Source organism: Eleutherodactylus coqui, chromosome 1, assembly GCF_035609145.1.
Source record: "Eleutherodactylus coqui strain aEleCoq1 chromosome 1, aEleCoq1.hap1, whole genome shotgun sequence".
NCBI classification, from domain to species: Eukaryota; Metazoa; Chordata; class Amphibia; order Anura; family Eleutherodactylidae; genus Eleutherodactylus; species Eleutherodactylus coqui.
In genome coordinates, this window is record NC_089837.1 from 220,891,892 (window position 1) to 220,963,980 (window position 72,089).

At 44.4% G+C, this 72,089-nt stretch overlaps 2 protein-coding genes across 2 annotated transcripts in view; both read right to left on the reverse strand.

The window, feature by feature from the left end:
• Positions 1-10,965: 10,965 nt before the first annotated feature.
• Positions 10,966-47,707, reverse strand: LOC136631307 (pantetheinase-like). Its single transcript, XM_066605575.1, has 7 exons — positions 47,476-47,707; positions 37,312-37,442; positions 34,811-35,003; positions 34,153-34,444; positions 29,764-30,128; positions 24,841-25,011; positions 10,966-11,313 (listed from the first exon to the last, which is right to left on the reverse strand). Exons 1-7 carry the CDS (start codon positions 47,680-47,682, stop codon positions 11,209-11,211), a joined length of 1,464 nt encoding a protein of 487 aa, XP_066461672.1. The 5' UTR covers positions 47,683-47,707; the 3' UTR covers positions 10,966-11,208.
• Positions 47,708-56,427: 8,720 nt separating this feature from the next.
• The window catches only part of LOC136631239 (pantetheinase-like), a 20,630-nt gene continuing 4,968 nt past the window's right edge, over positions 56,428-72,089 (reverse strand). The window contains exons 3-7 of the mRNA XM_066605570.1: positions 71,636-71,828; positions 61,453-61,744; positions 59,359-59,729; positions 57,260-57,424; positions 56,428-56,618 (exon numbers count right to left, since the gene is read on the reverse strand). Of these exons, the coding sequence (XP_066461667.1) occupies positions 56,493-56,618; positions 57,260-57,424; positions 59,359-59,729; positions 61,453-61,744; positions 71,636-71,828 (1,147 nt within the window). The 3' untranslated portion in view covers positions 56,428-56,492. The remainder of the gene's footprint in view (positions 56,619-57,259; positions 57,425-59,358; positions 59,730-61,452; positions 61,745-71,635; positions 71,829-72,089) is intronic.

The following is a 72,089-nucleotide window of genomic DNA, read 5'->3' on the forward strand; positions in this document are numbered from 1 at the left end:
CACTACACATCTTTTACGAGGACATAAAAATCATCAGTTGTCATCAGCACATCCTCCTGTATAAATATGATGATGCCAGATGACTACTAAGACCAGACCACCTGAACACGGCAGAGCCGGATTCCGCATGCAGGAGCCTGCAGCAGAATCTGGCTCTGACCCCGACCGGCGGCCCTGCATATCTGTCTTCTTTTTTCATTATCTGTACTGCAGATGGTCCAGACGGTGAGCCATTGGACATGTGCTGTACAGATTTTTTTTAAATGTTTATTTTTCCCCCACTGTCACTAGGCAATGATGCGGGTACCCCTGACCTGTCCGTGGGTCGGACGTCAGAGAAATCCTAACGGTAGCCATCCCTACATCTTAAACAGGCAGTTGATCATCTTTGAATGACTACCTGTTCACACTGAATGGAGGTGGACAGCCTCTATTTCCTGAATATTCATTGAATAGTTATCACTCGTGTGTGAAGGCACAGAAAGCCATAAGTCGATTGGATAAATGTCTGGCACTTATGGGCCCAATAGTCATCCCATGCAAAGCCACCTTTACATAGTGGAAGTAGCAGAATCTCCACGAGCAGACTTTTCAAGCAGGCCAAGGAATGTTTTGATGCTATGGGAGGCCAGATTGAGTTTCCACTTTTTAGGCAAAATAGTACTTTTACTATGGTGAGGTACTTGACTAGAAAGCAGAGTAATGAAGAAGAGGATAGTGATAATGAAGCAGGCCTAAGTACAGGAAGGGAAGCAAATGCTAAAGCAATGGCCACTACAGTGACACTTACCTAGCCATTGAATTTACAGCAAGCGGTACAAAAAACTATCGCATTTCAATGTGTGTGGTTTGTAGCAAAAAGCTGTTCAATGAAGCAATGGTGCCATCCATACTGAAATAGCACTTCCTAAAAAAATCATGGCCATTTGTCTAGGGAATCTGTAGCATTATTTAGCTGACTCATGATTTACCAAACCAAACAATGTAAAAAAAGTTAGAAGACATTAACTATCAGTGAAAAGGCTCAAGAGTCAAGTTTTTTTAGTAACAGAGTTGGTTGTCCAAAAAATGAAAAGTCATACTGTTGCAAAAAGCTTACTAATGACCCCATGTAAGCAGAAATGGAGACTGAAAAAGTTCCACTTCCAAATAATACCATTAGTAGGCTTGTAAGTGACATGTCAAATGATATTAAATGTCATGGCAGAAAAGTTGCAAAACAGCAAGTGGATATATCAACAGATATATCAAATAAGTGTTACATATTGGCCATTGTGCTTTTTGCAATTGATGGTGAAATAGTAGGTAATGTAAAAAGCTTCCAGAAATTACCAAAGGGCAGAATATTTTTAATATTTCTCCCTACTTAGATTCTCACAGTCTAGCTTGGAGGCGTTGTGTTGGGATTTGTACAGATGGTGCTGCTTCCATGGTTGGCTCAATTAAAGGATTTGTCAAACTTGTTAAACAAAAAAATCCTCACAATTATAGCCACCCACTGCTTCTATTGCAGAAAGACAGCACGCATGCGCAGTGTTGGCGGTAGTTCGGCATTCCCTGCAAGGCTGTGAACGCTACGTCACTAGTGACATAGCATACATTGTCCTGCAGGAAGGAGAATGCCGGCAATGTAAGTAAGGTCACATGAACAAGGATCGACTGATTGAAGGTGAAGTGACCCGGGGAACTGCAGGAGCCAGGAGAAGATCGGAAAGGAGAAGATGCAGTAGGAAGACAGCCTGGGGAGGAATAGGTGAGCATAGAAGTTTTTTTTTTCTAATGACAGAACCCCTTTAATGCTGTAAAAAAAACAATGGCAGAATTGATGTTTTCTCTGCCTACTCTGAAAAAAAAAAGTTAAAGTTTTACAATATGTACCCAAAATTGGTACCAATAAAAACTACAGTTCACCATGCACAAAATAAGCCCTTATTAAATTACAGGATGTCAATGGAAAAATAAAAAAGTTAGGGGTTTTTAAAAGTGGAGATGAAAATCCCCCAAAAATTGTTGCGTCCTTATAGCCAAAATAGGCCATGTCCTTAAGAGGTTAAGGTCTCTATAGTGACTGGGTCTGTTCCACTGGATTAGCGAATAGCAAATGAGGTGCAGTAAGTATCTCTTCTATTGTGAGTAAAATGTTTGAAGGGTTACGAGGTAATTTCTAGATTGGACTTTTCCAGAGTAGTTGATACTGTGCCGCATAAAAGGATGGTATATAAAATGAGAATGCTTGGTCTGGGCGAGAATGTGTATAAGGGGGTAAGTAACTCGTCAGTGATAGAAAGCAGAAAGTGCTTATTAATGGTACATACTCTGATTAGGTCACCATTTACTAATGGGATACCACAGGGGTCAGTATAAAGCTCCTATCCTTCTTAATATATTTATTAACTACTCTGTAGAATGATTTACAGTAAAATATCAATATTTGCAGATGATACAAAACTATTTTAAGTAATTAACACAAGACAGGACAGAATATGGTTGCAAATGAACATGGAAAAGTTAGGGGCTTGGGCAGAAAAGTGGCAAATGAGGTTTAACACTGATAACTGTAAGGCTCTGCACATGGGCAGAGGAAATACATGTCACCATTACACACTAAATGGGACACCACTGAGAAACATTGACATGGACAAAGACAGCTGTGGGGCAACCTAATAACTATGTATAAATATATCAGGGGACAATACAGAGATCTCTCCCATCATCTATTTATACCCAGGACTGTGACTGTAATAGGAGGGCATCCTCAACGTCTAGAGGAAAGAAGGTTTCTACATCAATATAGAAGGGGGTTCTTTACTGTAAAAGCAGTGAGACTATGGAACTCTCTGCCCGAAGACTTGATAATAGCAAACTCACTAAAATAGTTCAAGAGGGGCCTAGATGCCTTTTTTTAGTGCAATAATATTACATGTTATGGCCAATGGTTAGTTCAGAAGCGTTGTTTATTCTGATTGCCCGATTTGGAGTTAAGAAGAATTTCTTTCCCTGTGTGGACATAACCTAAAACGAGAGATGCAGCTGTATACCTCATAAATTTGTCATTTAACACCTCTGTTGCTGAAAAACGTTAGTGCGGCACTGGTTCAGATGGCCAGAAGAATTTTTTTTTTAGAATCCCACATTCATAGCCATAACAATATTTTCATGTTTACATCAGTATAACTATGAGTTCTTGACTTTTGTGAGATGAACTGTAGTTTTTGTATGCATTATTTTGCTATACACATGGTGTGATTAATTTATATAATCTTTAATTATTCTTTGAATGCATAAAACGGGGCACTGTACCTAGAAGGTATAATTCTCCTCACACCTTCTAGGTGCTCTCCTTAAGGATAAATAATACCCTTCCTGACCCACATCTACAGTCCTCTCATTAGCCAAGCAAGGAACCTACTGCACACTTATGAGGGGCAGAACCCCCAAAACAGCTGTCTGTGTATGGATTCCGGCTTGGTTTACAATTCCCAGTCGTTGTTATAAGGCTTGTCTAAGGCCTCATGTCCACGGGGAAAATCAGGCCCACCGCGGATTCTATATGTAGAATCTGGAGCGGGTCCCTCCTGCCCCGCGGACATGATGCCTAAAAATAAGGATAAACTAACCTGCTCTGGGCGATGCGTGTCTTCCCTTCTTCGCGGCCGGATCTTCTTTCTTCGGCTCGGCGGATGTGCTCGGCACTCCGGCGGCGTGCAGCGAAGAAGGGAAAAACCGCATCGCCCGGAGCAGGTGAGTTTAATTCTGGTACGGGTCTCCCGCGGATCCGGACGGCTTCCATAGGCTTCAATAGAAGCCTGCGTGAGCCTCCCCGCGGGAGACCCGCACTAAAATGGAGCATGTCCATTTTTTTTCCCACACGTGGATCCGCGCCTGACGGGAAAAATGACATCCGCAGTATTTAACTACCTGCAGGTGTTTAATGCATCCCTATGGGGAGCGGATCCACGTGCGGGAGAACCGCTGCGGATTTAAAGCCCGTGGACATGAGGCCTAAAAGGTCTGACTTGCGGGAATGTATTGTTCCATCTTCCCCATTTGCATATTTCCTAGAGGAGCATGGATTGCCTTATAAGTCTCCTCCCTGACCTCCTAGGTGCTCTCCTTAAGAAGAAACAATACCCTTTTTGACTCATTGCACGGGTTCTTCAGGCAGTAGCCCATCCGTACTTCTGGATGCTAGGAGTGACCTACAGAAGAGATAAAAGAGGAGGCTGGAGAGCACTGCTGATACTCTTCCTTCATCTCCACCATCACTTAGTCTGCCCTCTGTTGTGGGGATGCTGCTACTAGTCTGGTAGAGAAAAGGGACAATACTAATGTCAGTGGAGAAGGCATGGAAAATGGCATGATGATACCATTAGGAAGGGGTACAGTGCTGCTGCCACTGGGGAAAGGGTGGGAAAGGATACAATGCTGCTGCCAGTGATGGAGGAGTGGTAAGGGAGACAATGCTGCCATCAGTAGGGGAGAACTTGAAAGGGGGACACAGCAGTCATTGGTGGTAGAGAGGTGGAAAGGGTGACAATGCTGCCATCAGCAGTGGGGGTGTGAGAAAGGAGGCAATGCTACCATGAGTGAGAACACAGTGGAAAGATGGACAATGCTGCCATCAGTGGGGGCACAGTGAAAAGCTGGACACTGCTGCTGTCATTGGGGAAGGGTGTGAAGGGGAACAATGCTGCTTCCAGTATTGCTACAATGTTCTATTTGGCATTTTTGGGGAGATATTTTGTGTCACACTATTATGCGCTGCTGGTAGAGGGTATTATGTGTGCTGCATGGTGGTATTTGGTCAATTCTGTTAGGGCTATATGAGTGCTGCATAGTGGTATTTCTCCGCGTAGTGCAGTAGTATTTGCTTGGTGGTGAGGCCCAAGTAGAAAAAGTTTGAGTAGCCCTGTCCCTAACAGAAACATTGTAGCCACTCAGAAAACTTACATGTGCATTGTCACACTTATGATATGCTCAACCCTATCCGTGCAGAGTGCTGCTGCTGCTTTCCCATTCCTCCTTTCTGCCTGTCTGGGTCCTTGCTGTTTTATTATTGTAAGCCAGTTATGCAAACCCCCATATTATAATGCATACATCCACACAGGTGCATGTGCATAACTATACAAATTAGGCTGCATTCAGACGAACGTATATTGGCTCAGACTGGGGGCGGGGCTAATTCTCAGACCTTAGCCCCGCCCCTGGCCCTCCTCTCCCCATTGCAAATAGTGCAGAGGGGCAGAGAGGAGGCAGAGAGGGGGCGGGAGCTCAGTTCCTGATCCTGGGCTCTTCCAGCCTCCCCCCCTGCACATGAGGACAACGTATATCAGCTCAGCGTGAAAACCAAGCCGATATACGTTCGTCTGAATGCAGCCTTACATTGATTGAGGACAGCAGAGAACGGACTTCAGTTTTGGGAGGGGGTTGCTAAACTGGATCTTTGCCTCAGGTAATGGAAAGCCTAGCCACATCTTTGCATAAAAAAAACTACTGTACCATTTTTACACCATTTACTGATTACCATTAAACGGGTTATCCGGCACTTAACTATTGATGACCTATCCTCAAGATAAGTCATCAATAGTAGCGTTCCGAAAAATCTCTTTTAGGCTGAATGCACATGGGCGGAAATTCCGTGGCAAGATTTCACACAGAATTTCGCACAGAGGCTCGCACTGCTGTTTCATTGCTCGTGCGCCTTCTCTGCACTGCGCATGTGCAGCTGTGTGCAGCCGGCACATCACAGAGCAGAGAGAGAAGACGCCGGATGGGTAAGCGAGAGGTTAATGCAGGGGCACGGGTTGCATCCTGCTGCGAGAATCTCACAGTCAGAACCTGACCCGGTGGTCTGCATTCACCCTAATAATATGATAACTGTATTGTATGTGTTATTATAGCTACCAAATATGTCTATGTTATTTATTGTTTTGTGCTGTTTATTTAATAAAGTGAGCGGGATTGATGTTGGGTCGAACCATCGTCCAGCAAAGTGTAAAACCATATCTGTAGCGGACTAATATATACATTTATATACAGCATGGCCCACTATTTTGTAATGCCTCAGTGTTAATATAGGCATTACCAAAGGGTGGGAACCGCAGTGAGAGCTTCTTTTTGCAGGGGCTCTTTGCTCTTGCAAAATGAGGGTAACAACCCTCTGAAATATTCATATGCCCCAAGGTGAGTTCAACTTCACACATAGCAGAATTATTTTAGAATTTCAGCTACAAAATAAACTCCCAAATTCCACAACAATGTACAATACAAAGTGAGGGAATGAAGTTTAAACAAACCCTATTCACTCAGAGCAGAAGAAATCCACAGCGGAAAATAGACATCCTATGGATTTTGAAATCCATGCTGTGTTGCAGAAACGTAATTGGTTTCCACTGGGCGTTTGATTCATCGAAAACGTTATAATGAAATCTGCACTAAAATCCACATGCGAATTATAGTGCAGAATTACTTTGTATTGTCTGCACATAGAATCCTAGAATGGTAGAGTTGGAAGGGACCTCCAGGGTCATCGGGTCCAACCCCCTGCTCAGTGCAGGATTCACTAACTCATCCCAGACAAATGTCTGTCCAGCCTTTATTTGAACGTTTCCATTGAAGGAGAACTCACCACCTATTGTGGCAACCTGTTCCACCCATTGCTTCTAGTCTTTCCTTGTACAAATGAGAATAGGGCTGATCCCTCTGCACTGTTACAGCCCTTCAGATATTTGTAGACAGCTATTAAGTCTCCTCTCGGCCTTCTTCTCCTTCCCAGATCCTTTATATACCCTAGGTTATATTAAAAAGTTGTGTTTGGAGTGATCCATTAGTTGTTATATCTTTTGCTTTGAACATTTATACTGACGTTTTATCAGTTTGTTGAGAATATATATTTAAAGTCCACTACAACTACTGTATCTTTTGGGACTCAGTCCAGGACCATCTTCCTCTTTCTGCTGCATTTGATTTGGAGAGTAATACGACCAGTCCATAAAAATAGTCATGATAAAGTAATAGCTCCTGCAATCCTCATATGAGATATTGCAAAGTCGAGTTTAAACAAAATCCCTCTCTGGTACACCTAGTGCTATCCTTAAAACACATGAAGGTTACAAAATAGGAGAAATTGGTAAATAGTAACATGTGGCAGCTTTTGTATTACACCAGCATAGCACTTCCTCAATTAGCCTGTTTGTTGACACACCTTGGGGCTTTTCTGTACTTCTACATCTCCTCCAAAAACACACGTCTATTTGTAAGGACAAATGAAACTAAACAATTATTAATCATACCTAAGGCTCTGCAAATGACAGTATTATTCTTCGCTTACAATGGTACAAAGCTTCCATGGTGATGAATATATCCACAGATAATCAGTCATGGTTAAGGTAAAACACAAAGGATAGAAAGGTGTCGGTCTATGATAATATACAAAAGAATCATGTTTTCCACTATTGTTAGAGTCACCTTTACGTTTGTGCTAACATTATTTGCCAGTTTTGATATTTGTTAAATGGTTATCCAAGCAAAACTGATTTTTTAGCATTGCCCCAAAATAACCCTTCAGCAAGTAACCGCAGTAAGTTAAATAAAGAATATATAGAATACATTTTCTTCATAGTACAGGACATAAGTAAGGGAGATGACATGACAACACATGCTTTTACCTCCTCTGTAGTATGCTTGTATCTTCCAGCTTATTACATTGTGTAAATGGCTGTTGCAGTTGCCCTAATGGGGAAGCTCTGAGATAAAACTGTAAAGAGTTGTAGTACAAGCTTTATTGCTCTTATAGTGCCAAAGATTAATTCTGCTGGACTGAATAAATAGCAATTGGCATCTAAATAACTGCACGCATGTAACTTCCTGCTAGCGTAGGCTTGAGTATAATGGGAGCATACATGCTTAAGATCTTAGACTGTAATGCAAACACTGCTGCTGTCTCTCTTATTAGGGTCCGTGGCTGGCTGACATATATTATGGAATTAGGTGTGGTTTACTATCATGAGGGCACTGTTATAGCTTGTTTGGCAAGCATTATGTCAAAATGTCATGGACACAATGTTGCTGGCACTTTTATGGGGCCCTGTGGCTAGCTCTGGTGGTCACAATGTCTGTGATATTGGGGCATTATGGCAGTCAGTGTCATGTGGGCAGTATGGTCAGCACTTGTTTATGGTGACTTATGAGGATACTATGACTGTCACATTGGCCTTACCTATAACCATCTTTTTTACCACTAAAGATCTCAAACTACACAACATTACTTGAGAACTCAAATTCTATTGCATTGAAACAAAACACGACTATTCTTCTAGAAAATAATAAAATCCTAAAATAATGCAGTTTTCAGATTATACGTAGTTGGGTAAATTCTCACTTTGAATTAGTAGTGCAATAAAAGGTTATTTCCCAGGGACCATAAATAAAAGAACTTCTTCCCTCCACAATGTGGTCAGCATTTTAACTCTTGAAATTCTGGATACCAAGCATGTACATTTTCATGCATTACATATTTTACGGACTTCTGTAGACCTCTTGTGTCTAGGAGTCTGTGAATGCAGGAGGTTTATAGATCTGTAGTGTCCTGAAGTTAATGTGACCTTTCCAGAAGTTTCTAGAATTTGACTTAGGGATTTATGTGTGTCTCGTGCATTTGTAATTGCCCTTGTTTTGCTTGCAGCATGAATCAGCTTTAAATGTGTTGCATAGCTGCAGCAGCTCAAGGGTTAACTGTCTGGTATGTGAGATGTCTGTCTGAGAATGTATCTTTTTGTTAGTCATGTGATTGTGCTATGTATATGTGTTTTGTAAGGATGCTGTGCTGATGCTGAGCTGTGCAGTCTGCTTCGGAGTCTTGCAAAAGAGAGTCTGAGAGCGCCGTCTATGCAATAAGTTCTGCTTAGAGAGTGCAAGAGTGAAGAGAGAGTTGGTCTTTGCAAGTCAGGAGAGTGAGAGGAGAATGGAAGAAGCCGAGCGATATCCCTACTGCTTGGCCTGTGCCTGTTTTCCTATGGAGTCGGAGTGAGAAGTTAGGAGAGGAGGTGCAGTAACCTGGAGTGGATGAAGCCTGTTTCATGAGAGGGAGCAAAGACTTTACCGTAACCAGCAGCAGTGAGGAGCTTCAATTTCGGGACATGTCTACACAACAGTGAGTTTACACAAACCCCTGAAAGCATAGTGACGCTCAGGAGACATAATAGGCCCATCACCCCCAAACCCTCACTAGCTGCAATCACAAGCACCAGAGTACCCTTACAGATAACTGGAACTGTGGGAATGTCTCTGAGAAATCTCTAAGAGAGAGACAGAGAAAACGATGAAGCGTTTAATAATTGTCTTTGCATCAGAACTAAGGCCTCATATCCACTGGCTATTTATATTTATGAAATCCGCGCCAGTATCCCGCACGCATGATGCACACCCATAGAGATGCATTAGACACCTGCAGGTAAGTAAATACCTGCGGATGTTATTTTTCTCTGCTGCGCGGATTGCACGTGCGGGAAATCACCCGCAGCATGCTCCATTTTCTGCAGGTTTCCCGCACGGACGGCTCCCGCAGTCTTCCATTGAAGCCTATGATAGCCGTCCGCATTTGCAGCACACCCGCAGCTTAATTTCTGCTCTGTCGTGGGGCCGCGGGAAAGCAGGGATTAAAAAAAAAAGGAAGAGTGCATGGCGCATGCGTGCGGCACTCTGCCGGCGTGCCGAGCACATCCGCCGGGGAGAAGGAAAGAAGATCCTACTGCGACGGACGGGAACCCGCAGCATCCAGACAGGTGAGTATTATCAATTTATAGGCTTCATGTCTGCGGGAAAGGAGGGACCCGCTGCGGGACTCTGCATTAAGAATCCGCACGGGCCTAAATTTCCTAGTGGACATGAGGCCTTAGAGTATGGAACAACGTTGTCATCTACTGTAACTCCAGAGTCTACTGCAAATGTTTAAAGGACTGTAATTGTTATTTCTCCATGTTTATGCAAAAGCTGAAGTAAACTGCGTATCTCCAGTTTGGATTACCAAGCTTCCAGAACTCTTGTCAATTATTTATGCACACACCGAGGGTCCATCGTGTTAGAGATACTGGCGTCACCGTGACAACACAAAAACCCATCACTTCCAGAGATAGACTGTTTAACCATTTTTTGCCACTGTGTGCGACCGAGCAGACACCATTGTCGGGTGGGATCGCAGAGCCACCCATGACGGCCATCTTGACTACTGCGTGGTCTCCTCACTTTAGCGCACCTCACTCGGACGCAGCAGACCCACCATGTGAAAGTGAGTAAAAATTGTAATTTTTACCAATTTCTGCATGATTTCATACTGTGTAATTGAGGAGACACAGTGCTAGAGCAATAGGCTGGGTGAGTATGAAAGATGCCTCCCTGGACTCCCTGTTCCCTCAACTTTGAAAACTATAACTTAGTTTATGAGGCTCAATGGGGATGACTGTGTCACTTTAAATAAATCTTATGAATTGTATCTGCCTGTGCTGGACTTTTAATGCTACTATCATCTGATTTGATTGGGTTAGTTCACAAGCGCGTATTTTGATGCATAATTGCGTCACACAAAATACAATGCAGCATGCTCTACTTTCCTGTGCATTTGCACAGGAAAAGAATATATCTTGAACTCATAAATTGAATTGGCCCTTTCAATGGCTGAGAGCATTGGTGCGTGTTTTATTTTGAGCGCACAATTGCACACAACCTGCGTGTGCAAAAAGTACAGTAAAAACTGCTAATGCGCACACAAATATGCAATGCCAGCTGTAAATAATGTGGTGCAAATGTGCACGCAAATACGTGAGTGTGACACACGTGTTAATCTTTTAATGTAGCGGGGAACCATGGCTGTGGTCTTACATCACATAAGTGTTCTTCAGTGGCACAAAGATATATAAAGGCTTTAGAGGGACAGTAGGGTAATTGTAATACTGGTTTCTTAAATTAACATTTTATAAACAGTGCAGTAAAGTTTATTGATCACAATTTGGAATTGGAACATATATCTCATATATCACAAAGAAATTAGTGGCGTAAAGTAAGTGAATACACAAAGAAAAAGAAAAAGCGGAATTTGCCAAAAAAACAACCCAAACACAAGTTACTTTTGAAATACAACTGAAATCTTCAGCTGTTATTAAATTGGTGGCATTGCACAGAATATTTTTTCCAACACCGAATATAATCTCCACATCATATTTTGGGGTCTTTTTGATACCATCTTCCAAACAGAGTTGCATCTAACAGTGGATGTGAAGAAATTCCAGATTTACTTGTAAGGCGTCCATCCTTCAATACCTAAAGGAACACAATCATAACAAAAACTTGAATATTACAATAACTGTAGAAAGCTTCCGGGTGCGATGTTCTGCTTCCTTCTTGCAGTCTATAATTGAAAGAGGTTGTCTAGAATTGTCCAGGATTAGAAAAGAAGTGCCCCTTTTTCTAGAAAAGACACCACTTTTACCCATGAACCATGTCTGGTATTGTAGCTCTTCCCTATTTAAAAAGGATCAGTCAGCTCTCCTATTTTTAGGAAATGTTTACCTTCTCCATAAGGGCGCCCACCCACTGGCGTTTTTTTACCTGCGTTTTGCGTTTTTCCTGCACAGGCATAGAGATAAAGTGTGCTCATGTCCACTGGCGTTTTTAAAATCGCCCCGCCCCGCAAAATCGCATCGCAGCTGTCCTTACACTCTGGCTCCTTTTTTTAATCTAACTTCTCCCATGGTTTTCAATGCTCCCGGAAAAAACGCAACGCAACGCAATTCGCACGCGCCGCGTGGCGTTTTTGCAGACAACATTACTGAAGACTGTGGAAGGGCGGGCATTCTTCACAGGTGCTGTAGTGTGTGTTGGTATAGAAACGCTATGCAACGTTTTAGGATGAGACATTCTCCGCGTTTTGCGTAAAGAAAACGCAGCGAAAAACGCAAACGCGTAGATGCGAAATCGCTGCTTTTTTCACGCACTAACAACGCAAACGCCAGTGGGTGGGCGCCCTCAAATCGCAATTCTTTTTTTTAGAACTCTGCAATCTGTGTTTCTGTGTTATTTTTTCTAGAAATTTGTTAATAAATTTACAACTGGGCAGTATCATTCTAATTGTCGAATGGGTCAAAAGGGGTGTGTTCCTATACAATCTGACACTGCTAGTCCTGATAGATGGTGTCAGAGAGTGTAGGGATGTACCCTCAACAGGTAACAAACTGTTGTCAATGTGTTCATCAGTTCCTTGGAAAGCAACATTAATAGCACAATGTGGAGTTCTTAGAATTGATGGTCCAACCTTTTTTTTTTTCCTGGAGGGGGGTCAATTATTTGCTTAAACAGACAGGTCAGGAGTGATGACAGTTCTCTTTAAGTAAAGAACAGTGAGGCAGATTTATTAATACTGTCTAATAGTGAGACAACCAGGATGTACCAGATTTATCACAGTTGCTCTGTTGAATTTAAGACCTCTGTCAAATTTTAAGGCTGTGTACCACCAATTACATGGCTTAATTACTAGAGATGAGCGAGCGTACTCGTCCGAGCTTGATGCTCGTTCGAGTATTAGGGTGTTCGAGATGCTCGTTACTCGAGACTAGCACCGCGCGGTGTTAGAGTTACTTTCATTTTCTTCCCTGAGAAATGTGCGCGCTTTTCTGGCCAATAGAAAAACAGGGAAGGCATTACAACTTCCTCCTGTGACATTCCAGCCCTATCCCACCCCCCTGCAGTGAGTGGCTGGGGAGATCAGGTGACACCCGAGTATTAAAATCTGCCCCGCCCGCGGCTCGCCACAGATGCATTCTGACAGAGATCAGGGAAAGTGCTGTCTTGCTGGAGCTGCTATAGGGAGAGTGTTAGGTGTTATATTCGTCTTCAAGAACCCCAACGGTCCTTCTTAGGGCCACATCTGACCGGGTGCAGTACTGTTGAGGCTGCTGGGAGCAGTGTTGCACAATTTTTTTTTGTATATCGTGCAGACCATTGCGTCCTCAGTCTGCAGTCATTTTACAGAGTATAGGGGCAGTACTGGTGAGGCAGGGACAGTGGGAAAGGTGAAAGAGATATACTGACTATATAGGCAGTGGGCTTTTACAAAAAAATTGGGGAAAAATACTATATTTGGGCTGCCTGTGACCGTCTTCAGTGTACTGCGTGTCTGCTGGGGGTAGTAGTCATAATTAATACCCAGCTAAGCGTTACAGCAGGCTTGCGCATAATTGTTTCCTAGCTCTGCTGTGCCCGTTACATGACCGCAGTCATACCGCCAGAGCAAAAACAGTATACATAATATACGCTGCATACAGGGTCTGTCTGGTGTTTCAGCTCACCATTTTAAAAAATAGAAGCAAAATACTTAAGGCCTACCACTGGCCTTTGGCCACTTGACTGCTTCTGCGCTGTGAATTCCAGTAGCTGAGTCATACGCACCTACGTCTCTCACTACATCCTTGGGCATAATTGCTTCCTGGCTCTGCTGTGCCCATTACATCACCGCCGTCATACCACCAGAGGGAAACAGTATACATAATATACGCTGCATACAGGGTCTGTCTGGTGTTTCAGCTCACCATTTAAAAAAATAGAAGCAAAATACTTAAGGCTTACCACTGGCCTTTGGCCACTTGACGGCTTCTGCGCTGTGAATTCCAGTAGCTGAGTAATACGCACCTACGTCTCACTACAGCCTTGCGCATAATTGTTTCCTGGCTCTGCTGTGCCCGTTACATCACCGCCGTCATACCGCCAGAGGGAAACAGTATACATAATATACGCTGCATACAGGGTCTGTCTGGTGTTTCAGCTCACCATTTAAAAAAATAGAAGCAAAATACTTAAGGCCTACCACTGGCCTTTGGCCACTTGACTGCTTCTGCGCTGTGAATTCCAGTAGCTGAGTCATACGCACCTACGTCTCACTACAGCCTTGCGCATAATTGTTTCCTGGCTCTGCTGTGCCCGTTACATCACCGCCGTCATACCGCCAGAGGGAAACAGTATACATAATATACGCTGCATACGGTGTCTGTCTGGTGTTTCAGCTCACCATTTAAAAAAAATAGAAGCAAAATACTTAAGGCCTACCACTGGCCTTTGGCCACTTGACTGCTTCTGCGCTGTGAATTCCAGTAGCTGAGTCATACGCACCTACGTCTCACTAACGCCTTGCGCATAATTGTTTCCTGGCTCTGCTGTGCCCGTTACATCACCGCCGTCATACCTCCAGAGGGAAACAGTATACATAATATACGCTGCATACAGGGTCTGTCTGGTGTTTCAGCTCACCATTTAAAAAAATAGAAGCAAAATACTTAAGGCCTACCACTGGCCTTTGGGCACTTGACTGGTTCTGCGCTGTGAATTCCAGTAGCTGAGTCATACGCACCTACGTCTCACTACAGCCTTGCGCATAATTGTTTCCTGGCTCTGCTGTGCGTAAGCGAAGTCAGCCTCCAACCACAGGCCAATAAGCGGCACATTTAATTACAGTGTTCTGTTTCTGCTCTACTCGTAATACACCATGCTGAGGGGTAGGGGTAGGCCTAGAGGAAGTGGACGCGGGCGAGGACGCGGAGGCCCAAGACAGGGTGTGGGCACAGGCCGAGCTCCTGGTCCAGGTGTATCGCAGCCGACTGCTGCGGGATTAGGAGAGAGGCAAGTTTCTGGGGTCTCCAGATTCATCTCAAAATTAATGGCTTCACGCGGTAGACCTTTATTAGAAAATGAGCAGTGTGAGCAGGTCCTGTCGTGGATGGCAGAAAGTGTATCCAGCAATCTATCGACCACCCAGACTTCTACGCCGTCCACTGCTGAAACTCTGAATCCTCTGGCCGCTGCTCCTCCTTCCTCCCAGCCTCCTCACTCCATTACAATGACACATTCTAAGGAGCAGGCAGACTCCCAGGAACTGTTCTCGGGCCCCTGCCCAGAATGGGCAGCAATGGTTCCGAATCCTCTCCCACCGGAGGAGTTTGTCGTGACCGATGCCCAACCTTTGGAAAGTTCCCGGGGTCCGGGGGATGAGGCTGGGGACTTCCGGCAACTGTCTCAAGAGCTTTCAGTGGGTGAGGAGGACGATGACAATGAGACACAGTTGTCTATCAGTGAGGTAGTAGTAATTTCAGTAAGTCCGAGGGAGGAGCGCACAGAGGATTCGGAGGAAGAGCAGCTGGACGAAGAGGTGACTGACCCCACCTGGTTTGCTAAGCCTACTGAGGACAGGTCTTCAGAGGGGGAGGCAAGTGCAGCAGCAGGGCAGGTTGGAAGAGGCAGTGCGGTGGCCAGGGGTAGAGGCTGGGCCAGACCGAATAATCCACCAACTGTTTCCCAAAGCGCCCCCTCACGCCATGCCACCCTGCAGAGGCCGAGGTGCTCAAAGGTGTGGCAGTTTTTCACTGAAAGTGCGGACAACCGACGAACTGTGGTGTGCAAGGTTTGTCACGTCAAGATCAGCCGGGGAGCCGCCACCACCAGCCTCACCACCACCAGCATGCGCAGACATATGATGGCCAAGCACACCACAAGGTGGGACGAAGGCCGTTCACCGCCTCCGGTTTGCACCACTGCCTCTCCCCCTGTGCCCCAACCTGCCACTGAGATCCAACCCCCCTCTCAGGACACAGGCACGACCGTCTCCCGGCTTGCACCCACACCCTCACCTTCGCTGTCCTCGGCCCCATCCAGCAATGTCTCTCAGCGCAGCGTCCAGCCGTTGCTAGCGCAACAGTTTGAGCACAAGCGCAAGTATGCCGCCACGTACCCGCACACTCAAGCGTTAAACGTGCACATAGCCAAATTGATCAGCCTGGAGATGCTGGCTTTTAGGCTTGTGGAAACGGAGGCTTTCAAAAACATGATGGCGGCGGCCCCGCGCTACTCGGTTCCCAGTCGCCACTACTTTTCCCGATGTGCCGCCCCAGCCCTGCACGACCACGTCTCCCGCAACATTGTACGCGCCCTCACCAACGCGGTTACTGCCAAAGTCCACTTAACAACGGACACGTGGACAAGCACAGGCGGGCAGGGCCACTATATCTCCCTGACGGCACATTGGGTGAATTTAGTGGAGGCTGGGACCGAGTCAGAGCCTGGGACCGCTCACGTCCTACCCACCCCCAGAATTGCGGGCCCCAGCTCGGTGCTGGTATCTGCGGCGGTGTATGCTTCCTCCACTAAACCACCCTCCTCCTCCTACGCAACCTCTGTCTCACAATCAAGATGTGTCAGCAGCAGCACGTCGCCAGCAGTCAGTGTCGCAGTCAGTGTCGCGCGGCGTGGCAGCACAGCGGTGGGCAAGCGTCAGCAGGCCGTGCTGAAACTACTCAGCTTAGGTGAGAAAAGGCACATGGCCCACGAACTGCTGCAGGGTCTGACAGAGCAGACCGACCGCTGGCTTTCGCCGCTGAGCCTCCAACCGGGCATGGTCGTGTGTGACAACGGTCGTAACCTGGTGGCGGCTCTGCAGCTCGGCAGCCTCACTCACGTGCCATGCCTGGCCCACGTCTTTAATTTGGTGGTTCAGCGGTTTCTGAAAAGCTACCCACGCTTGTCAGACCTGCTCGGAAAGGTGCGCCGGCTCAGTGCACATTTCCGCAAGTCCAACACGGACGCTGCCACCCTGCGCACCCTGCAACATCGGTTTAATCTGCCAGTGCACCGACTGCTGTGCGACGTGCCCACACGGTGGAACTCTATGCTCCACATGTTGGCCAGGCTGTATGAGCAGTGTAGAGCTATAGTGGAATACCAACTCCAACATGGGCGGCGTAGTGGGAGTCAGCCTCCTCAATTCTTTACAGAACAGTGGGCCTGGTTGGCAGACATCTGCCAGGTCCTTGGAAACTTTGAGGAGTCTACCCAGATGGTGAGCGGTGATGCTGCAATCATTAGCGTCACCATTCCTCTGCTATGCCTCTTGAGAAGTTCCCTGCAAAGCATAAAGGCAGACGCTTTGCGCTTGGCAACGGAGGCGGGGGAAGACAGTGTCGCTGGATAGTCAGAGCACCCTCATGTCTATATCTCAGCGCGTTGAGGAGGAGCATGAGGAGAAGGGGGAAGAGACAGCTTGGCCCACTGCTGAGGGTACCCATGCTGCTTGCCTGTCATCCTTTCAGAGTGAGGACAGCCATGTGTTGCGTACAGGTACCCTGGCACACATGGCTGACTTCATGTTAGGATTCTGGCCACTACGGATTACTGGGTGTACACACTGCTCGACCCACGGTATAAGGAGAACCTTTCCTCTCTCATACCCGAAGAGGAAAGGAGTTCGAGAGTGATGCTATACCACAGGACCCTGGCGGACAAACTGATGGTAAAATTCCCATCCGACAGCGCTAGTGGCAGAAGGCGCAGTTCCGAGGGCCAGGTAGAAGGGGAGGCGCGGAGATCAGGCAGCATGTACAGCACAGGCAGGGCCGCACTCTCCAAGGCCTTTGCCAGCTTTATGGCTCCTCAGCAAGACTATGTCACCGCTCCCCAGTCAAGGCTGAGTCGGCGGGAGCACTGTAAAAGGATGGTGAGGGAGTACGTAGCCGATCGCACGACCGTCCTCCGTGACGCCTCTTCTCCCTACAACTACTGGGTGTGGAAGCTGGACACGTGGCCTGAACTCGCGCTGTATGCCCTGGAGGTGCTTGCTTGTCCTGCGGCTAGCGTCTTGTCAGAGAGGGTGTTTAGTGCGGCTGGGGGAATTATCACGGATAAGCGTACCCGCCTGTCAACTGACAGTGCCGACAGGCTTACACTCATAAAGATGAACAAAGCCTGGATTTCCCCAGACTTCTCTTCTCCACCAGCGGACAGCAGCGGTACCTAAACAATACATAGGCTGCACCCGCGGATGGAAGCATCGTTCTCTATCACCATCAAAAACAGGGAACTTTTAGCTTCATCAATCTGTGTATTATATTCATCCTCCTCCTCCTGCTCCTCCTCCTGAAACCTCACGTAATCACGCCGAACGGGCAATTTTTCATAACTTTTGTAAACAATGTTTATACGTTTCAATTCTCATTAAAGCGTTGAAACTTGCACCTGAACCAATTTTTATTTTAACTGGGCTGCCTCCAGGCCTAGTTACAAATTAAGCCACATTAACCAAAGCGATTAATGGGTTTCACCTGCACTCTTGGTTGGGCATGGGCAATTTTTCTGAGGTACATTAGTACTGCTGGTACACAAATTTTTTTGGGCCCTCGCCTACAATGTAATCCTAGTAATTTTTATGGGCTTCGCCTGCACTCATGCTACAGCAAGGTGTGTGGGGTTGGCCTACACTTTTGCTACATAAATGTAACTGGGGCCTTGTCTATACTGCAACTACTGAAATGTGAAAGAGACTGTTATCTCCCTAAACTGCTGCAACGGTAATGTTACTGTGGCCTGTCTTGACTGCTACTACTACTGAAATGGAACTAATACTGTGCTCCCCCTATACTGCTGCTTCGGAATTGTTACTGGGGCCTGTCTGGACTGCTACTACTACTGAAATGGAACTAATACTGTGCTCCCCCTATAATGCTGCTAGTGATATGTTACTGGGGCCTGTCCCTAATGCTACCGCTGAAATGTTACTAATTCTGGGCTCTGCCTATACCGCTGCTAATGCTATGTCACTGGGGTATGGAAACGGAGGCTTCCCAAAGACATGATGGTGGCAAGGCCATTTCCCACCAATGCAGTTACTGTTAAGGTGCATATAACCACAGACACGTGGAGAGGACACGTAGTGCCTCAAAAACATCCCCCTCCTCCTCCAACAATGAAAACATTCTTGGCAAATACCTTTGCATTGGTCCGTCTGGTGGCAGTCCAAGAATTTCACCTTTACCGACACAACAAGAGAACCCCCCCACCATCCCCCGCCACGGCCCACTTAATCCTGGCCACATTCCGAAAACCAACTAAATAAAACCGCGCTACTAGGTCCGCAGTCGCCACCAAATTCCCACCAACGCGGTTACTGTTAAGGTACATATTACCACTCTGACTGGGGCATGCACTGTGGGCCGAAGCAAACCTGTATTGTATGTGACGTTAGCTCTGCTGAGCAGGGCACTGCAATGGGATACATTTATGTACCGCCGATGGGTTCCAGGGAGCCACCCATGCTGTCGGTCCACACGGAGTTGTAACTGCATGTGTCTACTTATAAAGAACCCCAGTCTGACTGGGGCATGCAGTGTGGGCCGAAGCCCACCTGCATTAAACCTGACGTTACCTCAGCTGTGCTGGGCACTGCAATGTGATTTATTTATGTACCGCCGGTGGGTTCCAGGGAGCCACCCATGCTGTGGGTCCACAGGGACTTCACATTGGGGATTTGTACCTGCCTGTGTCTATGAATTAAAAACCCCGGTCAGGTTGGGGCATGCAGTGTGGGCCGAAGCCCACCTGCATGTAATCTGACGTTAGCTTTGCTATCCAGGGCAATGCAATGGGATATATTTATGTACCGCCGGTGGCTTCCTGGGACCCACCCATGCTGTCGGTCCACACGGAGTTGTAACTGCATGTGTCTACTTATAAAGAACCCCAGTCTGACTGGGGCATGCAGTGTGGGCCGAAGCCCACCTGCATTAAACCTGACGTTACCTCAGCTGTGCTGGGCACTGCAATGGGATTTATTTATGTACCGCCGGTGGGTTCCAGGGAGCCACCCATGCTGTCGGTCCACACGGACTTCACAATAGGGAGTTGTACCTGCCTGTGTCTACTTATAAAAAAACCCAGTCTGACTGGGGCATGCAGACACCTTGACAGAATGAATAGTGTGTGGCACATGGGTTCCCCATTGCTATGCCCACATGTGCAGCTCCTGATGGAGGTGGCACAGGATTGGATTTCTCATTGCTTCTGTACAGCATTGTGGGCTATCGCCCCGCCCCTTTTAAAGAGGGTCACTGCCTGGCCGTGCCAACCCTCTGCAGTGTGTGCCTACGGTTCCTCCTCATGGCAGACGCACTTATAAATAGACATGAGGGTGGTGTGGCTATGAGGCCAGCGTGTGGCATGAGGGCAGCTGAAGGCTGCGCAGGGACACTTTGGTGTGAGCTGTGGACACTGGGTCGTGCAGGAGGGGGGGGGGGTTGGGCAGCATGTAACCCAGGAGAAGTGGCAGCGGAGTGTCATGCAGGCAGTGATTGTGCTTTGTTGGAGGTAGTGTGGTGCTTAGCGAAGGTATGCCTTGCTAATGAGGGTTTTTCAGAAGTAAAAATTTTTGGGAGGGGGGGGGGGCCCACTCTTGCCGCTATTGTGGCTTAATAGTGGGACCTGGTAACTTGAGATGCAGCCCAACATGTAGCCCCTCGCCTGCCCTATCCGTTTCTGTGTCGTTCCCATCACTTTCTTGAATTTCCCAGATTTTCACAAATGAAAACCTTAGCGAGCATCGGCGATATACAAAAATGCTCGGGTCGCCCATTGACTTCAATGGGGTTCGTAACTCGAAACGAACCCTCGAGCATCGCGGAAATTTCGACTCGAGTAACGAGCACCCGAGCATTTTGGTGCTCGCTCATCTCTATTCATAACTTCACTCAATCTCCATGTGCTGAATTTAATCTCATTTAGAGCATTTCTTCATTGTGTGTCAATTTCTGCATGTGTGTGTGTGTGCAGATACGTGGGCATATGTGTACAGCAGAAGATTAACAGTCTCCGAATACCATCAGCTTGGGAACAACAAAGTGTTTGTAGCTCAGTGGTCACTAATCATATACACCCGTTGGCTTTCAGGACACTCTCAAGTTTGCTCTGGTGCTGTACTAACACTGGTGCTAGTCACTGATGAGGCCTCTAGTATCAGGCCGGCTCACTGTCTACGGTACAGCTTTGCACTGTGATTGTCTCCCCATGCACCATACGACTCCAGGCACTGGCAGCCTCTTTGCTGGTGACACAGCTCTGGTGTCTCAGTATGAGTGATGCAAGGGACACTTGGTTGCCAGATCACATCACCACACTTTACACACCCTGAATCTCTCTGCCTGCTCTGCACACACATTCTTCTCAGGAACACACTGCTCCACCATTTGCTGTCCAGGCTGAAATGCCTTCTCCCAGGAACAGCCTTTGTAATTATAGTGCTTAGCTATAGATAGGTAGTTTTCTGGCTTTTATTCACATCTAGTGGCCAAAAGAGGCATAGCAGGCATATAGAATTGCAATATGATAATAAACATCATACGGTCATAGAGTACAGATGAAAAATACACCAGGGGAAGGAGAAACATGAGTGCTGCCGTGAAAGTCTCAGGGCTCAGTCAGATGAGCAAATTTTTCACACATGTATAGGCGCTTGAAAAAAAAAACTAAGAACGCAGATATAAAAAAACGTGTAACCGAAGCCTCAGACGCGTTTTTAATTTGCACTTGTTGCGCGGTCACACGATGGTAAAATTCACACATAAATGATGAATGGCTGGGACTGGTCAGAGTGCCGGTGACCCGGGAGAGCATGTGCCGGAGATGGACAGTGCTTCTAGGTGATGCATTTTTTTTGTCTGCAGCTTAGGCTTATTTAACTCCTTAGTGACGTCCCCATTGCCTTTTTAAATCCTGGCTTTGTGGGCTTTAATCATCAGGGAAACTACTCATCCATATCCTCCCCGATGTCCTGCGATGATCTGGTACAGAATGGACCCTCTGGCATCTTCTGCGCATAAGTTAAAATGGCAACGCATGCGCAGACGACCAGATCAATGCGGGACATTTGAAATCTCCTGCTTCTCGGCTGTTGGGCAACGGTCCCCGGGTCCATGATCGCCGCTATGCAAAAAAATTTTTACCTCCCCTCATGCATCGGATCCATGAGGGGGGGGGGCGAAAATACTCACCTCTCTTCTCCGTGATGACCCGCGGCAATCTGGTCCTTCCAGGACCTTACATGGCCTTCTGCACATGCGCACCCAACGAAAAACATTGGGCGCATGCACAGAAAAGCTTTCGCCCTGGAAATTTAAGGTCCCTCTGCTCCCGGCTAGCATGTGTAGCCGGGAGCAGAGAGATGTCACAAATGCATAACAGTGATCATGTAAAGTAAAAAAAAAAAAGTTTAAAAAAATTAAAGCTTCATCTCCCCTCACAGATTATATCTGTGAGGGAGAATGAAATGACATACCTAAAGCCCCTGGATTTATCTGCAGACCTTACCTCAGCTTCCGTGCACGCGCCCGTTACCAAAGTGGCGGATGCATGTGCAAAAGCAGCAAACCGTTCGGGTAATAGCAGAGAGCCTGGAGATTTCATGGGGTGCTGCGGCATGCGTTCCCTGGTCACATGATCGCCGCTATCCAATAGATAATGTAAATGTAAAAAAAAGTTACAATTTCACCTCCCGTCACGGATTTGATCCATGAAGGGAGGTGAAATTACTTGCCTAAGGCCTCTGTCAATGTCCCTCACCAGGATCTTTATCTGCTAACCTTTCTCCAGCTTCATCACATGCACCCATTGGCAAAATGGCGGACGTAAGTGCAGAAGCTGGGGAGGGTCCGGGAAATTTAAAATCTTCTTGCTCCTGGCTACTAAAGGTAGCTTAGAGCCTGAAGCAGTGGCCGAGGGCTGCAGTGAGTGGTACCCAGTCACGTGGTCGCCGGTATCCAATGTATAATGGCGATCACGAAAAAGTTAAAAACAGTTGAACTTCAATGCTCCCTTCAGTTTGGGCCCTGTTGTGCAGCCAGACATAAGATTAGGGCCACAATGGGTAGGTTTATGAACACAGGACAAACAGGTGTATCCATTTTGTGGTGCAAGTATTCATGTGTGCGCTGTACAAAAAAAAGTGTTTTTTAAATGACATAATTGCCAAAAATATGAAAATTGTAATTTTTTCCTTGTGCTTTGCTTAGATTATTTCACTGGAAAAAAATGCAATATCTGATAAGGTGCAGAGCAGGCACAATCACCATAAGGCCGACACAATCGCTGTAGGGTAGGCACAATGGCCATAGACCCTAACAAAAGCAGCAAGTTAGACTATAAACTGGAGGATCTAAATTGTCCACTGCAGACTTATATGCAGCCACCCACTCAACCCAGCCCAGAACGTGGAGGAGTGACTGCAGTCAAACCTAGTCCGCAATGTGAACGATACCACAGAAGCCAGCCAAAAGATGGGTGCGTTCCACAATACAGGATTACAACTCACATTGACATAGCAGTGGGTTTCCCTGCATTTCAATAGTGGGCCACACTGGCTGACATCTTGGGCTCCCCCAGAAGTCTATAGCAAACTGCATAAAGGAAATATTGATACACACTAATAAAATGCGGGTGTTAGTTCAGCATTTTGGCCAAGACGCATAAGCTGATGGGCCAACAGCAAGGCCACACCACGTCCATCAGAACCTACACTGTCTTACTGTAAACTAAATTAAAATCACATAGGTGAGAGGAAAAGCAAAAGCTTTTGTTTTCCCTCTCACCTCTGTGATTCTGCTTTGCTTAGATTAATTCAAAGGGGTCTAGTTTTCAAGATGGGGTCATCCATCATTTTGGCTGCTCAAGGGCTCTACAAGTGGGCAATGAGGCCTGAAACACCTTCAAGCAAAACTTCTGTTCTGAAGGCCACCAGCTGCTCCTTTCGGTTTGAGCCCCGTTGCACATACAGATATAAGATTAGGGCCATAATGGGTATGTCTCTGAACACAGGACAAACAGGGGGATCCATTTTGGGGAGCAAGTGTTCATTCATATGTGTGCTGTACAAAAAAAACAGTATATAAAATGTCTCCTTCTTAATTCTTGAAAAAAACAGTTGGGTCGAAAAATGACACCCCTCAGTGAATATATTAAAGGGGTTGTCCCGCGCCGAAGCGGGTTTTTTTTTTTTTCAAACACCCCCCCCCCCCTCCCCGTTCGGCGCGAGACAACCCCGATGCAGGGGTTAAAAAAGAACATCGGACAGCGCTTACCTTAATCCCCGCGCTCCGGTGACTTCTTACTTACCCGGTGAAGATGGCCGCCGGGATCTTCTACCTCCGTGGACCGCAGCTCTTCTGTGCGGTCCATTGCCGATTCCAGCCTCCTGATTGGCTGGAATCGGCACGTGACGGGGCGGAGCTACACGGAGCTACACCGAGCCCCATTGAGAAGAGAAGAAGACCCGGACTGCGCAAGCGCGGCTAATTTGGCCATTAGACGGCGAAAATTAGTCGGCTCCATGGGAACGAGGACGCTAGCAACGGAGCAGGTAAGTGAAAAACTTCTTATAACTTCTGTATGGCTCATAATTAATGCACAATGTACATTACAAAGTGCATTAATATGGCCATACAGAAGTGTATAGACCCACTTGCTGCCGCGGGACAACCCCTCTAAGGGGTGTAGTTATTAAAATGGGGTCATTTGTGGGGGTATCTATCATTCTGACATATAGACATTCTGTTAGCATCACGGCAGTGACTAATACACCCAGGTTATACCACTACTGTTCATTTGTAAAGGTGTGCTTTGTCATTTTTCTGGTCCTGATTCCTGGGTTGGCCCATCATATTGGCTTGCTCTCCCTTCTGCCTGATCCTAACACTGATTAAAATCTGCCCATCTTCACCTGTAGTTTCAAGCAACTGTGAGACTGTTTTCTCATTCTGTACCTTGCTCATTCCTGCTATCTGGCGGCTGTTGCTATTACAGATTAATCTGGGGTGGCTTTGGGATTTCCCCAGGCAAAGTGCATTCCTTATAAAGGAGCAGGTTTATCCCAGTTAGTATTCAGATAAACAATTAGGTCTTTCTTGACTAGCACTTCTTGTTTCTAACTTCCTCTATGTATCCACAGAATCTCAATGAATATACAATGGAAATCCAAAAGTAAGTGTTACTTACCTGGAACATATCAGGAGCCAAATGAATATTTGTCAGCAAAATCTCTGGGAATACAAAGGAAGTAGAGAAATTCCCACTTATGGAAAATGACTTAAATTTGGTTGCGGCTGTCTCTACAAATTTTCCACATGATTTAAAATCCATACTTTGGCACTTTATCATTGTGCATACCTGGAAAAAATGCTGAAATTAATTTTTGGTAGCAAATTTTTCTTTTAAGTTTAAAACTACTTAGCTATAAATCAGAATTGAATCACAACTCTAAAAACAATGTGAAAGAGCTAACAACTTCTGATATTAAGTTTCACTAGTGAATCTACTACTTCAACAAATAACATAAAAGACTTGCCTTCACTGCAGAAACTCACTTAGGGCTCTGATTGGCTGAGTGCTGTGACCAATTAGAGGCACCACTCAGTCATCATTGAATGACAGCTGAGCGCTGTCTGTGATTGGTCACAGCACTCAGCCATTAGTTGAATACAGCGCTCAGCCAATCAGAGGCAGCACTTTCTGGAAGTGGGGATTTTTTAAATCACTGGCCTCCAGAAGATGACTGCTGGAGAGAAGAGCCAGGCAGCACTTCTAGGTGAGTAAATTTATTTTTTTTACAACTTGGGCTGATTTTTAGGGAAGGGCTTATATTTCACTTGGGTATCCTTAATGGACTCAGTCAAACACCTTCTTTGCATTGAGGAAAAAAAGCATAGAAGGTGTCTAAGTTTTTTCGATAAAGTTTACAAATCTATGAGTAACATCAACAGGGTACCTACTCTTAATAATCCTACCCAATCTCGATAAACCAGGCTGGCTAAAATCTTTGAATATATTTAAGTCTATGTTAAGTAATTACCAGGTCCAGGTCTATCTGGGAGTGGCTAAAATTTTTGAATATATTTAAGTGTATGTTAAGTAATTACCAGGTCCAGGTCTATCTGGGACTTTTCCTGGTTTAAGGAGGGTAATAATCAGCAAATAACAGTGTAGGTCTTGTGCAAGTGTGAAAAAAGATGTAATCTTTTTCAGTGGGGTGTTGCAACCTCCATACATCAAGAAAATTTTTGTTTTGTGTCAATTAATAGAAAAATCGGTGGGTTTATCTATCAAACTTTAAGCAGACTACAAATGGCCACATAAGTCTGTCATATCTCCTGTAATCTAGAGACACACATTCTTATAATGCTTGATTTTCTTGAAAAAAACATGATAAAATTTAGTTTGTTTTTTGGTTGGGACATAAATGACTCCTATAGTATAATTTATATTCGAAAGCAGCATAAAAAAGTAAACAATGCACTCAGACTTAATAAGTCAAGGGGATCAGAAGTTACTAACTCAGAAGAGTAACATGCAGAAGAGTAGCAAAAAACAGTTACTTAAAAGAGTAACAGTTTGAAAAAGGCTCCATTGGTAGGAGCCGAAACGCATTGCATGTTGGGGCCTCACCCGGAGACCTCTATTCTATAATTGTATATCTTTGTTAATAAAATTTGGATATCTTATCCTCTGAAGAAGACATGGACTCCGCACATCACTTCTGTTGATAGGCGATCCTGGATGGCTAGAGGGGAGTGTATATTCAGCTTTGCTGTCTATTCTCCCCTCTTCTGAGTCCGTAACTTCTGATGCCCTTGACTTATTAAGTCTGAGCGCATTGTTTCCTTTTTTTTCTGCTTTCTCATTGGTTTACCCCCACCTTCTGATGGGAGTTCTCTCTCTTACATGTGGCTCTCCACTTTGGTCGATTATGGGAGGATCTGGAAATATCATTCTCAAGATGCTACGTGATACAAAGGCACTGTCCCCACTACTTTCTTCTTATAATTTATATTATTTATTGTACAAACCAAAATAATATAACTTCTCATTGGGTCAATAAGGCTAGTTTCACATGGATGAGGGCAATATCAATATCACACTTTCCACCATGTGAAAGCCCCGTGGAATGCGAGGCATTTTCATGTGAAAACAGCCTCGCATCACTGAGGGGAAACCCTTCATCCCATTGCTTTCAATGGGGCATCAGCAGTGCAAGCCTTATTGAAAGCAATAAGAGAACTCGGCGATCCTCTGTGACAGCAGCAGAAGGGGATTCCTTCATCCCCGTGGGGAATCCCTTCACCCCTGCCACGTATGAATTGATTTCCTCATCATGTCTGAAGGGATTTCCCTGCCACATCTGAAGGAATCCCCTGCTGCAGCTGGGACAGAGGATTGCCAAGTTCTCATATTGCTTACAATGGGGCTGGCACTACTGCCTCTGGCCCCTTTGAAAATAATGGTCGATATCACAGGAAGACAACATACTGGCATTTGTTTCTTGCATAGTTTCGCATCGTGGTGCCATGTGAAAAAACATTGCCTATGTGTATGTACTGATTCAAATCAATGGGATTCATATTTGTGCAAGATTTATGCATCTCGCAACGCACAAATTTTATCACCCATGTGAAACTGTAATAAAAAGGTCTAAACTGCAGAAAAAGTTTAAGTATTTTCCACTGCAATGACTTCTCCTCATTTTTTGTTAATTGCTGAAGCAGCAAGAATATATGGCAAATGTTTGTGTCTTAACCAGAAAATGTTTACCAAAGTAAAGACCTTTTAAAAAGAGTGTTAAGATTTTGTGGAAGACCATTTCTAGAATTTATATAAATTCACTGAAACACATTGTCACCAGCTAACAATCTGGGGTATGACATTTTCTGGGATAATCCACTGAGCATCAGATGAATCAGGGTCCTCTGAAGTGGCAGTCCTTGGACGCCTTTTAGGGGGTATAGCGGGTTCAGACTCACTTCTTGATGATAGGATAATTCCAGAAAAATTGAGTCAAACTCATTAGCCAAGTTTGACTCAGAAACAATAATTTTTGTAAGCCTTCTTTTGCTTTTCTGGTACATTCCCGTGAATTTAAAAAAAAATCAGCCTCCCAGGTTTTTTTGTTATATAAATCAGCTTGTATTACACAGTTATAATGATAGTTCATCCTGTATGACTGCATACTTATGGTCTTTAAATGTAGATGTTAATGATATTTACAGTGTCCTCCCAGTAGGCAAAGGTAGTACAGTCTGTTGCTGCTCAAAATGGTGCCTGTATCAGACACAAGGCTGCACTGCATGGAAGTGAGTGCAGTATACAAAAGAGACGTCTAGTATGGGACAGGCAATAAGGTGAGGGGGGCAAAGATGTAAAAATGTATTTTCACAAAAGTGCTTCTTTAACTAGCAGGATGACGTAATAGTTATTTGACATGATAATTTAATGGCATATGTTCATTATGTTTCTTATAGCACAACAAGGTACCTAGTATGATCAGTATTGCGTAGTTGGAAATATTGATTAAGCCGGGGACAGCAGCATGCTAGACAAGTCTTTGTTCTTAGCAAGAACAAAAAAGTAATCCTGTAGATATCCCTTTTAATGGCTAAGAAAAATACAGGATATTATTGCAAGCTTTCAGACCTACTCAAGATTCTTCCTCAGGCATAAAGTATAATTCCATCCCATCAACCTGTTTTAGGGTATAAATGGGGCATGATGTCATGAAAAGGGGCATTATTACACTTGAGGAATAAAAGGGGGCATTATAACACTGTGGGCATAAAAAAAGGGCATTATTGCATGTGAATATGAAAGGGGCTTTATTACTCTCGGCGGACATCACAGGGGATTTTATTACTCTACATAGGTATGTTAGGGGCATTATGATTCAGAGGGGACATAAGGGGGTGCTATTTCTGTATGAAGGGCAGTAAAAGCAGCACTTACCATGTGGGGCATGCAGGGAGCCGAAAAGGAGACATACTATTGCTGTGAGGGACACTACAGGTGGCAATACTACTATATTGGGCACAATGGATGGGGAGAATGTTTAAATGTGTGGAAAATGAAAAGATGCACTGCAAAAACAGGAAGCAAAAGATGTATTAGTCAAATTCTGCAGACAACTTGCAGCCAGAAGAAGTCATCATGGTGGCCAGAGCTGGATGGAAAAGAAGGGGAAAGTGAGCAACTCCAGACAGAGAGGACATAACCTGAGATCACTGGTATTATAGTTGTTTATATGGTCTGCAAAGTGCCTCTGTAGAGCTGGTATCTACTGCAATATGGTCACTGCATTGGGACGATATTGGTCTTCTTATAATGGTATTTTTTAATAACTGTGGTGATATTATTCTATCACTATCTGGTGCTAATATGTGATCAAGGTCTGGGGATACTATTTGGCTCTCATGTAGTGTTATCACTGGTAATACTGATCTTTGTAGTAGTCTTCATTCAGTAGCAGTATAGGGGTATTAGATAATATGTGTTGGTAATATGTGATCATAGCGTGGCAGTATTATTTGGCCCTTAGATGGTGTTATTATTGGTAATGTTGGTTTTGTTAAAGTAGGTTTTGTTCTGTAATTGTATGGAGTTAATATGGTAATGGTGACAATATTTGTACCTTGTATATATAGCATGCAATATACTTTCAGGGTGTGGTTTGGGGTGAAATATCAGCACTTAACTGTTATTAAACTATTCCTAAGAATATAAAGGTAAGCACATACTTAGCAGCCTAGTTTTGTTAGTTAGTTTATTTTTTAAGTATAATTTGGCATTATAGTGTGTACTTGTCTGAACTTACACATAGATCTGGTAAATGTTCTTACTCAAGAGGGTCCCATTCAAAACTTTGCTGCGGGGAATAGTGTTTTCTAGTTTTGCCCCTGGTGTTGTCTATACAGTATTTTATCTCAATTTCACAATGCAAAGGATTTTATAGCATGTGTTTCCTTCGTTACATCCAAAGATATGTAAAATTACTTCATACCACTTTGAACGTCTCTGTATTTTATCCACTATATATGACCCAGTGGCTCCAACTGTAATCTTCATTTAAGTAGTTTTAAAGAAAATTGAAAATCATACCTGGAGATAGTAATTTCCTTTGTGAAAACCATTGTAAACACCAAATACAAACATCTCATCAGTGCGCTTCTCAACCATTGTATAAGTTAAGTGGCAACATAAGCCATTTTGGCAAATGGAATACTCTCCGTTTAGCTCTTTAAGCTCAGTAAAAGTATATTTATCAGAAGCAAGGTACCCATTAAAAACATTGCTGCCAGAAGGAAAGTTCTCGATTTGAGAGGCGTACAGGTTCCATGTGATAGGATAGTATGTTGAAGAATTCCGAGGATGAGAATTAAGTTCTGAGATCAGGAGGTGTCCCGACTCATTCATCATGTTATAATAATATGGAACAATTTTATCTGGGGAAAAGATTCCACTGCCTATAAAGAGAAAAAAACATTAGAAATATTTTGTTAATTTGAACCATTTGGAATAATTATGTATTTTTAATGATGAGTAGGGAAGTTAAAGCTTACTGTTCAGGATTAGAAAAACATAGCTGTTTTCTTTAAAAAACAGCACCACACCAGTCCACAGTCTGCTTATGGTATTGCAGCTGAACACCATTCACTTCAATGGAGCTCATTTGCAATTACAAAGTAAATGCAAGAGTGCCTAGCAGTCTGCTGCATGTGGGGTACACAAGAAGGAACCAAAAAAAGACACAACCCACGGACAGGTGGGGTTTCTGCAAGCCATGTACTGTTAATCCTGTAAAAACCTCTGGTTGTCTATCTTATGTTAGGTGGCATGCAATAGACAAAACAGGAAGAAAGAGATCTGCACATCACTAGTACAAGATAAATATATTTAGTACCAAGATAAATGTTATTGAAGGGTTTTCCGGGCGCATACTATTAATAATAATCTTTATAATAATCTTTATTTATATAGCGCCAACATATTCTGCAGCGCTTACAATACAGGGGAAATAAAAACAAGACCACGGTTACATGAAGTAATCAATTGACGGAAACAGTAGCGGTGAGGGTCCTGCTCCAACAAGCTTACATACTACAGATAAGGGGGTGATACAGAAGGTAAATGGGCTGGAGATGTGCACGGTATGCCGAGGTGGAGAGTGAGGGATGCTATACACAGACAATGGTCAGACCATACAGTGGCGGAGTCAGTATGACTGCAGATGTCGGCTGATTAAGGCTAGCAGGAGCTGCAGCTGGTAGGACAGGGAGCATGTTACCAGGCAGAGTTTAGAGGGGTTTGGTTTAGGGAATATGGTATGCCTTCCTGAAGAGGTGCGATTTTAGAGCACGCCTGAAGTTTTGTGTGTCAATGATTGCCCGGATATTTTTTGGTAGCGCGTTCCAGAGGACAAGTGCTGCTCTGGAGAAGTCTTGGAGGTGGGAATGAGAGATTCGAATTAGAGGAGTAGTTAGTCTGTTTTCGTTAGCAAAGCAGAGGGCAAAGGCTGGGTGGTGAATTGAGATGAGGGAAGCAATGTAAGACAGGGCAGTGCTGTGGATTGCTTTGTGGATGAGGGTAGTGAGTTTAAATTGTATTCTGTATTTGATGGGCAGCCAGTGCATTGACTGGCACAGGGCAAAGGCAACCAACTAGCGGCTGGACAGGAAGATGAGCCTGGCTGCCTTATTCAGGATAGATTGGAGAGGGGAGAGTCTGGTGCAGGGGAGGCCTATCAGCAGCGAGTTGCAATAATCGAGCCGAGAGTGGATGAGGGCAACAGTGAGTGTTTTTAGCATGTCCACGGTAAGAAAAGGATGTATTCTAGCGATGTTCTTGAGGTGCAGCTGACATGTTCGAGCGAGAGATTGGATGTAAAGGGTGAAAGAGAGGTCAGAGTCGAATATGACCCCAAGGCAGCGGGTGTGCTGTCTGGGAGTTATGGTGGTGCCACACACTGAGATGGAGATGTCAGGATGAGGTCGGTTAGTAGAGGGTGGAAACAGGAGAAGGTCAGTTTTTGAGAGGTTCAGTTTTATGTAGAGAGAGGACATAGTGTTAGAGACAGCAGACAGTCGGTCAGTTCTGGAGGAATGTTGCTGTGATGTCCCGCGAGGAGGTGTATAGCTCAGTATCGTCAGCATAGAGATGGTACTGAAAACCAGGAGGTCGTTTGACACTTTAGTCAGGGCGGTTTCTGTCAAGTGTAGGGGGTGGAAGGCAGACTGTAGAGGTTCAAGAAGAGAGTTTTCTAAGAGATAGCGTATAATGCGAGAGTAAACCAGGCGTTCTAGTAATTTTTAGATGAAGGGGAGGTTTGAGATGGGTCAATAGTTCGCAGCATTGGTCGAGTCAATAGTCGGTTTCTTTAGCAGCAGGGATATGATAGTGTGTTTGAATGAGGAGGGGAAAATGCCAGAGGTCAGAGAAAGATTGAATATAGTGGTGAGGTGGGAGATGACCACCGGAGAGAGGGATCGGAGGAGGTGTGAGGGGAGAGGGTTGCTAGCGCACGTGGTGGGGCGAGCAGAGTAGAGCAGTTTGGAGACTTCTTCCTCTGTCGTTGGTCTAAGTGCAGAGAGTGGACAGGAGCTAGATGTAATACTGACGAGACTAGGGTCAGGGCTAGTCTGGGATTGGGAGGTTATTTCCTGCCGGATGTCATCAATTTTCTTTTTAAAGTAAGCAGCCAGCTCTTCAGCACTGAGATCTGTCATGGGGGGCTGCGGTTTAGGGCTGAGAAGGGAGTGAAAAGTATCAAAGAGCCATTTAGGGTTATGGAATAGTATGGAGACAAGAGAGGTGAAGTAGACTTGTTTGGCATAGTGGAGGGCAAGGTTGTAGGTTCTGAGCATGAATTTAAAGTGGAGAAAGTCTGCGGACTTTTGAGACGTCTTCCACAGCCGTTCAGCACTTCTAGAGCACAGCCGGATGAATAGTGTTTGAGGCGAGTATTAATAACCTATCTTCAGGACAAGTCATCAATATCAGATTGAAGGGATCCAACACCCGGGACCCGACTGATGAGCCTTTTACTGGAGTTGCTGCCAACCAGAAGCAGCACAGCACTGTACACTGCGCAGGAACAGTACTGTAAGCTCATTCCCATTCAAGTGGAAAATCCTTTAACCCCTTCCCGCTGTAGGGCGTAAGTTTACGTCCTGGGAGCCGGGTACTTCCCGCAACAGGACGTAAACTTACGTCCTGGAGATAGCGCGGGATCACATATGATCCCGCGCTATCCCGCAGCGGGAGCTGGCTGTCAGTCACAGCCGGCGTCCCGCTGCAACAGCGGGGGGGCATCGGAGATGCGCCCGCCGCTGTTAACCCCTTCCCTGCCGCGATCTAAGTAGATCGCGGCAGGGAAAGAGTTCACAGAGGGAGCGGACTCCCTCTGTGTCTCCGGCGAGAGCCCGGCCTGTCACCATGGCAACAGGTCCTGTATTGCCTATGCCTAGGATCGCTGTATAAGTGATAAGGCATGGCAGAGCAGTAGCTCTGCCATGCCTTATGACAGTGATCATCAGGGAAGTGGTCAAAGTCCTCCAGGGGGACAAAAACAGTGTAAAAAAAAAACAAAGATTAAAAAAATGAATTAAAAAAATGTAAAAAAAAGAGTAAAAAAAAAAATTTTTATGCTTTTTCTCAGATTAGCATAAAAAGGTAAAAAAAATATAAATAAATCCCCACATATTTGGTATTGTCGCGTCCGTAACGACGTGTAGAGTAAGTTGCACATGCTTTTGACTGTGCATGGGAAAAAAACGCTAAAAAACTGAGGTAAAATGCTAATTTTTAGCATTTTGCCTCACTAAAAACGCAATAAAAGTGATCAAGCCGTATGTACCCCAAAATGGTACCAGTAAAAACTACAGCTCGTCTCGCAAAAAATAAGCCCTCACAGAGCACCGTACATCAAAAAATTAAAAAGTTACAGGACTTTGAATGCAGCGATTTAGAATAGAAAAAAGATTTCCAAAAAAAAAGGGTTTTTATTGCAGAAAAGTGGGAAAACCTAAAAAAAAAAAAAGTAAGAATTTTGGTATCGTTGTAACCGTACCAGTCCGCAGAAAAAATGGAATGTCTCATTTATGCTGCATGATTAACGCTGTAAAAAAAAAAATCTATGGCAGAATTGATGCGTTTTTTCTCTCTGCTATCATAAAAAAAAAAAAAAGTTTTACAATATAGTCTATGTACCCAAAAGTGGCGCCGATAAAAACTACAGTTTGCCACGCAAAAAACAAGCCCTTGTACGGCTGCGTCGATGGAAAAATAAAAAAGTTATGACTTTTGATAAACGGAGAAGAAAATCCGTCAAAAATTGTTGCGTCCTTAAGCCCAAAATAGGTCATGTCATGAAGGGGTTAAAGATACACTTTAAGATACATATATAGTTATTACAGTACTGAGGATTTTATATTTATATGTTTTATTCTTGTGGGTTAGACTATATTTGTGAGAGATTGCATTTGGGCTTACCGGTCATCCTCATTCTAGTATTATGGGTGTTTGCAGAGAGAAAATTCACACCCATTCCCATGGCCCATGCCGAGTGGAATTCTATAGCAGTTAGATGAGGAAGACGATTCATCCATGCAGTAGGAAAAAGAATAGTGTCCACATCGTGTTCTACTACCAGTGCAACAGCTGGGTTGTAAAAAAGTATATCATAGCAGATAAAAATTCCAAATTTTCCAAAAGGGGTGTCAAAGGTCACAATCTCTGGCTCTTTGGGTACATTAAATTGGTTCTCTCCACGAAACAGGTTATACTGTAAGAAAGATGTACCATTAGGACAGGTTCACATGAAAGTAATTTCATTATGTGTATTATGTGTGCAATGTACGTGTGCATAATACGTGGTGAATGGAGTCCATGAAAATACATTGATTTTCATTGACCTACTCATACTAGTGTTTTTGCTATATAATATGCATGTAAAAAAGGAACGCGGCATGTTCTATTTACTGTGTATTACTCGCAATAGAGCCCTCTTGTTCTTTATGGGCACATAATAATCGCTGTATATACGCAGCTACATTGGGTATATGCAGTGTTTATTTGCAACATTGCAAAGTTACAGAGTGGGAGACTAAAATTTAAGAAAAAACCAACGCAGTCAAAATTAGAGACTTACCTTGTGATAGCGTGCTACTAACTTTCCATTAGAGTCATACACTACAGCAGTGTTATAGTTATATTGGCCATCATCTGGGCATCCAACGTCAGATCTTTTGCACAATTTTTTATCACCAATATTTCCAACCACATAAATGGAATTATTCTTTGCCATACAACTCAGTCTTGTCTGAACATCAGCTGGACCAAACCTGCACAATTTAAAGTCAATGTACTGTTAGACAATAGACCCTCACCCAAAAAAAGAGAGATGCCATAAGGCGCCTGCATGACTAATGCAAGGGAACAAATGAGCTGTCAATCTAGACTGTTAAGGGCACCCAGTCATCCTAAAGGCCCATTTAGACACAACGATTATCGCTCAAAATTTGTTTAACAGCCATCTTTTGAGCGATAATCGTTGTGTGTAACTGCACCGACATCATGCAGTTTTCGTTAAGCCGTCGCTCATCGTTGTCTTTCAGTGTGCTGAAAGACAACGATGAGCCTTATCAGGAATTCACAGCAGGATAGAGCTGATACTATCGTTTCAGCTGTATCCCGCTCCCTGATGACAGGCATGGGTATGAAGAACAGAGCGGTCCAGCTGTGTTCTCCATACCTTCCTCGGAGCGCCGGCTGTATAAGAGCTGGGCGCTCCGTGCAGAAAACAGCTGAGTGCAGAAGACAAGCGGGGCCATCCCACTGGTCTTCTGCATCCTCCGCTCCAAACGCTCAGCTGTATAACATCCGGGCGCTCGGAGCAGGGAACAGCTGGATGCAGAAGACAAGCAGGGACACCACGATTGTCTTCTGCATCCTCAGCTCACAGCGCAAGGTGATCGCTCATGTTGAGATATCATCTTGCGCTGTAAATGACACAACGACTGTTACTCAAAAAAGTTTAAGGGACCTTTCACATGGGTCAGAATAGGCTGCACAACACACCACTAACCGTAGTAAATTATGCACCAAAATCTAGTGTTAGACCTGCAGATTCTGGTGTGGAATTACACAGCTGTGAATTTGGCTTGTCCTGCGGTGTAATTCCATCCTATATGAAAGGTCCATAAGGAGTTATCAAGGGGATCATTGATTGAGATTTTCCTATTACCATAAATTGAAAGCTTTGCCCTGCAGGCATTGATAAAAGCCATTAGCCAAAAAAGCTACCTATGGACATAAAATAGTAAAATAATATATGTATTATACTGATTTCTGTGACTTACAGTGCCATCACTGTATAGATTTCCTGCCACAGTTTTTATATCAGTTTATGACAACATTTTATCCATACTGACTATAAGTCACATGAGTGTCACAGTCAACTGCATCCTGTCATGGATGGTGATATGTTGTCAAGTTTGTTCTGCACAACATGATGCATGGTAATATAAAGGAGTGCGAAAGCTCTTTTGTAAGAACGAGCAGCGCTACCACTCCGAATACAGGGAGAATCCCTGCCCACTTTATGATGTGGGAAGCTCACAGAACATGTTTGGAAAAGCATCGACCCCTTTGGTGACATGGGTAGTGCATTTTTTGTGATGAATGTGAACAAGGAGACCAAATTAAAGTGCTGATGGACATCATCTTAGGGTGAGCGAGTGTGGCTCAAGCCATGTGGCAGTTGCACAACAACATATGGAGGTGAGTACTAGAAAGTGCATCCCAAGAGACCACTAGAAGGGCCCAGTGACAGCAAAGGACCATGAAAGACCAGTGAAATCCAAGTGACCAGCAAGGGCTAGGTACAGGAGGAAAGGGAGTTTTCCTCTTGCATGACCAGAGTGAGAATGGCGGCAGAGTGAGATGTGCGAGACGAGAGGGAATCTCGCTCCCTGCAGGTATGCCACTAGAGAGATGGCAGTGGGAGTACCTGCACACCGGTGAGCCCAATGTTGGAGCAAGAAATTCAGCTTGATATCACGCTTGCCAGCATGTGTTTTCATGCCAATGTGAGGTGTTCTTCTGGCAAAAATGCCTCCCATCATTTTTGTGAAGTAGCAATCCTCCGACATGGCATTCAGCCACGTGGGAGGATCAGGAAGTTTTTCCCATTGTTATCAATGGGAAACTTTGCATCACACTTACTGTCCCATTGAAAACAATTGCCAATGTTTTTTAAGGTTGATTTCCAAAGTGATTTTTTTCCTTTTTTACCTGGACATTTTCTTTTACTTTTACTATATTTTCCCAACTTGAACATTTAGTCCCCAGTTGCCTGGCATGAAGAAAATTTGCCGGGTAAGTAGGAGGTGGGGTGTTCAATCGGAACTTTTGCACCCATAAATCTTTAGATACAACCCTGGTGACTACATTCAAAAATGTACTGCTTTATTATTTTATGTCCATAAAAACAGGTTCACAGGGAGCAGATAAAATTTCTAGATGATTTTGGAAAGGCAGAAACATGAAAACTGCCTTATCTATAATAGGGAAAGCTGTAGAGATGTAATATAGGTCTCGAAAAATGATTCGAAGGGTTATGAAAGGACTTAAGTCAGACTGTTTCTATACCTTTGAGGATCAGAACATGGTATCCAGTTGACATCAGGGTCAGGAATATCTTCCAGGAAAGGGGAAATTGTTTGCCTTGTAAATATCCAACCATATATTCCATCCTCTGGTGTAACAATTATATGAGCCCCCTAGAGAAAACAAAACAAGAAAACATTTCAGTGTAAAATGTTTATTAATTTGAAAGCAAGAACAGAGTATCCGAAGCAGACTATACAAAAATGTAAAATAAAAGCACAGATCAAAAACATCAGCACAAAAAAACTAGAAAAAAAAGCAAAAAACTGCATTTATACTACAAAACTTTGTTTATACCCCATAAGTAACTGAGCCCCTAATTAAACAGTTACGGCCTTTTCATCTAAGCCGTTAGGCAGCTTGCCCGTTGTAACCTGTAGAGAGATTGTAGAAACAGCGACCGGTGACTGCACAACATCTGTAACATGACAGAGAACAATAACAATTATCTGTTAATAAAACTGGAAAAAGGAGAGATTTTCAACACAAACAGCTAATCTTTTAGACATCGGATGTGTTACTTGTTTAAAAGCAATGTCATACATTTTGCAAAGGACAAATTCCACTAGGGAATCAGAACACCCAAGCACAGGCCTTCTCAAGAGGGACAGCTGTAGAACTACCACAAATTGCTCCAAGTAAGACAACAGGTTTGCAGCTTGATTTAGGGTTCTGATACACAAACACTTTTTTCCTGTGTGCAGCGGACGTATCTCTTGCAATGGAGGACACAGCAATATGCAATGCGTTGCAAAATTGCTGTGTGACGACAATCACCATACACTGTCTTGGTGTGCATGCATGCGTAATACGGGGCAATATAGTGCATACTGCCACCTTTTTTGCATGGGCATTTCGCATGCTGTCTTAGAGAGGCACAATTAAAAGTAATTTAAAGTTTGTAATTTGTGTATTACGTGCATAAAAGCTGCCTGCGTAATACACTGTAAAAAAAACTTGTGTGAGAGAGGCCTTAAAGAAAAGTCAGAATTTTAGCAAAGGACAAATTTTGCTACTTGAACAGAAGACCCAAGCATGGGAAACCAGAGTTCCCTTGGTACGAGGGCAACCAGAACGGAAGTGTAAGTTTGCTATACGGGTGGCTAGACGCAGGGTGAACAGAGAAGTGAGGAAATGAATAGAGCGGGGCATTCTGAACCCCTCAAACTGAACCCACCTCACAGCAGAGCAGTCGTACCAAAAGGGACAACCCCACCTTCTTCCACAAGGATTGGGGGGCTGTCCAAGGGGAACCAGAGTACTGACAACTGAGGAACAAACAGAGACTGACAATAACTAAAAGACAAGAACAACAGAATACCAGACAAACAGAGAACAATCCCAAACACAAGAGCCAGACCGAAAGGAGCATTGAGCAGGATGACTGCACAGGGAACTGAAAAATAACCAGCAACTACCAGCCAGGAAGAACTGGATTATATAGGAAAAAGGGAGAAGCTGACTGTTTGATAGAACTGTCAATCCCCAGCCACACCTCGCTAACAGCTGCAGGACTAATTGACCTGAACTAGTAAGCGCAGGAGATGTTAACCCTAACTAGTCAGGATAGAACCCAGAGAAACAAAAGTGTGTTGGCAAAAGCATGACCATGTGCTGCCTGTAACGTGACAAATAGAACTACCAAAAATTACGCTAAAAGAGACAGCAGGTGCTGCTTGTTTTAAAAGCAATGTCATACATTTTGCAGCTGACAAATTCTACCAGGTGAACAGAACACCAAAGCATGGTCCTTCTCCAAGGAAAAGCTGTAAAGCTACCCCTCTTCCTGTACTTTTTGATTTTGGCGGAACAAGCAGGAGAAGGACACATGGCGGAAGCAGTAGAAATAGAGCAACGGAACCTTGAGGGCAGATTGTGCCCCTCAGGGAAACATGAGAGCTGTAGCTCCATATTTCTATATTGACATATTTTTCATTTGGGGATGGAGGGGCAATAGTAGGAGAAGGAAACATGGTGGAAGCAAGAGAAGGAGAGCAGTAGCAGGCATCACCACCAGCAACAGCACTGTTCCATTCAACCAGGACGTGCTGGATCTGTCACCAAAACATTTCCCACAACTGCTAAAACAAAACAGAACAAATAAATGGAAAATGCTGTCCCTATATAACTAAAAACAGGGGGTGGGGGGGTCCCTGTGTGAAAGCAGGGCGATCATCCCAATAAGAACCACCCTGATTGCGTGCCTTGGCCCCTGGTTGACCCTACATGGGAAAGGGGAAAAAAAAAGAAACCAAAAATAGGAAAGCAAACAAGCTCTGAGATGTATCGGTAGCTAAGAGATCCAGGATCAAGCTCTGAATGCTAGCCCAGCCAAAGAGAGACTGAAAAATCAACAACACTTCAGCTTCAGTATCAGGCCAAGCTAAATAGCCCTGATAATTCCCCCCAGGTGCGACTAAACACATCACACCTAATACCACAACCACCTAAGCCAGAAGATGTAGGAACATTTCCAAAACCAGCACCAGACTATCAGCAAGGCAGCCCTCCCAGAACCACCACAACAAGCACCGTGAGGGCATAGTGTGGTCTTTAAAATCCATTCCTGGTTCATTATCAAAATGCCAGCTGATACACATTGTCTGTGGACAGGCAGGTGTGTTTGTCAATTATCACACTCCCAGCTGTGCTGCACACCCTTTGTGATAGCACACTGGCAGCGGAGCAGGCAAGCACCTCTACAGCATGTAGTGCAAGCTCCAGCCTCTTGGCCAGCTTAGACACCCAGAACTCAAGTCTAAGTACATCTATGTGGGAGAGGACACCATCTTGACCCATCAGGGATAAGTGTTGTCTGTGACTCTGAGCCTTATGCTGTGCTGTTGCTGCAGGCTGTAACAGGTTGAAAAAACCATGCCACAACTCTGTTAGTCTTCTCCTGCCACCGGTGGTAGTGCTCATTCGCCATGAGCCACAAAGCTGCGATCCATTGTGGATGTATTCCTGTGGTCATTGGGAAATGCTTTGTTCAAGTCGCGTAACAGTCTGTACTGCTGCATCTTGAGGTCCCTCTCCACTGCTGCAATTAAATTTGTCATTTTGACCTTGTAGTTGGAATCAAGGAGGGTTATGACTCAGTAATGACCTTATGTTTTGATGTTGGCTATACGACAGACCTACTGCAAACTCTGCAGCATAAAAGCACTCATATGCCTCAAAATTCTTAAGGGTGATGGACAACATTTTTCAGGGTCAGACATAAGAGTGTCATCTGGCTGGTCCCACCATCCACTGAGGTTGGTAATAGAGCCCCCTTCCCTAGTTATTATCCCCTTCCTCCTGCTCTTACTCCTTAATACTTCTCCATGGGTGGAGAAAACTGATGGAGAAGATGCCCCCATTATTGTCCAATGCCACCCTCCCTGCAGTGTTGAGAAATGGCAGACTGACCTAACAATTGGGATATTGATATTCCTTCCTCCTACTGTGAGAACAACACATTATTGTCCCTGAGACCTTGTGGCTTTGCTTCCAGCAGACAAACAGGGATGGTCATGCTGATTAATGCGTCATCACTCATCACGAATGATGATTTTGTTTGCCTCCTCAAAGCAGGCTAAAACTGTGCAAACATCTGATCTGCAGCCAATCCACAGATGTCAATTGATCAACCTCCATACAGTGTCTGCTGACGGAATAAACCACCTGTTCTCCATGTTCGCTCTCTGCTGCTGGCTAAGTCTTTGCAAGATATCCAATATGGAATTCCATTGTGTAAGTACATCACAGATGAGATGGTAAGATGGTAGCTTGAACTGTTGCTACAGCTCTGCCAGATGAGAGGCAATTGGGTGTGAATGTCGAAAGTGGATGTAAATCTTGGTAATTGTTTAGGAAATACTGTACTTCCAGGTTCATCACATGGGCCAGATAAGGTACGTGTGTGAGATTGCCAAGACAAAGGACTGAGAGCGGGTTGGCCCCATTGTCACAGATGACATTGCCTGGCTTCAGATTGTGTGGGGACAGCCACTTTCAAACCGAATGTACCTCACGTTGTAATTGTTGCATTGTTTTTAGAGATGAGCGAGCACCAAAATGCTCGGGTGCTCGTTACTCGAGTCGAACTTTCAGTGATGCTCGAGAGTTCGTTTCGAGTAACGAACCCCATTGAAGTCAATGGGTGACTCGAGCATTTTTGTATATCGCCGATGCTCGCTAAGGTTTTCATTTGTGAAAATCTGCAAAACACAAGAAAGTGATGGAAACGATACAGAAACGAATAGGGCAGGCGAGGAGCTACATTTTGGGCTGCATCTCAAGTTCCCAGGTCCCACTATTAAGCCACAATAGCGGCAAGAGTGAGACCCCCCCCCCCCCCACTGTCAGCGTAAAGATCGTTCTCCTCTGCCACAGCTGTAACAGCTGTGGCAGAGAAGAACGATGTTAGCCCATTGAATTCAATGGAGCCGGCAATACAGCTGGCTCTATTGAAAGCAATGGGTTGCCGGCGTACGCGGGATGAATTGTCGGGAAGGGCTTAAATATATAAGCCCTTCCCTACAATTCATCCAGAAATGTGTAAAAATAAAAAATATATATATACTTACCTGGTCCCGGCAGACAGAGTTCAGCGCGGCAGGCTGCAGTTCTCCTGAACTGCTCTGAACAGCTGTGAGTAGTATTCAGCAGCCGGGGATTTAAAATCCCCACCTGCTGAATGAGATGCCTCTGATTGGTCACAGCCTGACCAATCAGAGGCATCCCTCACTCACACCCATTCATGAATTCATGAATGGGTGAGTAAGGGCTGCCTCTGATTGGCTCAGCGCAGGGACAGCTGAGAGCTGCCCCTGAGCCAATCAGAGGCAGCCCTCACTCACCCATTCATGAATTCATGAATGGGTGTGAGTGAGGGATGCCTCTGATTGGTCAGGCTGTGACCAATCAGAGGCATCTCATTCAGCAGGCGGGGGATTTTAAATCCCCGGCTGCTGAATACTACTCACAGCTGTTTAGAGCAGTTCAGGAGAACTGCAGCCTGCCGCGCTGAACTCCGTCTGCCGGGACCAGGTTAGTATATATATATTTTTTATTTTTACACATTTCTGGATGAATTGCAGGGAAGGGCTTATATATTTAACCCCTTCCCGACAATTCATCCCGCGATCGCCGGCAGCCCATTGCTTTCAATGGAATCGGCTGTATTGCCGGCTCCATTGAATTCAATGGGCTAACATCGTTCTGCCGGGACCAGGTGAGTATATATATATATTTTATTTTTACACATTTCTAGATGAATTGCAGGGAAGGGCTTATATATTTAACCCCTTCCCGACAATTCATCCCGCGTACGCCGGCAGCCCATTGCTTTCAATAGAGTCGGCTGTATTGCCGGCTCCATTGAATTCAATGGTCAGTGCTCGTTTAATCGAGACGAGTACCGCGTGGTGCTCGTCTCGAGTAACGAGCATCTCGAGCACCCTAATACTCGAACGAGCATCAAGCTCGGACGAGTATGCGTGCTCATCTCTAATTGTTTTGTATTTATCCATGCCTGAAAGCGCTGCGGAAAAAGTTGTCGCTCTACAAATAAAGATTATTATTATGATTACTTCTCAACCTGGTCCTGCAGAGCCATCTAACTGAGTTTCAATCCCTGGATGTCATGATATGTTAGAACGAAAGGCTACTTAGTGTATATATTGTATATTGTGATCTGTCCCTATTTTATGCAGCGTAATTTCCTTCTCTCCTCCACACAGGTAGTTGCATAATGCCTGCAAATAATTTGCAGTCATCGGACTCTCGACTTTGAACAATGTCTGAGGCCACAAATACAGAACTGCAATATTTTCAAAGCGTAGTCTGTCTGCTCTGCTGCTATATATGCTGACAGCAGCAGAAATATACACTCCGCAGACTATCCATCCCTAAGTACAGAGCACATTTTTTGAAGACGATAACTGTTCATGCAGATTCTTTCTTTGGTCCCTCCCAAACAAGCCATAGTTTTTCACATCAGCAGTAAAGTATATTCTGTGCAGAATATCTGTCGTTAAGTACAGATCACTATATGTATAGGCATTAGAGATGAGCGAGTATAGTCGCTAAGGCACTACTCACTCGAGTAATGTACTTTAGCCGAGTATCTCCCCGCTCATCCCTAAAGATTCGGGGGCCAGCAGGGGGCGGGGAGCGGCAGGGAGAGGGGGGAGGAACGGAGGGGAGATCTCTCTCTCCCTCTCTCCCCCCTGCTCTACCCTGCTCCCCGCCGCAACTCACCTGTCAGCCGTGGCAGCCCCCGAATCTTTAGGGACGAGCGGGAAGATACTAGGCTAAGGCACATTACTCGAGCGAGTAGTGCCTTAGCGAGTATACTCACTCATCTCTAATAGGCATATAATGCTTGTGTAGCTTCTTTCTCTGGTTCCTCCACTACAATCCACTTTATCGTTTGTGCTGGTATACAATTTTTCGCTCCAGCAGCAATATATCCTGTGCATAATATTTTTCTCTAAGTGTAGAAAATGTTTTGTAGAGGCATATAAACATAATGCAGCTTCTCTGTCCTGTTCTCATATTTAAAATGGCTACTAGTAATATAACGCCTATGTTTATATGGCTAGGTCATGTGATGCAGGTGTCCAATGAAACTGCTGCCCATATTCAAGATGAAAAACCTATTTGATGACATCATCTAGGTGCCCTGGTTGCTGATTGGCTGGACGCAGACCAGTGTAGCAGGCATTATGGAGATTTTATTTTCGCCAAAAATCGGTTTGGACACACATGATTCTATTTTGCTAAATCAGAGCGATTTAACTACCTAGCTGATCACAATTAACAGCACAAGTCACTATGTTATGCCTGTGTTTGCATGGATTTTCTCCTGTAAACTGGAAACATCAGGTAGGTTAATTTAGAATTTAGAGTGTGAACTATAAAAGTATACCGTTTTTTTCATACGTTAAAGGGGTTTTCTAAGATCTTTTTATTTTTGAAAATTCTGTTGCTAGTGGTCAAAATAATGACGACAGGCTGCAGTCAGTAATTGAAATCTGTGGTTGGCTGCAGCAGCCTATAATGTTCCATAAACAGGCTAACTGCAACCAGTCAAGATAGACCTGGTGCAGAGAACGGAGTTGCGGTGCTGGGCATGTGAAGAAGCGGGAAAGGTGTTTATCAGCTCTTTTATTATTTTTGGCCATGCACAGCCTTAACCCCTTGAGTAGCGGGTTTCCTACCCCCCTGTCGTGCCCATCAGGGCAGGTTTTTTAAATGGGCCAATCAATTAATTTCAACTAATTTTGCAGTCGCGTTCCAAGAGCCATAACTTTTTCATTTTTCCATTGACACGGCCATGTGAGGGCTTGGTTTTTGCTAGAGAAGTTGTACTTTTGGATGGCATCATTTTTGGGTATATATAATGTATTGCATAACTTTTGTGAAAAAATTTGTAGGGAGATTAGGGGAAAAAAGTAATACAAGTTAAATCACCCTCCTTTTGCCATATCTATAATAAAAAAATCTAAATCATAAAAGAAAAATACATATTTGGTATCACCGCATCCGTAAATGTCTGATCTATCAAAATTGTGCATTATTTACCCCGCACGGTGAACAAAGTCCGGAAAAAAAATAAACAACGCCAGAAACGCACTTTTTCAGTCACCATGTCTCCCAGAAAAAATGCAATAAAAGGCAATCAAAAAGTTGTATGTATTCCAAAATGGTACCAACGTTAACTACAGGACATCCCACAAAAAATAAGCCTTTGCTCAAGTACGTCGATGGAAAAATAAAAAAGTTATTGCGCGCAGAAGATGCAGCATAAAATAATTTTAAAAAATTAAATGTCTTTGAAAAAAAATTCAAGTGCTTTAGTAAAAAAAAGTATACACATTTGGTATCGTAGTAAACGTACCGACCCATAGAATAAAGTTATAAGGTCATTTTTGTTGCAGTTTGTGTGCCGTACAAACAAAACGTACTGAAGCATTTTTCTTTCATTTTACTCCACTTAGATTTTTGTAAAAGTTTTTCAGTATGGTGCTTTAAATAGCACCATTGAAAAATATAACTCATTCCGCAAAAAACAAGCCCTCATACAGTGACGTCGATGGATAAATAAAGGAGTTATGACTTTTTAAACGGGGGGAGGAAAAAAAGAAATGGGGAAAGAAGAAAAAAAGGGACCGTGTCATTAAGGGCTTAAATAATGTACTAACTTCGTTCTCTGGGTCATTACGACGCAGGGATACCACATGTGTAATTTTATTTTTCATTTTTCACAAAGTAAAGGGAGACAAGTGTTTTTAATTTTATTTATTTTATTTTTTAAATAATTTTTTCCTTTTTTTTTATTTTTGTCCCTTTAGGGAACTTCCACAGAGACCCATCAGGACTCCCTGATCACATTCTGGAGGGGTCCCATGGTGACAGCCCTTTACATGCCGCAGTCACATCGACTGCAGCATGTAAAGGGTTAAAGGGGTTGTCCCGCGCCGAAACGGGTTTTTTGTTTTTTTTTTACCTCCCCCCGTTCGGCGCGAGACAACCCCGATGCAGGGGTTAAAAAAACAAACCGGAGAGTGCTTACCTGAATCCCGGCGGTCCGGCGTCTTCATACTCACCTGCTGAAGATGGCCGCCGGGGTCTGCTCCCTCCGTGGACCGCAGCTCTTCTGTGCGGTCCATTGCCGATTCCAGCCTCCTGATTGGCTGGAATCGGCACGTGACGGGGCGGAGCTACACGGATCCGGCATTCTGCACGAGCGGCTCCATTGAATACAGCAGAAGACCCGGACTGCGCAAGCGCGGCTAATTTGGCCATCGGAGGCCGAAAATTAGTCAGCACCATGGAGACGAGGACGCCAGCAACGGAGCAGGTAAGTATAAAACTTTTGATAACTTCTGTATGGCTCATAATTAATGCACAATGTACATTACAAAGTGCATTAATATGGCCATACAGAAGTGTATAGACCCACTTGCTGCCGCGGGACAACCCCTTTAACACAGCAGAGATCAGAGGTTTTCTCTGATCTCTGCTGTAAGAGCTGGTGCCTGGCTGTCCTCTGACAGCCAAGCACCAGCTCTCCCTGCAACAGAGACCATCGGCTTGCTTCTGACAAGTCGATGGTCTCTATAGCAACCTGTATACAAAGCAGGATATTAGAAGCAGGAGATTGCCAGCATATCGGCTATATCTTCCTGCTTCTCAATGTCCTGCTTTGTTCTCTGTGGGACAGTGCAGGCAGAGCACACTGTCACAGCTTGTGTCATTGTGCTCTGCAGCTCCCATAGTGATACATAGCCCGTAAATCTTCTGGGCTATATCGCTATGAGCAGTGGAGCTCGTCCCGGAAAATTTCCGGGCGTGCCACTCAAGGGGTTAAATGGCAGAATGAAGCGTTTTGTTGCAGACTAGATTTTTTTGACAGAGATTACGAAATTGTTATACAAAACTTTTTGTGCCCTTATTGTGGGAGATGGTAAAGCGATGCAGGTTCAGGATATGATACAGCAGGTAGAGTTACAAAGATATGCAATTTCTGAACTAAATAATGCAAGAGACTTCTAGTAAAAGGAAGACTAAACAGTTAAACTTTTCCTATAAAATCACCTTTAGCTAAGTACAGCTAACTAAGTTTAGAAAAGAAATGCTACCCAGTAAATCACAAACAATAACATAGTTTTGTCACACCATAGTACAGGTCTATCATGAGAAATTGCCTTTTATATAGGGTGCTTGCAGGACATCTGGAAAGTTCCAGCAGGGAGTGGAGCTTCTTCTAAGCAGTTCTCCACAGTTCTCTATTCCCGTTTTCCTCCTGGAAAGTCACATGGCCTTAGGAGGTGGGGCTTAGAAAGACCACCAGACCACTGCTTTCTGTACGGGGGACAACGAGGTAGCACTTCTCTCTAGCAACATACATTTTATGATGAAGAATTTAGTTCAATTAATTATGTATACATTCTTATTACGAAATGTACTATTTACAAATGATTCTGTGTGTGTTTGGGTGTTCTATACTAAATCATGGTAACTAACACACCTATGCCCACTTCCTTTCACAAAATCATCGTTATTTAATATAGTGCCCTGACAAATCCTCATTAATACTGTTTGCTTCTTAAATAGGCATTATGTATAATTAAAGAGTGATACAACTCACTGTACCTGCTGTGCTGCTGTTTTCACTGCTTCTTCGAGAATATCCATATTTTTATTCATTAAATCAAGGGCTTCCTGTCTTGACATCGGTGCTGTTGTTGTATAATCGGGGAGTATTACTGCATGTTCATAGACTGCACCAATGAATTTTTTCAAAGCTTGGCAGCTTGAAGTCCAGAGTAAGATGGAAAGCAAAAAGCTTGCAGTGAACATGGTGGAGGAATTGGTGCAACTGAAACACACAGAAATCGTTATGCGCATATATTAGTTATCTGCTATTACACAATATAAAACAAGTATTATGTAATGATTATCAAGAGACAAATAAAGTGAAAGGTTGTCATGCAATCTCACATCACTGTTGATGAAAGCCATCCAAAATTGCATAATGCTAACGCTGAACTCAAGGTCTTAAGTGCATATCCCTATGTTTCTTAAGTAAATGCGTCTCGTAACATAAAGTAGATGAAAGAAGGATCTAGTAACTTTTTACATTGTAGGTTTTGGATTTCAGTTTTTTGCTACTTTGTATAATGAAAATAGCATAACACACTTATTAACCTCTTACAGATAGAGCCAATTGTGGCCTTTAAAGGGTATTTCATTAACTTGAAGTTACTTCAAGTTTTCACCCATCCACTTGAAATGTGAAAGCTGATGGATTGGTTGAGTCTGACCACTGAGATCTTTACTGATTACCAGAATGGAAGTCTTGAAAATTCCCAAAGGAATGGAACCGTGGCTCCACTCACTTCAGTGAGACTGTTGGAGATATTCTAACTTCCTCGCTGTTGTACTGCTGATTTAGTTGGTCCAATTTGACACGTCATTGCTGAGATACCAGACATGTAACCCGATGCTCGTCTATAGGATCCATTACACGTGGCCTGCAGCCGTATGATCTTCTGTCAGATGTCTGTCCATGTTTTAACCAGTCTTAGTGCATTCTCGATACCCTGGTTTGGGAGAAGCTAACAAGTGCAACTGTTTTAGAAATATTGGCACCGCACCTCTGGGCACCAACAGTCTGCCACCACAGTTACCCAATGACTGCCAAATGTTGCCTTCTGCTGCGCAGAGGAGAGGTCAGGACATTTAGATGCACCAGCTCTTTCTTGCAGTCATCTTTCAGTGTATGAGGTAACATTTAATCAACAAAATGTACAAACATCTGCTAATGTTAATCAGCGATGCAGCAAAATGAGCACAGGCCATTAGTCAGAATAACGGTCTTAAACCTCAACCTTCTCCCTAATAACGCTTGACATATCAAAGGGCCCCTACCCTAAAAAAATATTCTAGCACCAAGAAAGCTTCGTATACATATATAAAACAATAGTACCAGGGAGAACCTGGGCATCTAACGCTGCCATAGGATACGTTGCTTATGCTATCTAAGTATTAAAGATCTGGTGGTTTAGTTTTCTTCCGCAGTATGTCTCGTTTTATTTGATGGAATACAAATGTGGGTTGCAATATGTAGGCTGGATTACACAGTCTCTAAATATTCGACTCAACCAACATAGATGGAATATGGAATATTAAGTAAAAAAAGTATTAAGTAAAAAAATTAATGGATCAGAGTTTGTCCCGACATTGCGCACTTAGTCACAGAGAAGACTCTAATCCCATCTCTAATATTCCAACTGCCTGATGAAGAGACCAGTTCGGTTTTGAAACGTGTTGCAGAGTGCTCTAATATGTACAATAAAGAATATATCTTTTCACCTCGGAGTGTGTTTATATTCTCTGACACTTGTGCCTGAACATTATTATGATCATTTGTTCCTTTGGTCTTGAGCCCTCGATCTCTAGATTTCATACATTACTTTCAGTTAAAAGAGAACAAGTTAATCTTGTTGACACAATGCCCCAAGGTACTTGACTCAACCACACCACAGTCACTTGGCAAAATATACTGTATGTAATTTTAAGATTAAGGTTAAAAGATACATCACTGTATAGTTAGGCTGTATTATGTCCATATAATTCCAGAGAAAACACACAGCCTATGAGGCTATACGCATGCACAATTTTTCAGATTGTGACTATGTGATATACAACCATTTCTTTTTTGGAAATCTCTTAAATATTCAAGAGTAACTAAACCATTTTCATAAATCAATAGTGCAAGCAAATATGAGAAACCTTTTTCATATATTCTAAGGCCGATTTACACGGAGCGATAAACGCTCAAAAATCGTTAAAAAGCGACCGTTTTAGCGATAATCGTTGCGCCTAAATGTGCGGCCATCATGCACTTGTTGTACACTGCTAGCTGATTTCAGTCCAACCAAAAATTGTCATTCAGCCTTATCAGCAGTTCTCCACAGGTAGTGCTGATAGCGTTGTTTCCCGCTGGAGAACAAAAGAACTAAAAACAGATAAGAGCCCTTGGGCTATTAACAGCTTTCAGCTAAAGTCCCATTTACAAGGCCCAATGATTGCTCAAATGACAGTTTGAGTTACAGCTTTGAGCGATCATTCACTCAGCTACTTAAGTTCCAATTAGGTGTGCAAATGAAGCCTTCACTGAACAGAGTTAATAGCCCAAAGGCTATTTTCTGCATTCAGATCCTTTGTTCTCCTGCGGGAAACAATCCTATCAGCACTCCCCGTGGAGAACTTTTGATAAGTCCTAATGACGATTTTTAGGTTGGACTGAATTTAAGGATCAGCTAGCAGTGCACGAAAGGTGCACGATAGCCTCACATTTAGACGCAACGATTATTGCTCAAACGATCGCTTTTTAATGATTTTTAAATGGGCCTTTAGGCTTCATTTGCACACTTAATTGCTTTCAAGTAGCTACTTAAAAGTTTATGCAAAATGATTGCTCAAAGCTGTCACTCAAACTGTTGTTTGAGTGATCATTGCTCCGTGTAAAAGGGCCCTTATTCGAGAAAAATACTTCTTCCTCTCTTTATCAAACACTTCTGCTCCTCCCTGCCTCCTACACAAATCACTCACTGCATGTACTGATAAGATCTGTACACATGACAACACAAACAAACAGATCAAATATTAGTTGTATGGGAGGGGAAGAGGAGGAAGGGAGAGGATGAAACTGCTGGGAAGAGGCAGAGAGAGAGAAAGACTTCTATGTGCCTATTCTATTACCTCTATGGTAATCTTATCTGTCTACAGACTTCTGGGTATGTATCTTATCAATAGATGTGGAGTGAGTGATCAGTGTAGGAGGCAGAGGGGAGGCAGAGAAGTGGCTAATAAGTGAAGAAAGAGGCATTACACTATAATGCTTGTACTATTGATTTATGAAGTTTCAAAATTTAGGTACTCTTTAACCCCTTAGTGACCGCCGATATGCTTTTTGACAGCCTCCCAAGCTGGGCATTATTCCACATGGCCGTCAAAAGAATAGAGCCATATGCTCGGGGGGAGTCACAGCTGCCGGAGGTAGGTGGGAGTCTGGAACACACACAAAAGCGGCTACAGATTGCAGTCCTCAGTCATCCAATCGCTGGTATCTAACAGATATCAGTGACCGAATGAAAGTGCATGGCGGTGCCCGTTTCCGCTCCACTCAGAGATTGGATCACTTTAGAGGGCTGAAACAGCTTAGTGCCCTGCCGCCTTCTTAGCATCCGGTCTCCCTACTCTGCACCTGCACCTGCTGGCCAAGATGGTGGGAGCAAGCACGGTAGCAGGAAGAAGCCCAGCAAACGCACTGTCTTTGGTAGCAGTGAGCAGAGAAAAGACACTGGGGGCTATGGTTTGCAGTCCGCAGGCACGAGATTGCTATAATAGCGATAATAGTGCAAAATGAAAAAAAGTTAAAATAAAGTTAAAGTTTCAGCTCCCCTCATGCATCAGGTCGACTATTCTCCTCCATCCTCCACGATGTCCCACGGCGTTCTGATCCTTCCAGGACCTACCGCAGGCTCCTGCGCATGCGTGCCAGACATAAATTTTTGGCGCATGCACAGAAGACCGAGGAGCCTGGAAGATTTAATATCTCCCTGCTGCTGGCTAGCATGTGTAGCCAAGAGCAGGAAGATGTCACCGGGAACTGCTGTATGTGGTTCCAGGTCACATGATCGCTGTTATCCGATTGATAACAGCAATCATGTAAAGTGACAAAAAGTGTAAAAAAACAGATCATATCCATGAGGGGAGATGAAATTACATCCCAGATTTATCCGAGGACCTTAGCCAAGCTACTGCACATGCGCCTGTCGCCAAAGTGGCGGACACATGCGCAAAAGCCAAGGATTGCCAGGGTAATTTAAAATCTCTCTGCTCCTGGCTAACAAACTTAGCCAAAAGCCTGGAGATTTCACAGGGGGCTGCGGTACGTGGTCCCTGGTCACGTGATCGCAAGGAGGAGGGACACCTGGTTTTATTGCCCCATGTGCCCATCCCAACCAGGCCTCCATAATTACCTCTAGTTTTCAAAACAGGGTCATTTGTGGGGGTTCTCTGTCATTTGGCCGCTCAAGGACTCTACAAGTGTGCAATGGGGCGTTAATCACCTTCAAGCAAAATGAGTATGTTTCTGAACACAGGACAAACAGGGGTATCCATTTTGATGTGCAAATCCTCATTTTTATGTGCATTATAGAAAAAAATCCTGTCTTTAAAATGGCATTTGCAAAAATATAAAGAAACTGTGGGGTCAAAATACTCATGACGCCCCCTCAGTGATTACTTTAAGATGTTTATTTTTTCAATGGGGTCATTTGTGGATGTATCTATAATTCTGACACCTATGAGCCTTTGCAATCTTGGCTTGGTGTAGGAAAACAAAATGTTCCTCAAAATGTGAATAACTAATGTTAAATTTGTACACATCCTAAATGGTTAAAAAACTAAATTTTTCCAATATGCTTCCAGAATAAAGTACATAGATTTAAATATATATCTTATAAAAATGTGTACAGTATATTTGTACATATTTGACTTATTGCAGTTGAAAATGTGAAAAAAATGACAATTCTTTCAAAATGTTCCTAATTTGGGCACTTTTAATAAATATACACAAATTCTATCAGACTACTTTTACCACCTAAATGAAGTACGACATGTGGTGAATAAACAATGTCAGAATTACTTGGATATGCAAAACCTTTACAGAGTTATTCTATGTTAAAGTGACAAGTCAGATTTCCAAAATTTGGCCTGGTCATTAAGGTGCAAACAGACTTGGTCACTAAGGTTAATGGTTTGGAATATAGATTAATATCTGTTTTCAGTCAATCTATCCATTTAGTCGTGTCCGACTCTTGGTGACTTTATAGGTGAAAATTCTCAGTGCTTCCCTGTCAAGCATTGCTTCTAGCTGCTTGATGCACATATTAGTATCCATTTTGATGGTGTTGAACCAGTGTGTTCTTTGTTGGCTATTTCTTCAGGTTCCACTGGTCATTCCAAACAATATTGACTTCTTTAGCCAGTTTGCACTTACGATGTGGCCAAAGTAACCCAGTCACAGTCTAGCAATGTCCCTGGTTTTATGTGATCCAACACTTCTCTTTTTGTTACCCTGGCTGTCCATGGTATTCCTGATCACTTCCACCAGCCCTACATCTTGAATGCATCGATTCTCCTTCTGTCGGCTTTTCTTAGTGTCGGACTCTCGGACCCATACATCATAAAAAAAGACGATGACTTTGACTAGTCTGCTTTTGGTAGTTAGAGTAATAGCTTTGCTCTTCCAGATCTTACTCATGCCAACCATTGCAGAGCGGCCCAATGCGATCCTATATTTGAATTCTGAAAAGAATTCACCATTGCGGTCAATTTTTGATCCAAGGAAGATGAATTCCTGAACGAAATTAAATTTCTTTGTGTAGTGGGCAACAAAGATCATGTAATCACCATGTTGGATCTACTTATTGCCTGTTTATACAGTATGAAGTCATCAAAAAGTAGATATAAGTTTCTGTTACCTAAAGTGACACTACAGTTCTGCAAAAAAAGTTAACATAACTTGAGGAATATATAGTAAAAGTATATGATGCTCTCTTTTTGAGTCAATCTGCCATGGATCTATCAATTTCTGGCGTTTTCTGCCAGGGGCTACAGCAGTTTGAGACTCTGAGACTCTTTCCCCCACACTCAGCGCTGGGGCATCCAAGAATATTGGCTATATCTCACACAATTGATGCAGATTGTGCATAGAGTAGTATATGACTCTGACAGGCATTTTAGATGAAAGCAGATGGGACCCGAAATCGACTAATGCAGAGACCACTAAGTACATTTACTACACATTCCTCAGATTGTTACATTTTTACTGTAAATTTTAATTTTTATTTAAAATTTGTAGAACAAGAGAGTCACTTCAAGTAGCCCACCCAATGACCACAAACATCATGAAGATCTGGATTATAACTTTTCATTCTGTACCCAGACTACAATCAGTGTATGCTCTCGCCAATAGGTAATAGAAAGTTTGATGGAGATAGAGAACCCAACGAGCAATTTGTCACATCAGAGAATATCAGTGTTTATTCTCTGTACTGTGACATTACTTTTATTACCCATGCAGTGCGGCATAACTGTTCGCATCATGCTTTATTATATCTGTGTTGTGACATGACTGCACTAGTTTACCCTTTAATGTGACATCACTGTGTGCTTATTCCTTGTATTATGATGTTGGGATTATTATGCCTTTGCTGAGATATCATCTCAGGCACTTTATTTATTATTCTTGGTGACACCACTGTGCAAATAATCCCCATACATACTGTGAATATAACTACTCAGAATATATTATCTATGTACTCTTAGTACACTGTGCACAATAACTCTTTCACTATTACTATTATTCAGGTGCTCTTACTTCAATTTGATTTATGTTGAGGATTCAAGAAAGTGGAAAACTTGTATCTTTTCAGTGGCGTAGAAGATGTTAAAGAGGTTGTCTGGTTACTGGACAACCCCTTTTCAATTCAACCCCCTGTGTGAAAAAAATAAATAGAAGTATGTTAACCCCTCCGCAAATCAGGTGACCACTGCAGCCAACGAGAGGCTGTAGTGTAACCAGAGGCATAACTGGAAGCTCCTGGGCCCCAATGCAAAACCTGTAACAAGGCCCCAAATATAATGCTTTATTCATAGTACTGGGCCCCCTATATTGAGAAGAGAGGCCTTATGAGCTCCTTAAGGGACCTGGGCCTGGGTGCAATGGCATCCCCTATAGTTACATCCCTGAGTGTTACCACCATTTTCTTGGCATTGGCAGAACATGACACTGCAGCGGTCACATGATTTCCTGTGACATCATCTGTCACAGGAATCACCAGGACCACATCGGGCTGCAGCGCTGGAACCCAGCAGCCATGAAGGGGTAAGTATATCTCTATTATTTTCACACATAACGACCTATTAAAATGAGTTGTCCAGTAACCAAACAACCCTATCATGATGAGAATGTCCATCACATCTTCTTTAATGATTTTGCAAACCAGTGGACTGTGTAGTATGCATACTTTGATAGATCTTCCTTATTTAAAGTGTCCATTAGAGATCTTTGTATTGTATAGCTATACCTGAGAATTATACGCCAGTGGTCTGCAACTAACAACTGTAGCTTAAGTTTTAGGCCTTAGTCAGATGGGCGTTTTTTTGCGCGATTTGCGCATGCGCATGCGTCCGGCGATTTTTATAAAACCATTGCTTTGCAATGGTATCGGACACATGGGCGCTTTTTATGCGCTCGTCCGATAAATTATAGAACAGAAATTGCAGTTCGCACCTATCTGCGATCTGCGATTCCTGTTCTCTTCTCTATATGCGCTCAATGGGGCCGGCGGCAGCAGCGCCGACCCCATTGAGAGCATATACTAGACAAATCATTCTCCTCTGCCACAGCTGTAACAGCTGTGGCAGAGAACGATGTTTGCCCATTGAATTCAATGGAGCCGGCAATACAGCCGGCTCCATTGAAAGCAATGGGCTGCCGGCGAGCGCGGGATGAATTTTTGGGAAGGGCTTAAATATATAAGCCCTTCCCTGCAATTCATCCAGAAATGTGTAAAAATAAAAAAATATATATATACTCACCTGGTCCCGGCAGACGGAGTTGAGCCGCGGCCGGCGGCAGTTCTCCTGAACTGCTCTCTGTAGTATTGAGCAGCCGGGGATTTAAAATCCCCGCATGCTGAATGAGCTGCCTCTGATTGGTCACAGCCTGACCAATCAGAGGCAGCTCTCATTCACACCCATTCATGAATTCATGAATGGGTGAGTGAGTGCTGCCTCTGATTGGCTCAGCGCAGGGACCAATCAGGGGCAGCTCTCACTCACACCCATTCATGAATTCATGAATGGGTGTGAGTGAGAGCTGCCTCTGATTGGCTCAGCGCAGGGACCAATCAGGGGCAGCTCTCACTTACACCCATTGATGAATTCATGAATGGGTGTCAGTGAGAGCTGCCTCTGATTGGTCAGGCTGTGACCAATCAGAGGCAGCTCATTCAGCAGGTGGGGATTTTAAATCCCTGGCTGCTGAATACTACTCACAGCAGTTCAGGAGAACTGCCGCCGGCCGCGGCTGCACACCGTTTGCCGGGACAAGGTGAGTATATATTTTTTTCTGTTTTTACACATTTCTGGATGAATTTCAGGGAAGGGCTTATATATTTAATCCCTTCCCGAAAATTCATCCCGCGATCGCCCGCAGCGCATTGCTTTCAATGGAGCTAGCTGTATTGCCGACTCCATTGAATTCAATGCGCTGGACAGCTCCGGCCCGTTTCTATTGAACCGCGGCTTGGAGCAGTATTTTTGGGCGATTTTTCGGCCCCGGTCACGCGATTTTCCGATGCGCATCCGTCATGCGATCCGCTAATCGCGGGAAAAAACGCCCGTGTGACTAAGGCCTTAGTGATTACAACGCCCTGACCACTTTTGTGTGATTTTGCTTTGCTGTCCTAGTTTATATTGTGCAAGAAACGGTTTCAATAAAATATTCAGTAAAAAAAATACCAGTTGTTTTTGAAACATTTAATAAAACAAGGCCTGTATTCTTATAACAAAGTGATATTTTGGTATTTTTAAGACAATGTTGAAACATTTAAATCTGTTGGATCTTTCATATAATTTCTACCCAAAAGATTAACACTGAGAAGGGCCTTAGAACATACTTTCCGCCGACTCACCAAGCGCCCATCTTTCAACACCTAAACAATAAAGAGAAAAAACATTCATCACTGAAAAATAATATAGTATTTCACTTAATATCAATCTTTAGTTAAAAGAACAAAAAAATAAAAGCTACACACACTAACAAACTCCAATTAGTAACATTTATTGAGATGAAATGTGTAGACAAAGGTGTCACTGCTTCCTTATCTGCTTAAGACAAAATCAGTGAGAGTTTGTTAACTGCAAAACTGATGAAAACTCAGTGTGAGAGATCGAAACAGGAGAGTAACTTGAAGCTCCTGAGCCCCAATGCAAAACCTGTAACAGGGCCCCCAACTATAATGCTTTATTCATAGTATTGGGCTCCCTATATGGAGAAGAGAGGCCTTATGGGCCCCCTAAGGCTCCTTGGCCCGGGTGCAACCACATCCCCTGAATCCCCTATAGTTACGCCCCTGGAAATATAAAGTTTATGCAAACAACTTTCAGAAGACCCCATACAACAATTGTACAGAGACTCATTGAAGGCTACAAAAGCATTGCTTAAAGATCTGGATATAGATTAGCGAATGGTTAGACTAATAGTTAGGAAATAGTGGGCCTCAAAGTTTTGTAGGTTCATGAATGGCTCAATCTTCTCTACAATTACATGATTGGAAGGACAGTATAACATTACCTGAAATATTTTAAGATCCAACTGAACTCCACTGAGCAGGACTTCTGGATAGACGATGGTGGATTGAAATGTACCAGCTAATGAAAAGAACTCGAATTTGGTATATGCAGTGTCTGTAGCTACGTGACACGTCTCTAAGCTTGTACACTTCACCAGTGTACATATCTGAAAAAGAAAGGAAGACATTGTCATATCTCCCTTAAAGGGGTTTCCTGGGACTCCTGATATTGATGGCTTGTCAGTGGGGTTCCAACTCCTGACACCTCCATTGGAGAGTCACATTGGTGAGCTCTCATTGTCTTCCAACATGATAGACTCTAATGGGCTTTTTTCTGCCATTTTACGAGAAAAAAATAGCACAGCATGCTGTGCTATTTTTTCTGGAATTTATTATTTAACCACTAGATAGAAAAACCTTACAAAATACTGAACATAGCCTAAGGCCATTTTCATGTGATGTTTATTTTGCATGTATATTTCAATATTTTGTATCAGCATTTGTAAACCAATTATTTCTATTATACTTTCTCTGTTTACGTTCCACCACTGGATTTGGCTTAGAAATGCTGATGCAAAATACTGACCAATGTACTAATACCTAAGGTCTGGTTTACACAGGCATAAGGGCTTTTCAGCCAGGTAAATACATTGTGTATTTACGCAACCAAAGGTCATTTATGCCCACGTATTTTGCCTGCTCTGGTGTGTTTTTGTGTGCGCATACACTACCTATTTGTGTGTACAAAGAAGACTGCATGAAATCACATAGATTTTGTGCTTAAATACTTAAGGAATATGCAGGTTTCCTGTATATTTATGCATGCCCATTAATTTCAATGGGCTTCTATGATGAGTAATACACACCAAATAGGACTTGCCACATGTAGTATTGTGTTATTTTAAAATGGTTCGCTTTTCATGAAATTATATTTTTGAATACAATTGCCCCTTAAGTTCTATACATTCATAAATGGATAAGCATAAAATACATAAATATATCATTACTCCACCCATGCAATACAATTAATCATAACTACTGTATAGTTAAGCAAACCTTAATCTCTTGCATCCCCCACTGCCCCCCCCCCCCCCAAAAAAAAAAAGACTGGTGGATAGGCGCAACGCTCCATAAAAGATAGTGGGACGACAGCATGTATTATCCAACTTCTCTTTTATTAAGTATATTAAAAACCAGCATAGGATACACATTGCAGGTTGAATCCCTTCTTCAGTCTCGACATAGTGGAATGTCCCCGAATAAGACCCTTTTAGTGTTCTATGACTAACCACATTAACACAATATGTGACATTTCCTTCTCTTTCACGCCTGAGCAGATTCCAATCTGGTTACCCACAAGCCAGATTAAACCACCAAATAAAAGTTTACCAACAATTTTAATTTTGGCTGCCAAACTCCTCATTCCCCTCTGCTGGAGAGAAAAGGAACCCCCACAAATTTCTCAATGCTTGGAGAGTGTCAAACAAATATTCCACTTTGAGGAGGTTCTAACCTGAGAAATGGGTACAAGAGATTATTTCACAGCTCTTTGGTCGCCCTGGATTGGGTTTCAGGGTGAAAAACACAACACCCCACTCTAATTAATTGTGTTGCCTAACAATATATAAGATTTTATGCCTAAAACCTCGCTCTCTCAATCCTCTCTTTTTTTTAATTTGAAGAGCAAACAATCGTTCTTGCCATTTGTTCCCCCGCATCCTCCTTACAGTCCCCTCTGTCTCTCACATCCCCCCTAAATTTCCACCCTCAGTCATATCCATCCCCTCCCCACCTCCCCTTTTTTCCCTCTCTTTTATTTCTTTTTTCTTTTATAAATGCAGCTAGTGGTAATTCCGATCTTGCAAAGATGTTTTTTAGCGGACTCCAGTCCAGCTGTCTGATTGATTATTGTACATTGTAGTTTCTACATTACTACAGGGTTCGGCGCGACTACAAAGTGCTTCTTATTTTCTGCTTATTTACCTAATTAAAAAAAAAAACAAATATTGACAAGACATATATTTTTTTAATTATCTCTAATACCCTATTCCAAAATGTACACACTTATGCAATTGATAACAATGGGTAGGTGAATGCTTACCTCAACATAAAAGACTTGATGTGGTCCATGATAGCCATCATAAGCACCAAGTACATATACCTCATCATTTCTCTTTTCCAACATGCTGTAGTTCAGGTGACAGCAGAGATGATGGTGACAAACTGAAGTATATCCTCGAGGATCTGTCAGCTCAATCATTGTATAGCTATCAAGAAGAAGGTTCTGACGGAACACTTTACTGCTTGGTAAAGGTTTCTTAATCTGAGATGCATACTCATGCCATGTGACAGGTGACCATCCAGTGATGTTTCTGGTGTATGAGTTTAGTTCTGATATAAGCAAATGACCCTCATTGACCGTCTTGTTGTAGTAGTATTGTCCAAGCATATTCGGTGAAAATATTCCACTTCCTTAAAGAGAAAAGACCATCAATTTTAATTGTACATTTAACTGCATAAATTGTGCCATAAACTTTCTTACATGCTTTGTGTCACATTTGCTATCTTTTTAGACACTTTTAGACGCTTTTTCTGATTCGACCGAAAAAGGGGTGTGGCCAAAATTGTGCCAAAAAAAACGTACAAAATGGCACCAAAAATTTGACACAATTTTTAGTGGAAACTAAGCCAACTAATAGGTGGTATAAACTTAGACTGGACAGTTTTAAAATTTGACTGACTTACCATTCAGCTGTGATGAATTTGGTACATTTTAAGATTATCTGTCTTAGTTAGCACAGTCTAACTTTTAGACGGTATTCATAAATTTGCCCCCCACAGTCTTAAAATGCACCAGATTTATCAGAACTGGATGCTAAGGTTGTCCAGTCTAAGTTTATACCACCTATTATTCAGCATACTTTACTTACCCTTTTTTTTTTGGATGATTCGGAAAAAGTCTCCAAAAGTGTCCAAACACACATAGTAAGGCCTCATGTGTACGGGACGATTTACATTATTTAAACAGCTTGACTATTAAAATACTGTAATCTTTATTGTGTTATAAGGACCATTTACATGGGACAAATATTGCACAAAATTTGTTCAGAGAAAAATGTGCGATAATTGTTACGTCTGAAGGCAAAAACATTGCTTACTATTAGTTTACTTTTCTTTATCGCTTACTTTCAACCAGCATAAAACCCCGTTTTTGGAAATATTTTTTTTTTCCTAAATTGCTGTATTCAAAGTCCTATAAATTTTTTATTTTTCCTTGGACGGAGCCCTGAACCTATTTATTTGAACAGACATATTGACATGAGCTTTTTTTCTCCTTTAAAAATAAAATTACAGCATGTCCTATTTTAGGATGAAAATAGTATATTTAAATTTGCGTTGGACAGCACATGAACAAGAATTCTGTGGGCTGTTTGATGCAAGTTGCGCCCAGGAATCTTGAACGCAACTTTTAAAATGACTGTGTGCATATAGCCTTAGATGTGTAGAAACATAAGCATTTACTTAAAACCCATGTGCAGTTTCAAACACATCCTGTAAGGGCAAATGCCCACGGACAGAAATCTGCAGTGTTACACCGCAGCTATTAGGTTCTATTGAAGCTAATAGCTGAATGTTCACGCTGCAGAATTCCACCGTGGAATTCCGTAGCATGAAATAAGCCGCAGCATGTCCTATTTACCACCTGAATATGCGTGGCCGGCTTCCATTGGGGTCAATGGAAGCCAGCCGCCATGCTATACTTCCGCTGTAAGTACAGTGGAACACGTGACCCCACCCACGTCATGCGCTGTACTGCGCATGCGCATCGGCGGGTCAGGCGGGACGTGCACAGTGGATCCGGGAGGTGAGTATGGGGTCATTGGGAGGGCACCGTGATGGACTCCGCAGCAATATTCCGCAGGCGGAGTCCGTCACGGCCATGGGCATGAGCCCTTAGGTACAAAAGAGAACTCAACAAAACAATGAAATCTAAAACATTGTATACATTTCATCCTAAAACTTCAAATAAATAGAGAGAGGCTTTGCGAAAACAACAAATGACTTCATGAAAGCAACTAATTTCAGCCATATAATTACAAGTAAGAAATAGGTGGACAATCTTTTATAAGCTTTTTAACACAAATCCAATACTGGAGTGATAATAAGAATCCATAATGATAGTTCCACAGCATACCTGTCATGTCCAGGGTAATATCGTGTATATTGGAGGATAGGAGATTGGATCTCATTGCCAATGCCCATGATGAGTGAAAGTGAATTGCACTGTAGTGAGGAAGAGTATTAAACCACGCAGTTGTGAAAATAATTGTATCCACGTTGTGCTGAGTTACCAATACTACAGCCGGGTTATAGAATAGTATATCATAACAGATGAAAATTCCAAATTTCCCAAATGGCGTATCAAATGTACTTATCTCTGGTTTTTCTGGAACATTAAACTGGGATTCACCAAAAAAGAGATGGTACTGCAAAAAAAAAAAAAAGTTGTATAAATAATAAAAGATGAAGATTGAAGTGTTACCTCTCAAAGGTTTGCTGTATTTTTAAAGTTATGTAATTTGCACTTTCGAATTAATCAAGCATTTCCAAATAAAAAAAATTAATTTAGTTCAACAAGTCTGGCGGAGTGTTATATAGGACAGACAATATAGCCAAATTACCAGATTGTTATTTATTAGAGATGAGCGAGCACCAAAATGCTCGGGTGCTCGTTATTCGGGATGAACTTTTCGCGATGCTCGAGGGTTCGTTTCGAGTAACGAACCCCATTGAAGTCAATGGGCGACCCGAGCATTTTTGTATTTCGCCGATGCTCGCTAAGGTTTCCTTGTGTGAAAATCTGGGCAATTCAAGAAAGTGATGGGAACAACACAGCAACGGATAGGGCAGGCGAGGGGCTACATGTTGGGCTGCATCTCAAGTTCACAGGTCCCACTATTAACCCTTTCCAATCCATTTATTTTTTCTCACCCATTCTCCCCAGCTCCAAATAAATTGGAGCTGGGAGAATGGGTGAGAAAAAATACATTTTCCCTGCACCCTCCTGATCTGACAGAGTTCAGGAGGGTGCAGGGAGGGACCTGCTTACCTGACCGGCGTCTTGTGCATTCTCCTTCTGCCTCCCGGCTCGGCGATCATGTGACCGCTGGGGTCAGGTGACACCTGGCGGTCACATGATCGCCGGGTCGGGAGACAGAAGGGAGAATGCACAAGACGCCGGTCAGGTAAGCAGGTCCTTGCACGGTGCAGGCTCCCGGCTCGGCGTTCATGTGACCGCCGAGGGTCAGGTACCACCGGCAGTCACATGATCGCCGGCCGGAATCTATGCATTGCATAGCGCTAATTGAGCGCTATGTAATGTGTAAAGGAGTGGGCAGAAAGGGTTAAAAACCCTTTCTACCTTCTCCTTGGGGGTCCTCGATGAGGACCAGTGCAGGAATGCATCTGCACCCGATGTGTCTGATGATCGGGTGCAGATCCACTCCTGCACTGCAGTGTCGGGCCTGCCCCGACATCGGAGCTGTGGAGGGAAATGATGATGTCGGGGCAGGCCCGACATTGGACTGGAAAGGGTTAAGCCACAATAGCGGCAAGAGTGGGCCCCCCCCTCCCAAAAACTTTTACTTCTGAAAAGCCCTCATTAGCATGGCATACCTTAGCTAAGCACCACACTACCTCCAACAAAGCACAATCACTGCCTGCATGACACTCCACTGCCACTTCTCCTGGGTAACATGCTGCCCAACCGCCCCCCCTCCCCCCCACAGCGCACACCAAAGTGTCCCTGCGCAGCCTTCAGCTGCCCTAATGCCTCACCACCCTCATGTCTATTTAGAAGTGCGTCTGCCATGAGGAGGAACCGCAGGCACACACTGCAGAGGTTGGCACGGCTAGGCAGCGACCCTCTTTAAAAGTGGCGGGGCGATAGCCCACAATGCTGTACAGAAGCAATGAGAAATAGAATCCTGTGCCACCGCCATCAGGAGCTGCACACGTGGGCATAGCAATGGGGAACCTATGTGTCACACACTATTCATTCTGTCAAGGTGTCTCTGCATGCCCCAGTCAGACTGGTAATATGTACCTTAACAGTAACCGCGTTGGTGGTAATGTGGTGGTGACTGCGGACCTAGTAGCGCGGTTTTATTTTGTTGGTTTTCGGAATGTGGCCAGGATTAAGTGGGCCGTGGCGGGGGGATGGTGGGGGGTCTCTCTTGTAGTGTCGGTAAAGGTGAAATTCTTGGACTGCCACCAGACGAACCAATGCAAAGGCATTTGCCAAGAATGTTTGTTTTCCCTGTTGGAGGAGGAGGGGGATGTTTTTGAGGCACTACGTGTCCTCTACACGTGTCCGTGGTTATATGCACCTTTACAGTAACCGCGTTGGTGGGAAATGGCCTCGCCGCCATCATGTCTTTGGGAAGCCTCTGTTTCCACACCCCAGAGACATACCATTAGCAGCGGTATAGGCAGAGCCCAGAATTCGTAACATTTCAGCCGTAGCATTTAGGACAGGCCCCACTAACATATCACTAGCAGCATTATAGCGGGAGCGCAGTCTTCGTTCCATGTCAGCAATAGTAGCACTCAAGACAGGCCCCACTAACATATCACTAGCAGGATTATAGCGGGAGCGCAGTCTTCGTTCCATGTCAGCAATAGTAGCACTCAAGACAGCCCCCACTAACATATCACTAGCAGCATTATAGCGGGAGCGCAGTCTTCGTTCCATGTCAGCAATAGTAGCACTCAAGACAGGCCCCAGTAACAATTCCGAAGCAGCAGTATAGTGGGAGCGCAGTCTTCGTTCCATTTCAGTAGCTGCAGTATAGCCAAGGCCCAAGTTACATTTATGTAGCTAAAGTGTAGGCCAACCCCACACACACTTCTGTACCATGAGTGCAGGTGAAGAACATACAAATTGCTATGATTACACTGTAGGTGAGGGCCCCAAAAAATTGGTGTACCAACAGTACTAATGTACCTCAGTAAAAATTGGCCATGCCCAACCAAGATGGCAGGTGAAACCCATTAATCGCTTTGGTTAATGTGGCTTAAGTGGTAACTAGGCCTGGAGGCAGCCCAGTTTAACGAAAAATTGGTTCAAGTTAAAGTTTCAACGCTTTTAAGAGCATTGAAACATATAAAAATTGTTTCGAAAAATTAGATGAGTGAGCCTTGTGGCCCTAAGAAAAATTGCCCGTTCAGCGTGATTACCTGAGGTTTCAGGAGGAGGAGCAGGAGGAGGAGGAGGAATATTAGACACAGATTGATGAAGCAGAAATGTCCCAGTTTTGGATGGTGAGAGAGAACGTAGCTTCCATCCGCGGGTGCAGCCTACGTATTGCTTACGTATCGCTGCTGTCCGCTGGTGGAGAAGAGAAGTCTGGGGAAATCCAGGCTTTGTTCATCTTGATGAGTGTTAGCCTGTCGGCACTGTCGGTTGACAGGCGGGTACGCTTATCTGTGATGATTCCCCCAGCCGCACTAAACACCCTCTCCGACAAGACGCTAGCCGCAGGACAAGCAAGCACCTCCAGGGCATACAGCGCTAGTTCAGGCCATGTGTCCAGCTTCGACACCCAGTAGTTGTAGGGGGCAGAGGCGTCACCGAGGATGGTCGTGCGATCGGCTACGTACTCCCTCACCATCCTTTTACAGTGCTCCCGCCGACTCAGCCTTGACTGGGGAGCGGTGACACAGTCTTGCTGGGGAGCCATAAAGCTGGCCAGGCCCTTAAAGACTGTTGCACTGCCTGGGCTGTACATGCTGCTCGATCTACGCACCTCCCCTGCTACCTGGCCCTCGGAACTGCGCCTTCTGCCACTAGCGCTGTCGGATGGGAATTTTACCATCAGCTTGTCCGCCAGGGTCCTGTGGTATAGCAACACTCTCGAACCCCTTTCCTCTTCGGGAATGAGACTGGGAAGGTTCTCCTTATAGCGTGGGTCGAGCAGTGTGTACACCCAGTAATCCGTAGTGGCCAGAATGCGTTGAATGCGAGGGTCACGAGAAAGGCATCCTAACATGAAGTCAGCCATGTGTGCCAGGGTACCTGTACGCAACACATGGCTGTCCGCACTAGGAAGATCACTTTCAGGATCCTCCTCCTCCTCCTCAGGCCATACACGCTGAAATGATGACAGGCAAGCAGCATGGGTACCGTCAGCAGTGGGCCAAGCTGTCTCTTCCCCCTCCTCCTCATCCTCCTCATCCTCCTCCTCCTCCTCCTGAACGCGCTGAGATATAGACAGGAGGGTGCTCTGACTATCCAGCGACATACTGTCTTCCCCCGGCTCTGTTTCCGAGCGCAAAGCGGCTGCCTTTATGGTTTGCAGGGAACTTCTCAAGATGCATAGCAGAGGAATGGTGACGCTAATGATTGCAGCATCGCCGCTCACCACCTGGGTAGACTGCTCAAAGTTTCGAAGGACCTGGCAGATGTCTGCCAACCAGGCCCACTCTTCTGAAAAGAATTGAGGAGGCTGACTCCCACTGCGCCGCCCATGTTGGAGTTGGTATTCCACTATAGCTCTACGCTGCTCATAGAGCCTAGCCAACATGTGGAGCGTAGAGTTCCACCGTGTGGGCACGTCGCACAGCAGTCGGTGCACTGGCAGATTAAAGCGATGTTGCAGGGTGCGCAGGGTGGCAGCGTCCGTGTGGGACTTGCGGAAATGTGCGCAGAGCCGGCGCACCTTTACGAGCAGGTCTGACAAGCGTGGGTAGCTTTTCAGAAAGCGCTGAACCACCAAATTAAAGACGTGGGCCAGGCATGGCACGTGCGTGAGGCTGCCGAGCTGCAGAGCCGCCACCAGGTTACGGCCGTTGTCACACACGACCATGCCCGGTTGGAGGCTCAGCGGCGCAAGCCAATGGTCCGTCTGCTCTGTCAGACCCTGCAGCAATTCGTGGGCCATGTGCCTCCTATCTCCTAAGCTGAGTAGTTTCAGCACGGCCTGCTGACGCTTTCCCACCGCTGTGCTGCCACGCCGCGCGACACCGACTGCTGGCGACGTCCTGCTGCTGCTGACACATCTAGATTGCGAGACAGAGGTTGAGGAGGAGGAGGAGGAGGAGGGTGCTTTAGTGGAAGAAGCATACACCGCCGCAGATACCACCACCGAGCTGGGGCCCGCAATTCTGGGGGTGGGTAGGACGTGAGCGGTCCCAGGCTCTGACTCTGTCCCAGCCTCCACTAAATTCACCCAATGTGCCGTCAGGGAGATGTAGTGGCCCTGCCCGCCTGTGCTTGTCCACGTGTCCGTAGTTAAGTGGACCTTGCCACTAACCGCATTGGTGAGGGCGCGTACAATGTTGCGGGAGACGTGGTCGAGCAGGGCTGGGACGGCACATCGGGAAAAGTAGTGGCGACTGGGAACTGAGTAGCGCGGGGCCGCCGCCGCCATCATAGCTTTGAAGGACTCCGTTTCCACAACCCTATACGGCAGCATCTCAAGGCTGATAAATTTGGCTATGTGGACGGTTAACGATTGAGCGTGCGGGTGCGTGGTGGCGTACTTGCGCTTGCGCTCCAACACTTGCGCTAGCGACGGCTGGACTGTGCGGTGCGAGACATTGCTGGATGGGGCCGAGGACAGCGGAGGTGAGGGTGTGGGTGCAGGCCATGAGACGGTTGTGCCTGTGTCCTGAGAGGGAGGTTGGATCTCAGTGGCAGGTTGGGGCACAGGGGGAGAGGCAGCGGTGCAAACCGGAGGCGGTGAACGGCCTTCGTCCCACCTTGTGGGGTGCTTGGCCATCATATGTCTGCGCATGCTGGTGGTGGTGAGGCTGTTGGTGGTGGCTCCCCGGCTGATCTTGGCGCGACAAAGGTTGCACACCACTGTTCGTCAGTCGTCAGGCGTCTCTGTGAAAAACTGCCAGACCTTAGAGCACCTCGGCCTCTGCAGGGTGGCATGGCGCGAGGGTGTGCTTTGGGAAACACTTGGTGGATTATTCGGTCTGGCCCTGCCTCTACCCCTGGCCACCGCACTGCCTCTTGCAACCTGCCCTGCTGATGCCCTTGCCTCCCCCTCTGAAGACCTGTCCTGAGTAGGCGTTGCACACCAGGTGGGGTCAGTCACCTCATCGTCCTGCTGCTCTTCCTCCGAATCCTCTGTGCGCTGCTCCCTTGGACTTACTGCCCTTACTACTACCTCACTGCAAGACAACTGTGTCTCATCGTCATCGTCCTCCTCACCCACAGAAACTTCTTGAGATAGTTGGCGGAAGTCCCCAGCCTCTTCCCCCGGACCCCGGGAACTTTCGAATGGTTGGGCATCAGTGACGATAAACTCCTCTGGTGGGAGAGGAACCACTGCTGCCCAATCTAAGCAGGGGCCCGAGAACAGTTCCTGGGAGTGTTCCCGCTCCTGAGCAGGTGTCATTGTAGTGGAGTGAGGAGGCTGGGAGGAAGGAGGAGCAGCAGACAGAGGATTCGGATATGCAGCAGTGGACGGCGCAGAACTGTGGCTGGACGATAGGTTGCTCGAAGCACTTTCTGCAATCCAGGACAGGACCTGCTCACACTGCTCATTTTCTAATAAAGGTCTCCCGCGTGGACCCATTAATTGGGCGATGAATGTGGGGACGCCAGAAACGTGCCTCTCTCCTAATCGCGCAGCAGTCGGCTGCGACACACCTGGATCAGGAGCTCGGCCTGTGCCCACACCCTCACTTGGGCCTACGCGTCCTCGGCCACGTCCACGTCCACGTCCTCTAGGCTTACCCCTACCCCTCAGCATGCTGTATTACCAGTGATTTGATTTCCCAGGCAGGAAATAAATTGGCGCAAGCCTGCAGGCCAAATATAATTTCTTTTCCTTTTTTGCAAAGGGAAGCACCCACTGCGTATATTCAATGAACAAGAAGTTTAATATCTGTGGTGTGGCCCTCAAAAAGTGTCACACAACTATAGTGTAGCAGAGTTATTAACTCTAGCAGAGCAGGTATTTGCCAGTCAGGAAAGACAATGGCGCAAGGCTGCACTCAACCGTAGCTGGTTGCGTCTGATTTTTGTACGTTGTCCACGCAGCACACACGTACACGGAGACCTTAGGACTGACACAGGCAGGCCAAATATAATTTCTTTTCCTTTTTTGCAAAGGGAAGCACCCACTGCGTATATTCAATGAACAAGAAGTTTAATATCTGTGGTGTGGCCCTCAAAAAGTGTCACACAACTATAGTGTAGCAGAGTTATTAACTCTAGCAGAGCAGGTATTTGCCAGTCAGGAAAGACAATGGCGCAAGGCTGCACTCAACCGTAGCTGGTTGCGTCTGATTTTTGTACGTTGTCCACGCAGCACACACGTACACGGAGACCTTAGGACTGACACAGGCAGGCCAAATATAATTTCTTTTCCTTTTTTGCAAAGGGAAGCACCCACTGCATATATTCAATGAACAAGAAGTTTAATATCTGTGGTGTGGCCCTCAAAAAGTGTCACACAACTATAGTGTAGCAGAGTTATTAACTCTAGCAGAGCAGGTATTTGCCAGTCAGGAAAGACAATGGCGCAAGGCTGCACTCAACCGTAGCTGGTTGCGTCTGATTTTTGTACGTTGTCCACGCAGCACACACGTACACGGAGACCTTAGGACTGACACAGGCAGGCCAAATATAATTTCTTTTCCTTTTTTGCAAAGGGAAGGACCCACTGCGTATATTCAATGAACAATAACTTTTAGAACTGTAGTGTGGCCCTCAAAAAGTGTCACACAACTATAGTGTAGCAGAGTTATTAACTCTAGCAGAGCAGGTATTTGCCAGTCAGGAAAGACAATGGCGCAAGCCTGCAGTAAACCGTAGCTGGTTGCGTCTGACTTTTGTACGTTGTCCACGCAGCACACACGTACACGGAGACCTTAGGACTGACACAGGCAGGCCAAATATAATTTCTTTTCCTTTTTTGCAAAGGGAAGCACCCACTGCGTATATTCAATGAACAAGAAGTTTAATATCTGTGGTGTGGCCCTCAAAAAGTGTCACACAACTATAGTGTAGCAGAGTTATTAACTCTAGCAGAGCAGGTATTTGCCAGTCAGGAAAGACAATGGCGCAAGGCTGCACTCAACCGTAGCTGGTTGCGTCTGATTTTTGTACGTTGTCCACGCAGCACACACGTACACGGAGACCTTAGGACTGACACAGGCAGGCCAAATATAATTTCTTTTCCTTTTTTGCAAAGGGAAGCACCCACTGCGTATATTCAATGAACAAGAAGTTTAATATCTGTGGTGTGGCCCTCAAAAAGTGTCACACAACTATAGTGTAGCAGAGTTATTAACTCTAGCAGAGCAGGTATTTGCCAGTCAGGAAAGACAATGGCGCAAGGCTGCACTCAACCGTAGCTGGTTGCGTCTGATTTTTGTACGTTGTCCACGCAGCACACACGTACACGGAGACCTTAGGACTGACACAGGCTGGCCAAATATAATTTTTTGTCCTTTTTAGCAAAGGGAAGCACCCACTGCGTATATTCAATGAACAATAACTGTGTTGTGGCCCTGCCTACACAATTCTGTCCCTGTAGTATCAATGGAGGGTGCAATGCTCTGCACAGACGATTTTTAGAAAAAAAAAAATATGCAACACTGCTAACAGCAGCCAGCACAGTACTGCACACGCTTAAATTTGGCCCTAGAAAGGACCGTTGAGGTTCTTGAAGGCTACACTCACTCCTAACACTGTCCCTGCCTATACACCACTTCTGTCGCTAATGCCGGGTGCAATGCTCTGCACTGCCGATTTTGAGAAAAAAAAAAAACACTGCTAGCAGCAGCCTGCACACAGGTAGATGTGGCCCTGAGAAGGACCGTTGGGGTTCTTGAAGCCTACACTGACTCCTAACGCTCTCCCTACAGCAGCACCAGCACGATAGTACTTTCCCTCAGCTAACTCACAAGGCATGTGTGGCGAGCCGCGGGAGGGGCCGACTTTTATGTTCGGGTGACATCTGATCTCCCCAGCCACTCACAGCAGGGGGGTGGTATAGGGCTTGAACGTCACAGGGGGAAGTTGTAATGCCTTCCCTGTCTTTCAATTGGCCAGAAAAGCGCGCTAACGTCTCAGAGAGGAAACTGAAAGTAACCAGAACACCGTGTGGTGCTCGTTACGAGTAACGAGCATCCCGAACACCCTAATATTCGCACGAATATCAAGCTCGGACGAGTACGTTCGCTCATCTCTATTATTTATGCAAAAATATATTTAGTTTCAACTAGAAAGAATAGCAACTATAGACTCTATTGGGAGCTAATGTGAATTCCACTTACCACCAGGAAAATGTGCTGACAACTAAGTTACTGCTGTTGATTGAATAACATAATTATACAGAAATGCACTACTGAGTAGATATACTGTACGTATATGCACACACCCTTGTCGCAAGCTATATAGAACCACTCTAAATGTAGAGCTTCTCAATGGTGTCTATGTACAGCGCTGGAAGTAGTGCTTTAAAGTATAGCAGTTAGGGGAAGAAAACATGAATCCAGGCCATTTAGCGCAAATCTATCAGCTTGAATATACTGTCCAAACTGTAGGCATATACAGGAAGAGCTAAGCAGATTGATATACTGAGTCTTTTCTCATAAAACTTTATAACTTGTATTTTATTCATTTAAATCCCGCACGTTCTGAGCTGACTGGTCCAATAGGCGGTCCTATTAGTGATTGACAGCTGTGTATGACTGTACATCCAGAGGTAGTTATCAATCACTGATAGGACTGCCTATTGGGATATTCAACTCAGAATGTGCAGAGATATAAATGAATAAAATACGAGTTATATTAAATTGTTCCCCACAAAACTAGATATCAATCTGCTCAGCTCCTCCTGCTCTGTACCATCATGCAGTTTAGACAGCATGTTCCAGCTTACAGTCTCCTTTTAAAGTCATCGATGCTGCAATGTCTCCTTACTTGGTCATGGCATGAACATAGAAAAGGGGATCCATCAAATCTGCGGCTACCAGCCAGTCACTCACAATGCAAAAGCCAAAGCTAACGAAGGCCTAAGCCATACAACACAAACTAATGTACATGCTATGGTATACTTTTTTCCTAGCATATGGAATTCATTGTGTTTGCACATTACAGACTGAAATCTGTCTGAAAAAATAAAAATGATCAAATATATATTTTTCGACGTATTGGTTAAACAGAATTGGTAAAAAATGTAAAGCACACTTAAAAAGACATCTGATCATAACTTTATTTTTGGCAGTAGACATAGGTTTTTTTCCTTTTTTTAAATTTCAAACCTATATTTTCTAAATGCGGTGTGAGCAGAGCCATATCCCATTCTTCTCTGCCGTCTAATCTGTAATTTACAAGGATTCATTCACATTACCTTGTTATAACGAGCTATAAGTTTTCCTTCCGGATCAAACACAACAGTAGTATCATAGAAATAATATCCATCCGGAGGACAGGAGGAGTCAGTAGTATTGCAAGGTTTTTTGTCCCCAATGTTTGCAGCAAAATAAATGGAATTGTTTTTTGCAATGCAGCTTAGTCTTTTCTGAACTGGTGCTTGACCAAACCTAAATGAGTTTCCAGTAAGGGAAGTAAAATTACATCCATTAGTGTCCTCTTCACTACAGCCAAAATGAAACAATACAACAGTCTGTTTAATAAATAGTGAAATCTGTTCTAAACAGTGGTGTAACTTCAAAATCCTCAATGCAACATCAGTAATAGGACCCCACCTACTATCTAGCGATTACAATACTTGTGTCTTATGGCAAAGAAACATTTAGGGCCCCTCAGACTTAAGGTCAGGGTACAGCTGCTACTTCCGCATC

Excerpts from the sequence above, each read along its gene's own strand:
- LOC136631307 (XM_066605575.1), bottom strand. The coding sequence starts at position 47,682 with ATGTTCACTGCAAGCTTTTTGCTTTCCATCTTACTCTGGACTTCAAGC. Across the intron at positions 37,443-47,475 it reads TGAAAACAGCAGCACAGCAG|GGGGCTCATATAATTGTTAC; the intron begins GTACAGTGAGTT and ends TGTTTTCTCTAG. Across the intron at positions 25,012-29,763 it reads AAGGAAATTACTATCTCCAG|GTATGCACAATGATAAAGTG; the intron begins GTATGATTTTCA and ends CATTTTTTCCAG.